The following is a 71,574-nucleotide window of genomic DNA, read 5'->3' on the forward strand; positions in this document are numbered from 1 at the left end:
TTCGGGGCTCCTGGGTGGCTCAGTTGGTTAAGCGTCCGACTTCGGCTCAGGTCATGATCTCACGGTTCGTGGGTTTGAGCCCCGCGTCGGGCTCTGTGCTGACAGCTCAGAGCCTGGAGCCTGTTTCTTTTTTTTTTTTTTTAATGTTTTTTCTTATTTATTTCTAGGAGAGAGAGAGAGAGACAGCGTGAACAGCGAAGGGTCAGAGAGAGAGGGAGTCACAGACTGAAACAGGCTCCAGGCTCTGAGCTGGCAGTCAGCACAGAGCCCAACGCGGGGCCCGAACCCACGAACCACGAGATCATGACCTAAGCGAAAGTCGGACGCTTAACCGACTAAGCCACCCAGGCGCCCCATCTGGAGCCTGTTTCTGATTCTGTGCCTCCCTCTCTCTCTGACCCTCCCCTGCTCACGCTGTCTTTCTCTCTCTCAGAAATAAATAAAACATAAAAAAAAAAAATGTACCATCTATTACATTGCAAGATGCACCACTTAATTCAACATATTACCGACATATTACCTCTGTGTCTGGGTGTGTGATTCCATTTGGAGACAGTACAGGAGATGAAGCAAGACTTTGCCCATGGCTCTGGGCCACGGGACCCCTCCCTGGGTTGGGCCCAGTGCCTAACTCCTCTGTTTAAGCCAGAAAGTCAAGGGTTCATCTGATGAAGACACAAGACTAAGGCGTGTGATTATTAATCACGATTGGCCCGGTGATACGTCAGTTCCATGCAGATGTATTTTTCCCATTTTATGTTGAACTCGGAAGCACAGTTGCTCGGAAGCAATTGCACTGCATTCTCCAAACTTTACAGTCTTTCAGATTTTGCTTTCATTTTTGTCACCTCGCAACTTTGGATATGTCTGAAAGTATACATTTGTTGGTGCCTAGGGGTTGTTGTAGGTATTAAATGAGAGGTTTTGCACATCGCCCAGAGGCAAGCACCCAAAAAATTATAGGTGTAGTAACTTTTCCCCCACTAAGCATGCATTTTTGACTTTTCCACATTTCATTAAATAACCTTCCTCAACATTGTTTTTTTTTTAATGTTTATTTATTTTGAAAGAAAGAGAGCAGGCACTAGCAGGGGAGGGACAGAGAGAAAGAGAGAGAGAGAGAGAGAAAGAAAGAGAGAGAGAATCTCAAGCAGGCACCACACTCTCCCTGCAGAGGCTGACATGGGGATTGATCCTACGAACTGTGAGATCATGACCTGAGCAGAAATCAAGAATCAGATGCTTAATCAACTGAGCCACCCAGGCATCCCCTCAACATTATTTTTAGCATCCACATAATATTTCATCTAATGACTGCACCCAAATTTCTCCAGCCAATTCCCCAGTGTTTAAGATTTAGGATGTTCACATTTTCCTTCATTGTAAAAAGAGCTGTCACAGCCACATATTTGCATATCCATCCCTGTTGTGAGATCCATTTCTAGAATTTTAATTTTGGGATCAGAATTCTAAGGTAGCTGTCGCATGAAACCCAGGCTTACCACTCATGTCCCCTGGATAGATATCTCCTGGTCTTTAACAATGAAGAACAGACATACTTGAACTGCCTTGAACCTCACCAAGGGATTTGACCTTTGTCCGTGAACTTCCCTGGCTTGAGCTGAGGTTTCACACTTGATAAGTGGTTCAGGGATTCTGAGATGAAGAAAACATCTGCGCTCAAGTTCATTTTCAGTGCAAATGCCAGCAGTTCAGAGATGACATACCATGATGCATCCTGGGGCTTGTTCATTCGAGCTGTCTTCCGGGGTGGTTTGTGCACACCTCGTTCTTCTTGCAGGAGATTGATGTCCCCCACACCCTGGCTTGGTATGGCCTCATCTACCTGGATTATCAGGGACTTTCCTATCCATCTTCTTCTAAAAGGACAACCTCTGACATGAAGCCCAGGCTGCTGTCCTTGGCCTTGTCCGGCCTGGACCGTGGGACCCAGAAGATCCGTCCATTCCAGCCTATCCCAGCCTTTGCTGGGTGCCAAGATCGATCACCCTCCCCACCTCGGGGGGCTTCTCTCCCTCCTGGAGCAGAAGAAAACATCGCCGAGGAGTAAGAGTCTTAGAAAAGTTTCAGAGTTTTTAATCTCCAGCACAAATTGGTTGTGGACCCTCTCCTGCTTAAATCGCTCCCAGATCCTTTCTCGACTCACTCACGAGGTGTCAGAAAAGCCCACTTTCTCGCCCTCCACTGGCATCAATGGAATCTGGCTTTCCTAAGCACTAAGCATTTGGGGACAAAGAACCCCTTGTACTCTGCATCGTTCCAATGGTCTAACATTATCGCCCTGTGCTTTCTCGCTCCCACAGGTGAAGGCACTAAAGATGCACATTTGTAAATTTTAAAGAGGGAATTTAGGGAATGGCCCTCCGCCAGCTTGCGTGCGTGCATGCATGCATGTGTGTGTGTGTGTGTGTGTGTGTGTGTGTTCGTTCAAGCTGCTTCCACCTGCTTCTGTTGTTCATAGAGAACATCTTCAGGGGCTTGGATTTGCGAGAAGTTCCAAGCATGTCTGTTTACAGAGATCGGCTCAGCGCGGTCAAACGGGCTCCTTCCATTTCTTCTTTTCTCTCTTCTCCTCCTCTTCCCTGTCTTTCTCTTTTTCCTCCTTCCTTCCCTCCTTCCCTTCCTTCCCCTCTGACTTCCTTCCCCCCACAGTGCTTGAGCTTTTAACATAGCTGCTCAAAAGAGTCAGCTGCATCTAGATGAGGCAGTAACCTCACTTTTGAGGACCTTTTCAGACCAGATGTGTCCGGGCCTCGCCAAGAACGCCCACACAGGCTGCTGGCTGCAACGAAACAGGAAAGCCTTCATCTGTGCTGTAAACACTCCCCAGATATTGACCCAGTCAGTGCCCAGTGAGACAGACACTCTGACGGCAGCTTCATCAACAGGAGAAAGGCCCAATTAAGACTCACCTCTGTTTTTCATTTGGCAGGAGCCAGGCAGGGAGTGGGGTTGGGGGGGTGTGGGGGTGGGGTGGGGGGGAGACGTCTACATAATGGAAAAATCACAGGTTTGGAAAGCAGAAGAACTCTGTACCTGCCGGTGACTGGCGGACACACTGCAAATTCCCCAAGCCCCAACTTCACACAGACGATGGCCACAATCGCTCCCTGTTGAATAAGATGCTCCACGCAACGGCAGGTCAGCGGCTCTAAATGCAGCAAAAAGAAGAGCGGGCTGTGTTCCACTTCTAGAGGCGGCTGAGACCCCACTCCCCATGGACGCTACTCATGGTCTTAGGGCATCAAACTGTTAAGTCTGCAAGACCCACCTGGCGCAGGGCTGGATGGGTGGGTGACACAGAGGCCTACTCTCAGGACTAGCGGAAACAGTAGGGGCTTTAGGATATTTTCTTGCCTTTTCAAAAATGATTTTTTAATGTTTATTTATTTTTGAGAGAGAGGAGGGGCAGAGAGAGAGAGAGAGAGAAGCAGGCTCCAGGCTCTGAGCCATCAGCACAGAGCCCGGCGCGGGGCTTGAACTCACAAACAGTGAGATCATGACCTGAGCCGAAGTCAGACTCTCAACAACAGAGTGAGTCACCCGGGCGTCCCCTTTCTTGCTTTTTTTTTTTTTTCCCTTTCTTGCCTTTTTAACGGAAAAAAAGAAAGGTGAGTGTAACGATAGGTATACTGTATCAGGATCTTCAGTGAAAAAAGGAAATTCGATTATATGCCGTGTTCGGAAGCACCATGACAAAGGTACAGGTGTGTTGTGAGTGCCAGACCACAATCAGGATGTAAGATAGCATTAGATACAGAATGTGGGCTCTGCCGCCTGAATGCCTGGTTTGAATCCTGCCTTCGTCATTTTCTCACGGGATGTTGTGAGAAAGCCACTCAGCGTCTTACTGTGTCTCAGTGTCCCCTCCTATGAAAGGAGGGTGACGGGACGCCTATTTCATAATGCTGTTGTAAAGATTAATCATCACTTGAAATGTTCAGAATGGTGCCTGGCACATAGTGAACGCCAAATAAATATGAGCTATTATTCTTATTATTACTTTTATCAGTGACTTACGTATCTGACTTGCTGTCCCCAAGCTGAGGTGGCACAGGGCAGCAGAAAAGCCCATCTGCTGTGAACTGTCTCCTCAGGAAGTTTACCTAACTCTCCTGGACCCTATATATACACATATATTTTTTTTTGAGAGAGAGAGACAGAGCATGAGCAGGAGAGGGGCAGAGAGAGAGGGAGACTCAGAATCTGAAGCAGGCTCCAGGCTCTGAGCTGTCAGCACAGAGCCCGACGCAGGGCTCGAACTCACAAACCACAAGATAATGACCTGAGCTGAAGTCGGATGCTTAATCGACTGAACCACTCAGGTGCCCTTGGACCCTATTTATAAAATGGGCAGGAAAATACTAATACTAATATAGTAATAAATATGACTTGGTGAATATGCTATTCATTAGTATGGCAAAAATGACCCTAGCGGGGCGTAGTCTCCTTGTCTCTGAGGACACACAGCTCAAAACAGACTGGGATTCCTTGGCGCCGAGGGGGCCCCCCAGAAGGAGGAGAGAGGGGCCCAGGAGGAGGCAGAGAGCCTGGCCCAGGTGGGTGGAGACAAGTGGGGGGGGGGGACACAGTAGGGGCCAGCTCTGTTGACTCGATGAGTTCACCAAACAGGTCTTGGCCAAAGCCAGCTGGTTTTCAAGGCTTGTATGCGTGGGAGACGGGGCGTGGGCAGGGGGGGCGGGTGGGGAGGGACTGAATGACACACGGGGCTCAGAGAGCAGGTCCTGGGACATAGGCACTCTTGGAGGATGGAGGGCTGATCAGATTGGCACCATCCAACCAGAAGATTCCCTGCTTCCTGCCTGTGCCCTGCCCCACCCTCCCCACTCTGAATTCTCAGCCCTTGGGGCAGAAATGCTCTCAGATGTCTTCAGGCTTAGTTCTGGCCTGAGGGGCAGCCGCAGCCTTCAAGTAGGGGACATCGAGGAAGGGGGCTTTCCAGGGAAGCTGAAGACTGCTCACTGGGCCCTCCCTCACCCTCTAAGTCAGGGGAGGATCGAGGGAGCTCCTCTCTCTCTTACTTCTCTCTGTCTCTCGTCCACACAATACTGCCCCCCCGCCCCCAATATATACAGACGCCCCGCAGTTACCTAGCAAGGCTCTGAAGTATAACCTGTCTGACCCGACGGCGCTCACTGGGCCTTGCTTCCATTTGGGGCAACGTGACAGAAGGCAATGAGAAGGAAACCAGTGATCACCTGATGCCTCTGAGAGTCTGTCACCCCCACCCCAGCCCCAGCCCAGACCACTGAGTCAGCTGCTCTTGCACACAGGCCGAGGCCAGGCTGTGTGCAAAGCTCTCCGTAATTTTAATGAGCAGCCAGAGCTAATGAGACTGCAGGCCAGACGTGGGTTATACTCTTTCACTGAGCCTGGAAAAATCCTGGCCGGTAGCAGAATGGGGAGTGGGCCTTTGGGACCCCCTTCCAGCTGCAGAGCCCGACATAACCCAAGGTGTTTGTGGCCGAGAGAGACTTCCCCAAACTCAACAGGGCACTCCAGATTGGCATCCCTGTCATAAGAGGTGTGGAAATTGCCAGAATTCCAGGAGGCTCCTTCAATAAAACCAAGTGCCCTTATCTTCGGGCTTCCACCCAGGAGAACGTGCTAGAGACGGAGGACCCTTCCTGAGAGCCCGATGGAGCATACAGTGCAAAGGGCCTGAAGAAGATGGCACCCTCATTGGCCCAACTCTCCGTAATTTTGCAATTGCTCTCCCAGCCAGAAGGTTCCAGTGTCTTCACCAGAGTCTTGTTCACTTGAATAGAATGCTCTCACGAAACTCAACATTATCTGTGCCACGTTGGAGCTCCTTCAAATGATGGTATTGATTAAAAAATGAAACTTGTCTGCAAATAACACTTATCACACCATGCATGGTAGATTTCGTCCTGGGAGGACATTCCCCAGAGGCACTTTGCTGTCATCGGGGCAGGCAGGGCGATGAGAACAGGCTCGCCTTCCCAGGTTTCAGGCATGCTCCCTGTCCCCAGTCCCTGTGCATCCCAGATTCTCCAGGCTCTGCGGGGCCACTGGGGATCACTGTGCTCCCTGGCGAGTTCGCAAAGCTGGGCGCTGTCTCTTTAAGCAGAAGAAGCTGAGAAGCTCTCAGGCCACCATGACATATCCCAGCATTGGCCCAGCCCCTGAATAAACTGGAAAGACGCCTGGTCTGGCTTCAATTACGCGGAGCACCACCGGGGAACATCTCAGGGAGCCTGGCTGGGAGCAGCAGGGCTTAGAATCCGCAGGCTGCTGGTCTCTTCGCTGCCCTGTGGGGAGGGCCCCGCATTGGCATCCCGTGTGTTTGAAGCAAAGAAATCCGCGTGGAGGAAAGGGGTTACACCATTCGGCCCGGTGAGTTTCCTTGGGAAACCGTCCCTCTGCATAGTGCGAGCTTCTGCTTCTCCGAGAACTGCCCGGTCCCCCACCCCCTGCAAACCACAAATGGAAAAGTTTACAGGGGAGAAGGGGCTTTGCGTTGCAGAAGACAGAATCTTTTCAAATCCTTGATTAAGAGCTGGGTGTATGTATTCTCTGGCTGAGGAGGTGAGAAGCACTATCTGAGAGCATCTAGAAACCCCAGCACGTCCAGACTTGAAGGGAGAAAGGGGACCGGATGCTATTGTCCTGATGGGAAACAGTTCTGCACACACAGCTGGCAGGGGACCTTGGGCTGGGAAAGAGTTTAGGGAGAAGCTTCTACCTGTAGTCAAGCCCTGGCCTGGCCCTGGGTGTGGCCAAGCCTGGTGGACACTGCCCTGGGCGGTGTTTCGTCTTCCTGCCTGGACGCCGAGCACGCAGGAGACAGGCGAAGGGGGCAGTAAGGGAGGAGCAAAAAAAAAGATCCAAGTTCACGGTTCCGAGGCTCACAGCGTGGTATCACCTGCTTATGGACTAAAATCTTGGGGAGAAGAAGCAGCCCCCTGTCCCTAACAACGTGTATGCTCTTCTAGATGCCTACATTTCAGTAAAAAGCTTACTTGGGAAAAGAAAAAAAGAAAGGAAGAGAAAGAAAATCCTGAGTCAAATATGCTAATATTTGCAAAGTGCTTAGAACAGTACTGGGAACATAGTGTTCACATCAATGTTGGTGAAATGAATTAAATACAAGTCTGAATGGCATAAAGAGAGGCCAGGAGTCCTGGGGCACACTTGACCTATAAAGTGACCCAGGAGGAGAGAACACACTCGCTAGTGTGGCTGGTTATGCTGTTTGCATAAGCTATTTTAGCCCACTGGGGGGGTCAGCCTTGCCTTGTAAATTTGATGTGAGGGCAAAATGTGTTATAATGGTAATCACGGGGACAGTTTATTGGGTCCTGGTCCCTATTTTGTTCCGGACGCTATGCTAACTGCCTCACACACTTAGTCCCCTCTACGCACCACCATATCCCTTTAAAATAGACATTATCGGTCCTGCTTGTAAATGCAAAAATGGATCCTCATGGAATTTTAGGTACTTGCCCAAATTCACGACCCTGAGTAGTCAGGTTTGTCTGAGCTCGGAGCCAGCGTGCCTAAGCTCTGCCTCAGGCCACCTGTCCCAGACCATGTGTGCACCTGTCACATTAACGGGCATGGGGTACTGATAATATAAGAGTTTTTAAAAGGCCATTGTTTGAATAATATTTCAGATAATGTATTTTTACTTCAAGACAAGAATATGCAAACAGCTACCATAAGCAGCTACTTTTTAAGGTTTATTTCTGTTTATTTTTGAGAGAGAGAGAGGGAGAGGCAGACAGACAGACGGCACGAGCGGGGGAGGGGCAGAGAGAGGGAGAGAGAGAATCCAGTGAAGGCTCTGGGCTGTCAGTGCACAGCCCCAGGAGGGGTGACCTCAAGAGGAGCGGAGAGATCATGACCTCAACCCAAGTCAATAGTGGGATGCTTAACCCACTGAGTCACCCAGGTGCCCCTAAACAGCCAGTTTCAAATAGTAAAATAGGATGGAGTTGTCTGAATCAAAACGACGAGGTTTTATGACAGAACGCCAGCAGTCGTGGTGTGTGTGAATTGCTGCATTAGTAAGTAAAGACGTTTAACATCCACATTAAGGCTCCCCAATTACGCGTCAAGACTCCCCACATTAAGGCTCCCCAATTACGCATGGAGACTCCCTTCCGAGAGCCTTATTTGGGCCCACCTGTGTCACGCGCAGAAGGGCTAGCCTCTCTCCCCCCGTGACGCTGGGCGGACCACTTTCAGGCAACTATGAATCAGCGGATTTCCCTGGCTGATCTTCCCCCACCTCCGATGGCCAACTCCCCACCCGATGGCCGGGGACGCCAGCGGAGGCTGGGAGCCAGGCCAAGGCGAACTTCGCCTGGAGCATACCCCGCGCTAGCCCGAGCCAGACCCCCTTCCCCCGGGCGCGCTGTTCGGCAGTCGGCGGGACTCTCCCTCCTCCTCCTGCTAACTGTCATCCAGGCTGGGCTCGCGAAGTGGGTCCCTTGAGTCCTAGGAAGCCCGCCCAGCCCACGGCCTGGGCGCAGACACTGACAGCGCGGACGGGCGCGGTGCAGGTGTGCCCAGCCCAAGTGCCAGGGCAGGCCCGGCGCGCCCGGACCCCGGAGGAGAGGAATCCAGCCTGGGTCCCCGCGTGGGCGCAGTCCACGTGCGTGCGCCCCAGCCGGGGCGACCTCGGGAGGGCTTTTCCCGTGTGGCCGAGGGGGCGGAGGGGTCAGTTTATTGGCCGACACTTGGTCTCCAGGAACTCGGAGAGCCAGAGGAAGCGGAGGTGAGAAAGCTCAGCCGCCGGCTAGTTGCGAGTCAAAGTCGCAGCGGTTTTGCAGTGACCGACTTTCTCCTGGGGCGGATTTAAGGCCGAGGAGCAGTCTCCCGCGCTCCCTCCCCCCTGCCCTCTCTCCTCCCCGAGCCCCGCCCCCCTGCACACGCTGACCCTGGGACACACCCTACTGCAGCGACGCAGACAGGGCGTTGTTCCCGTTAAAGGGGAACGCCGGGAGCCTCCCTCCGGCCCCTCGCTTCGCGCGCGCAGCCCCGCAGCGCAGCTGTCTTTGGGCACGCCAGCCGCCGAGCCGACCGCGCCGAGCTTGTGCCGGAGGCCGCTTGGAGGACCGGGGACAGCTATCCCTTTGGGCTGTAAGTGCTTTGGTGGGGAAAGTGCAGGAGACGGAGGAGAAGCGTGGGCATCTTCCGTCGATGGTGCCAGAAAGCGCGCGGCAAGCGCGGGCTTTGGGCTGGACAGGCCCGCGAGCTGTCTTTCCGGGCTGGGGCAGGCGGACCACGGTCTGGCTCGTCTGGTTCTTGCGGGGCTTGTAGGGATACGGTGTGGCCTTGCCTGATGGTCCCTAAATCGTAAGGGGCGCGGGTGGTGCTGTCGGCTGTGCGGCAAGGGCTGAGCACTTTGGGTCTCCTTGGAGAGGCGACTACTTGGGGACTCGTTGGCAAAGGAGTCTCTGCGGTGGACAGCGGAGATGGGGCTACTGGCCCCCCATGGCCCCCCGATTTCTAGCCATATACCCGGTCATCCTTCTCCTGTCCCTCCCGGCTCTAGGAGCCACTGGATTTAATGTAAACCTTCTGGGAGATACCAGAAAGCCGTGCTCATTTCTTCCCGTACAATCCAGCGGTTCCTTGGACTGTGTTGCTTAAGGAGAGCAGCGGAGGGGCCTGGACTTGGGTACTTTTAAAACGGAGTTACTGAAACGAGATGTCCTGGCTCAAGGCCCTGTGCTGAGACGGTCCCCGCAAATGCAGCTGGGTTTTCACAGCCACGGAACCCTCTAACGGGTCTCCCCAGTCTCCAGTTCTCCAAGGGCTGTAAAACGAGGGGCTAGGACCACACAGCTGCGCGGGGGGGCGCTGTGCTGCCGGCTCCGGAGGATTGCAATTCTCCTGGGACTCGGCCCTCCCTCCACCCTCCGCCTCTCCTTCCCACCGGACATCTGGCCCCTTCCGTGCAAGGCCCCTGGGCGCGCGTCCCGGCGCGCCGAGGCCGGACGGGGTCGCGCCTCGCCTCTGCGTGCCGGGGGCGCAGCCCGGACCGGGGCGAACGCGCGAGGGGCCAGCCCGGGAGCGCGGGGCCGGCCACTCTTCTGGGCCGTTCTTTCCTGCGCACACTCCCCCGGCCCTGCGCCTCCTCTCCGGAGCGGCCGGTGTGGATGCCAGGCCGAGCAGGGGCCAGGACGGCTCCCCGGCGCTGGCAGCACGCGGTGGAAACTTGGGAGACTTAACGGAATGCGGAGCGCACCGCGTCCCAGCCGCGCGCCCTCCCGTGCAGCGTGCGGCTGGCGCCCCCGGGCCTCCGGCAGAAATCGCGGCGCCCAGCCCCTGGCCCCGAACCTCCACCCCGTAGGGCAAGGGGGCTCTCTCCCCCTTCCCCACGTGGGGCTGTGCTCCGGAGGCAGCCCCGAGTGGGTGGAGGTGTGCTGTGGCCTCCGAAAAACCTCTCCTCCCGGGGCGACTTAGACGTGCGTACCCGTTGTTTTGTTCCCAAAGCAAGAGACGGTGTGTGGCCGCGGGCAGGGATGCGCGGTCGGCTGCTGCCCTCTCTCGGCCGGCCGCCGGGAGGCGCGCGGGCGCCCCGACCCGGGCCGGGCGCGCAGCCAGGGCCCTGCATTCCGCCCGCGCGGGGACCTCCCTCCGCGCCCTCCGCCTCCCTCGCTCGCTCGGGCCAGTCGGTGGGGCCTCACGTCCCGCTCCGGCTCTCTTTCCCGGCAGGCACGAACCCCGCCGAGCAGAACCAGCCGCCAGAATGCTCCTCCTGTTGCTGGGGATCATCGTCCTCCACGTCGCAGTGCTCGTGCTGCTCTTCGTCTCCACGATCGTCAGCGTGAGTGCCCGGCGGGCGGCGCGGAGGGGGCGCGGGCGGGGCACGCGGAGCTCCCCCTCTCCCCCGACCCGAGGCTCGGGCCTCCGGGGCGGCGATTCCAGCCGCGCTCCCTCTAGGTCCGCGGGGCGTCGTTATTCGCAAACAACGCGGAGGTCTCGGACGCGCCCCGGGGCCTTTTGCAGTTTCTGGCAGGCTGCCCCCTTTCAGTTGTTCTGAGAAAACCGGAGCAGATTCGGGGGTAAGAAGGAAGCGATCGCTGGACTAGGGCAGCGGCCTCCTTGGAAGCCCAAGAATTTCAGCGCAGAAACCTCAGGGTTTCCGGACCTTCGTTTAATAAGATTGCAGGACATTTTTTTTCTTCTTGCTGTAGATTCTTTGAGGAAGGAAGTGGAGTATTGGAGTCTTTATGAAGGTTGTTTTTCCCCACATGTCATGCAACAGCCTTTAGGGCTGGAAATCGGAAGGTTAAAATAGGCTCTTCCGGAGAAGAGTTCACAGTCCCGGGTCTGCTTATGATGCAGACAGAGCCCCTTGTAATCCGAAGCTTCCGCTGTACGAACAGGTCATCAGCTCCATCCAACATCAAGCAGATTAGATTTGAAACTACTTCCTTGGCTGTGAAGGTGACACGGACCCAGGCAGTTATGTGACCGTGGCTTGAACTGTAAAAATAACTTTTTTTAACGTTTGTTTATTTTTGAGGCAGAGAGAGACAGAGCGAATCGGGGGTGGGGCAGAGAGAGGGAGACACAGAATCCCAAGCAGGCTCCAGGCTCTGAGCTGTCAGCACAGAGGCCCCTGCTCAGGCCTCGAACTCACAAACCTGTGAGATCGTGACCTGAGCCGAAGTCGGAGGCTTAACCGACTGAGCCACCCAGGCGCCCCAACTGTGGCTTTAACTTATGAATGTAAGGCACATCCCAGGCATGATATTCTTGTCTGTTTCAAAGCTTGAGAAATATTTATGTCCGAGTGAGCGGTTGGGACGTTGGGGATCTGTGGATAGTTTCATCCCTTGTAAGCAGTCTGACAACATCTCAATCCTGTCGGATTGATAGGAACTAGGAGTAAGGAGACATGGTTCAGAGAGGTAGTAGATTGGGGCAACGACCAGGAGATCAGGGGTGAAGAGAGCCGGCTCGAGTGTAGGTGTCCTGGCTCGAGTTCCTGGCTCCTTCTGCTACAGTACATATCTGTGCACATACTAGCTTGTGTGTGTGTGTGTGTGTGTGTGTTACTTTAAATTCACAAAGTGCTTTTCCCTTGTAAAACACTGGCCGGCCGGCCCTTCAACCCCATGTCCGAGCCAGAGTCCCCCACCTGTCCTTTCCGCAGCATGGCCTCTGGCTGGGCCACTCTGGGCAGGGCAGGGGCAGGCCCGCTAGACGGGTGCTCTTGCCTTCCCTGCTCTCTTCTCCCCTTCCCTTCGCTCCTCACCCTGTCTGACCGAAGATGTCTGGTTCTTTCCAGCAATGGATCGTGGGCAACGGGCATTCAACCGACCTCTGGCAGAACTGCAGCACCTCTTCTTCTGGAAACGTCCACCACTGTTACTCGTCGTCAGCAAATGGTGAGACTGGGTCTTTGCTCCATGTTTCTCAGTCCAGAGTTCTTGGAAGACACAGCTCAAAAGTTGTTGCTGGGCGTGGGGGGTGGAATGCGACAGGGGAAGGAGGGCAGAAGCATCACTGGCTAGCCTAAGATGCCGGCCGCCATTGCACATTACCTCTCCCTGGAAAGGTCCACTAGAAAGAGCTCCCCCTTATCACTTAGCATAATGCTTCTTGTCAGCGGAGAAACGTGGACACAGAGAAGCCGTAAATGGGGCCCAATTGTAGGACCTTAGGCAGACCCGATGGGGACCTTGGACCCAACTGGCATCGTTGCTTTGGTGGCTGTCTCTGTCTAGCGAAGTCCTGCCACTTCCTGTTTCCAAGAATGCTCCCAAGGGGTAGCTGGGCCAGCTTTTGGTTCCCCATTGGCAAGACTGCTTTCCGAGGTCATGGGCCTCAGCGGTGGTGCCATTTAGCATCCATACCTTTGAGTGTTTCCATGTTGCAAGATGGCGACTCGAAGTTATTTGCAAAATGCTACTCAGGAGCCCGGGAGCGTCCTTCATCCAGGAGTCGGGATTTGTCCTCTGTCCTCAGCATCATTGCTTGTGAGATATTTGAAACTGGGTTTGCTCGGATTCAGGTGAAGGGGATAATTGGCAGCGAGGGACCCGCTCAACACCTCCCGTACTCAGAGAGAGAGAGAGAGGGGAGTGCCCAGCAGGGGACCCCGCGTCTCCCCACGTGGAGAGGCAGAGGTGAACAGGGTGCATTCTTTTGGGTGGCTGGGTGCTGTTGAGTGGCATCGTGGACCCTGGAAGGGGCCACAGTGCTTGGTGTCGAGGCCGTCGTGGGCTGGGCTTGGCGTGGGCTCCGTGCTCCAATGGGATGCGTCCTCAGCCTGGAAAGGGAGGTCGCTGTAGGGTTTGACAAAGCTTCCCTGACATCCTGGCTTTTAAAAGACCAAGAAGGTACTACTTCCATTGTTGCCGAAGCAACTCATGATCTAGGATTTCCAGATACTAGAAATAGACACACGACAACCGATGACAGACCAGTTGAGATCTAGCGCCAGAGAGCAGGCAGCAAGGGGGCCCGGGGTCTGGCGTTTGTACGGTGCACTGTCTTTGCTGGGCTTGGCACCCCTGTGGGCTCCGCACCCGATAATACCCAAGCAGTCACTGACGCATTGCACCCCCAAATCTCGAACCTCTGTATAAAAAGAAACTTCTAGAATACTTATTTGGTAGTTGATGTGGGGGAGGGTAGGCGAGGAGTAGAAAACTCTGCTTTATATCTTCACTTCCCTGGAGGTGGGGGTGGGAGAAAAAAAGAAAGCCTCCCCAACGCCCCCACCCCAGCCCGGTCCTTATTGAAGCGATCAGCCCCAAATCTTTTCTTGGAGCGCGCGAAGGATATTGAATTAAAAACACCCCAGACGTCGCACAGTTTGCGTGGTGAGTTGACCACCGACTAAATGTGAAATGCTCCGGCGTGCCTGAGGATGCGGTGGTAGGCCTGTTTGCCCCCAAAGCCACGGCATCCGGTGTCTCCCACTTCAGGGTCCAGCTCAAGTTCCCTGCAGACTGGAGGTGGGAGGCGCCCTGCTCGCTACTGCCACCCAGTGGTCACACGTGGTGACTCGGCCCCCAAAGAGGAATTTTTATCCTGAGGCCTCCACAGGGGCCCTTCCCGAGTGGCATTTGGACACGTGGGGCTGGCATGAAACCCTGGACTCTTAGGTCCGGACCGGGGCAGGGAAGCAGCTGTCTGATTGCGCTCCAACCGTATATGGGAAGGAGAGCAGCCTTGACCTCGGGGCCTTTACTGACCCTCCATGCTGCACTTGACCTGGTGGTGAATGGCTGGCTTCCGGGGCCAGCAGCCAGTCTGGTGTTATTTCCAGCACGCACCTTCCCGTCTCTCAGCTGGCTCTTTATGTGCCCCGCTCACTTCTTGGGTTCATTGACGACACCTTCGGGGGTCTGTCGTGTGGGCTCCGAATCCACGTGGTTGCTTTCCGAGGGGACCCGGGAGCCTGCGTGTTCTTTTTCTCAGATGCCTTCTCAGACACGCTCTTAAATAAGCTGGATTTGTTTGGATTTGGGCGTCTTCAAGGCGTTTTCAAACCTTTTTTGAAAAATGTTTTATTTATTTATTTATTTATTTTGAGAGAGGGAAGAAAGAGACAGCGTGAGCAGGGGGAGGGTCAGAGAGAGAGGGAGACACAGAATCTGAAGCAGACTCCAGGCTCCGAGCTAGCTGTCAGCACAGAGCCCGACGCGGGGCTCGAACCCACGAACCGTGAGATCATGACCTGAGCTGAAGGCGGACGCTCAACCGACTGAGCCCCCCAGACGCCCCCAAAGTTAGACGTTTCTATGGAAGTTTCCCCAGTAGTTGTCATCTCCGCTGATGGCTCCCTGGTGGGTCAGCCTGTGTTACAACTTCAGCTCTGACAGGGGGCTGGGGGTTCCTCTGGGCCTCCTTTGCCTTGCTGATCGAGTTTAACAATGTCCATGGCAAACTACCGATGCGAAAGTATGCAGTTACAAACACTGTGATGTGAGCCTGTTTCCTGGGTCCGCGCGTTTGTTCTCAGGCTGTTCCAAACGTCCTCTGGCCTGAGGTCATCAAAAGTAATTTGTCATTGACAGCGACACATCGCTAAGTATGTTATGTGAAAACACATCTGTTGACCCGACTTGCTGTCTTTTTCTGAAGGGACTTGTGTGTGTATGTGCGGGGCCGGGGGCGTGACATCTCTCCGGGGGGTCACCGTACCCTTTGTTTTTTCTGTGTGAACAGTGCCCTCTGCCACGTGAACCTCAAGGAGGTCAAACAGCGGCGTCATACAGCCCAAGGGACACGGATGGGATCGTTCAGCACGCTACCTCTTGATATTAGAAGTGGTTTCAGATCTCTTACCTGCCTTCTCATTTTCTAAATTTGTTTACGTCCCTTCCAGCTCCGTCTTTAACTTGGCTGCAGGTTGGCGGGGGGGTGGGAAGAACCTTAGTGGGGCTTATTCATCATGACCTCGTGTTGACCGCGTCTTGGGCCTGGGGAAGACGAGGGACTTGGAAACGGTGGACCTTGCCCTTGAGGGGCCTGAGCCTCTCCGAGGAGCCAGAGGGATGAGTCACTGGGAAGGCAGCGTTCGCCAGATGCCCAAGGAGCGGGGGCGGGCAGACAGAGCCAGAGTTCAAGGGAGGAAGTGTCGTGTAGGAGGCAGAATCCGACCCATCCTTCAGAGGTTGGGCAGGATTTAAATAAATACAGCAAGGAGGAGGAGATCCCTATCGAGGCAGTGACGTGACCGACAGCAAGGGGACAGCAGTGCAGGGGACGTGTTGGGCCCGTCGGCTACTATTCCGATTGGGATTAAGATGGACTGCATGGAACGGCATGTCTTCAAGGGGCCATGGTTTATATAAGATAGTTTCTCTCTCACTCTGGGAGTCTGGAAGTCGGGGGCCTGAGAAGAGAGAGATCTGGCGCTTTCATAGGTTGTCAGAGACCCAGGCGCTTTCTGTCTCTTTTCTTTGCCATCTCTTGAATGTGGTCCTCGTCCTCACGGACGCAAGGGCTGCTGGTGCTCCAGCCATCTCATCCAGGCTTCAAGCAATAGGGTAGAGAAAGGAGGAGAAGAACGTGTGCCCTTCCCTTTTCGTGGAAGCTCTCCAGAGAGGCCACACACTTCTGTGTGCGTTCTTCTACAGGAACTTGGCCACACAACCACACCTAGTTAGCAGGGAGGCTGAGGATGTAGTCCCTTGGCCTCGTGGGAAGCATGACTTGTCAGTTCCTAGAAATTGAACAGCAAGCCCCTCCCAGTAAGCCTGGCTGGAAGCACTTCTCTCCGGGGCTTTGACCACTCCCCTCTGGACCCAGTCATGCTCTTCACCATAGCTCCGCTGGGTCCTAGGCAGCTTCTGAGCAGAGCCCCGTTATTTTAGGGGCTTATTATTATTACTAACATTATTCAAATATTCCATCCCTCCTGTACCCTGGGCTCCATCAGCCGTTCTCACAGAGACCCATATTGGAAAGTGTGCGACCTTTAGACTTTCTTCTCGTTCTCTCCACCTCTCGTTGTCTCATGGTTTCATCAGGTCTCTTGGATCTGTCTTTTCTTCCAGCCTAGACTCCTCTTCTGACCTTGCAGACCTGCATATCCAACGACCTACTAGACAGTTCCACTGGGGTGTCTCAGAGCCAACCCCAAACCCGTCGGTCTCCATTCTCCTCCACCAAACCCACCTCTTTGACGATGTCTGATATTTTCCTGAATGTCGCTAACGTCTGCAGCCCGCCTGGATGTGTTTCCTTCTCATTCGTCAGGCTGACCCCTCCCAGGCCACTATTTCCTCGTGGGTCGCCATGCCTGCAGGACTTATCAGAGCCACTGAGGCCACCCCCTAGCCCCTCACCTTGCTTATTTCTTTGGAACTCAGTTATCATGTCCAAACCAGGGTGATATTTCTTAAAAATACAAAGCCAGCCCTATCCCTCTCCATCTCAAGCCTTTCAGAGGGTCTTAACCTTCAGAGGGAAATCTTTACTAAATCCCATAGGAATCTACCTGAATGACCCATTCCCTTGAAACCTCATGTCTTGGAATTGTAGCCTTCTCTTAGTTCCTTGAGTACGAACTTCCCACCTCAGGCCCAAAAGCATGAATAAACTGGGGGCCAGGGATAAGAACTACAAAGAGAACAAAACAGGGTAACGTGTAATGAGGGAAGGGAGGTGTTGTGTGGGCGTGATCCCTTGGGGATGACCACGAATTAGCCCCACGAACATCTGGGACAGACTCCAGGCTGAGGGAACCATCTTGTGCAGGAAGGGGGCCTGGCAGCATCGAGGGACAGAGGGCGGGCCGGACAATGGAAAGTCCTTCTAGATCCTGACAAACAGTTTGGCGCATATAAATGCATTTCTACTTTTTATAATCTCATTTAGACCTGCTGTGTTTTCTAGGCATCTCTCAGCCTTCCTTTTTTTTTTTTATTAAAAAATTTTTAAAATGTTTTATTTATTTTTGAGAGCAATAGATGGGCAGAGAGAGAGGGGGAGACACAGAATTCGAAACAGGCTCCAGGCTCCGAGCTGTCAGCACAGAGCCTTACGCGGGGTTCGAACTTGTGAACCGCGAGGTCATAACCTGAGCTGAAGTCGGAGGCTCCACTGACTGAGCCCCCCAGATGCCCTGAGACCTTTTCTTTTCACACAGAATCTCTTAGGAGTCTACCTATTTCACATTTGATTTTCCAAATAGCCACAAATGTTATTTCCTGTGAGGAAAGCCGTATCCTATAAGTGAGAGGTTCTCCCTGCCTGGAGGAAGAAAGTGGCACCTCGGGCGTGGCAGGCGGGGTCCGTGGGGCAGGGCAGTGTCCGCACGAGCACACACCCACCCAGGGACAGACGAGGCCATTTCCTGGAGACTTGGTTTTCAAACTAAGAAGATCTGAGCAGCTCTAGCTGGAATCTGGGGAGCGAGGTGGGCTGGGGGTGGATACGCCAAACCTCCTCCCCAAATCCTGAAGATACCTGTCTCCATGATGCCCTGGGACCATGACTGAGTTGAAAATCTGACCCTGAAGGCTCAGCAATCCATATGTCTTGTGTTAACTGAACTCATGCTTTTTCTTTTGAATTCTCCTTGTTCTTCATGTTTGAGGTCCGAATACACACAGATATTTTCCAACTCTTTTTCTTTTGTTTTTGATCGGTGTGGACCCCGTAGAGGGTACAACGGGTCAGCGTCCCTAATCGGGCTTGGGAAATCTTGGACTGGAAAGGCACAGCCCTGGCTTGCCTGACCCTCCTTGGCCTGATCTTCACCAGTTTCAGGGAGTTGATCTTTCATAAAACCCGTCTCTCGTGCCCTGCCCCCACTTCAAAAGTCCTTGTTTGTCTCAGAGGAGAGCTGACAGACTTTTTCATACTAAGGTGTGTCAGGCACACAAAATGTATACGTTCTTGAAGTCTTGAAATATTTTCTTTTTTTTTTTAAGTCTATTTTGAGAGAGACAGAGACAGCGTGAGTAGGGGAGGGGCAGAGAGAGAGGGAGAGAGAATCCCAAGCAGGCTCCGCGCTGTCGGTGTAGAGATCCAAGTGGGGCTCGATCTCCCGAACCGTGAGATCATGACCCGAGCCGAAACCAAGAGTCAGACGCTCACCCGACTGAGCCACCCAGACACCCCTTGTATTTTCATTTTTTTTTTTAAATATTTTTATTTATTTCTAGGAGAGAGAGAGAGAGACAGCGTGAGCAGGGGAGGGTCAGAGAGAGAGGGAGACACAGACTCTGAAACAGGCTCCAGGCTCTGAGCTGGCAGTCAGCACAGAGCCCGACGCGGGGCTCGAACCCAAGAACCGCGAGATCATGACCTAAGCGAAAGTCGGACGCCCAACCGACTAAGCCACCCAGGCGCCCCTGTATTTTCATTTTTAAGGGGGGGGGGCCATGCTCAACGTGAAAGCTTGAGGGGAAAAAATCAGACCCTCCTGCAGTCTGTCCCCAGAACCTCCATGGTCACCTCCGGTGCGTAAGGAAGTACAGCCACACACATGCACTCCTGTTTGCCAGTGACACCGGGCTGGTCTGCTGTGCCGGAGTGTGGGCGGGGGCCAGGATCGCAAGCCAAGGAAGTGAGCACTCGATGCTCTTCCTTTCCCTTCCAAGCAGCAACGGCAACAATAGATTCAAGGCAGTCAGGTCGTGAGCAGCATTAGACTGATGCTTCAGACTGGAAATTAGAAAAATATAAATCTTGCCAGTCCCCGAGGCCCCCCAGCCTGAGCCTCTCCGGTCACGTGTTCTCTGGGTCTTCGACGATTCCGCATGGATCTTTTTCTATCCATGTGGTGGTGTCGGCATTTTGTCAAGGGCATCGGACCATTTCCTGGTCTGCGGCTTAGCTCTTGGTTAGATTTTAGAGAACCCAGGAGGCCCCCGGCATGTATGGGGTCATGTTTTGCAATTTAAAATCTTTGAGGGCTCCGTGGGCCAACCCACAATGGCAGCCCAAGTCATGGCTCTTGATTTCACAGGCCCGTGTGGGCTGCCAAGTTCCTGGCGGGGGGGTGGGGGGTGGGTGGGGGTAGATGGAGCCTGAGATGTGGTGTCACAATGCTGAGGCTTCAGCCCTCAGAGTTTCCCATCAGATGCCAACTTCTAGGAGTTCATTCCGGATGCTTGTTCAAACCTGTGTCTGAGCCGCGTGGCCTTTGAAGCTCACAGTCTTTGCTCTTGAAAAAAAAAAATTTAATTGCATTCCCAGGATTTCAGCAGAGTCGAGAAGGCGGCTCTTGTATTTCGGGAGCAGGGACTGGCCATGATGTGGCCTGAGGTTGTGGGTGTGGGTTTTCGGTGCCCCAGAGAAGGTCTGGCAGGAAGGCTTCTGAGTGTGTTGGCGTGGACTCACACGTAGACTCCCAATGTTGGGAAGGACCTGGGAGGTCAAGTCCATACCTCTTCCGCTGCACCTCACTTCAGTCCTGTCTCCAATATGCCTGCCAGTGAAGGGGAACTCACTACCTTTCAAGAGAACCTCTTTCATTTTCAAAGAGCTAAGAGCATAGTCCCTTCATTTATTTTTTGGATCTATTGAGCACACCCTAGGTACCAGGCACTGGTCCACAAACCAGCCACACAGGCCTGAACCAGAAAGACCAAGTCTCTGCTTTAGTGGGGCTCCCAGTTACTTGGGGGAGACGCAGAATGTACGGTAAGTACATGAGTGTGAGGAGCGGAAGGGACTCGGTAGGAGACAGAAGGGTGGCCTCGAAAGTCGCCCTTTTGACAGAAAAGTGGGGGAAGTCGGTTACGGAAAGACCTCTTTCTTCGCCTCTCGTGGATGGAGACTTAAAGACGGGAGGGACCTGCCATGTGAAGGATCACAGGGAGAATATTCCAGGAGGTCATGGAAAGGGGGAAGACCCTGAGGCAGGAAGGAGGCTGGCGTGACTGAGAGTGCTGGCTGGAGGAAGGGGAGTGAGGGGGGCCCGGAGAGGGCCTGGGAGGCCATGTTGCTAGGGCCGCGGAAGCCTCTCACACTGAGAAGGACAACTGAGACATCATTGAAGGATCTTAAACAGGCAACTGGCGTGACTCGATCTGTGTTTTGAGAGCCCCTGCCGGCTGTTATGTTGAGGGTGTGCAATGGCAGCAAGGGACAGAGATTTCGAAGTCTAGCTCATGACAGAGGACTGGGCTGGAAAATTCGGCAAAGGCCGCCTCTAGAGGGCAGGTACGGGGCTCCTCTTCCACGCCCCCCCAGAGCTGGGGTGGTGGGTGGGCTTGCCAGGTGGGTGAGCAGAGACTAGGGGAAGCTCACACCATGCTCCCCCCACTCCCTCCAGCGTCTGTGAATTCTAAACCTACAGAAGGGCCTTAGGATCATTTCATTCATGAGCTTTCAAATGTATGACGGAACCTCTCAGCAGCCCTCCCTGTGTGTCGATGTTGAAAACCCAGTAGACCGGGCATCTTGCCTTTTTTTGCACTGGGCCTGCCTCTAAGCAGCTGGGAATCTGGGTCAGGTGACCTAGTTGCCAAATAGAGCGAGCACGGAGGTACGGGCATGGCCCGGTGTTGGAAGCCACCGCATCACTTTCCTTTGCACATTCAGGGTATAATTGTGACACGGTGGGGGAGTGTCCTGAGTGGAGACGACCTTCGAGCTGGGCCGTGGAAACTGGGTGGAATTTCAGCAGGCATGCAGGGGAGAGAAGGGCATTGTGCTAGGTGACGGTGGGGCGTTACTGTGACTGGTGGGGTAAGGGATCCATTCTAGCTCGTGACTGCCACAATGCTTGGCCTTTTCAAAAATACTTTAGGAATTAAGAGCAGAGGGGCCTCCTGGTTATTATTTTACAGACAATGCCTTTCAAACCCAAATATCCCGCAAATAAACCAGGCACCCCCCTCATCCCTTATACGCTCTCGGATAATCGGAATGTACTGCTCACCAACAATGCCTTTCTGTCATCGGCTGCCATTTTCTCCAGCCAAACCCAACATTTCCAAGTGGTTCGCTCTATAAAAAACAAAAAACAAAACACAAACAAAAAACCCTCCCAAATTTCTGCAAAGTCCATTGGAAAAATTGGACCTAACACCTAACCTTAAGAAGTCTTCTTGTTTTATTGCGAGAATTCTCTTAGCCTTCAATGTTTCATTGTAAGTTGTAATTAACACGCAAGGGCAGAGATTAACGTACTTGACCATAGAACTCATCCCCTCTGCTTCTGTTTTTGTAGTCAACTGCTGCAGTAAGGGTCCCACAACAATTCTTCTTTTTAAAAACTATTTATTTATTTATTTTGAGAGAAAGAGAGCAGGGAGAGGCAGAGAGAGAGGGCACAATAATTCTCTGAGAAACTCAAGCCTAGCCTAACCAGATCCTCTGGCTTCTAGAGTTTTCCAACTGGAATGTTTTTCCAAAGGAGACCTAAACCAGTTTAATATTTGCGGGTACCTCCGTGTCGTATTATATTTACTTTCCAAGCCTGAGGACTCATTAGCAGAATGAGACTATGGGTGTCAAACCACTGATGTAAGTTAGACTTTGAAAGACTGATTCTTGTGTCCACCAGTGAGCCAGTTAACGGGGAGAATGAGGTGAGCAGGAACACCTTGACCCGATATTTCTTGCCACCTGCTGAGAACGGGAATGGTCGCTCATTGCGAGCCGCAGGGTTTGCTCTATGTAAGAAGCCCACACGAAGCTCTCCCCCTCCGGCTTGCATTCAGCCTGATGCCCCAACCTCATTTCAAAGCTGTCAGATGGTCTGGATGGGGAAGGAGCTGAACCCTGCCCCCCACCCCGGGGGGGGGGGCGAAGACCCACGCGGGGCCGTGCACGCGCTCCAGCGGGTGGGTGAAGTGTAAGTGCAAAGGCCACATTGTTCAGGATGGAGGCCCTTCGGCAAGTCAGCTATTCCCAGAATGACATGTATACTGAGAAGGAAGGAAAAAATGGCCATGTGTGTGGTGGTTGTGGGCGGGGGGTTTCGAGGGTGGTTAGCCCCGCCTTGTGGGTCATGTGCTGCTGCAAACAGCCCAGCGTTAAGCACATGTGTGGTCCAATCTCTTGCATTTGGGATCTAGCCCTTCTGATGATGGCTTCTTTCTGGCAGGTGTTTTCTTTTCATGCCCCCCTGAGGTATGCTCTGACTCTCCCGCAATTGTCCGTCCTCTCCCTTCCAAGAAAACCTGTTGTCTCACTGGAGTCAGAAAGCTTTTCTATGCTTTTGTCAGAGAGGGACCCCCAGTGGGGCAGGGGATGAGAGGGGCGGGTGGCTGTGTGCCTGGAACGAAAGGTCCAGAAGGGCCCAGATCATCTGGTGCATTTAAAAGGGCTTCATCCTCTCTGAGCCCATAACTCACTGGACTCCAGGCCCGGGCTAAGAATACAGCTGCGGGGGCCGATGTATTTCCTTCATTGCTTAGCTGCTACGGCAGCAGGAATCTGACCTTGAAGCGAGCTTTGATCGTGGAGTAACTCAAGACTTGCCCTTATCTGCCAGGGAAGTTGGGTCAGCCTGTAGCCACGGCCCACACCCGAAACCTGTCCAAAGCTCTGGGATCTGGCACTCTTCATTAGAACAAAGTCGGCAGAGAGTTTCAGGGTTTTTAATCCCTGTGCTCCACACCAAACACTGTCGCTGGAGTTCCACAAATATTTACTGGGCACCCGCTTGGGGCCAGCCACCGAGCGAGGCCTGGAGGGTGACCCTGGGTGCTCTGTATGGGCTCAGCGAATGATTGCACCCTTGCGGTCCAAGAGAAAGTGGGTCCCTGCACTGGTGCTTGGATGGGAGTTCAGATTTGCCACTCGGAATGTTGGCCACATGATAGGTTTGCTCCGTATAAATCAGGCTTTATACCTGATATCAGTCCATAATTGATACTCTGCCTGAGAGCAGATGTCTCTCTGCCCTGACAATGATTTCCAGTTCATCTGATTGGCTTTGCGATGGCAGAGGTTGGCCAACTCTGTAGCCTGCAGACCAGATCTGGCCCCCCACCTGACTTTGTACGTAATGTTTTATTGGATGAAATGTCCCTATTGACTAAGACCGATTTGGTGCTAAGGTGACAGAGCCAAATAGTTGCCATGGAGACTGGACCTATGAGCTTCAAAGCCCACAGTATTTACAATGTGACTCTTTACAAATAATCTGCAGAACTCTAAGCTGAAGGTGAGATATGGATTGAAGTCAGTGTTGTTTCCAAATACTTTTGGAGTTCTGGTTGGAACTCTAATAATATGGCTGGTGTGACATTATGGTTCCCACTTATCATTACTGGAGTGGCCCAGATGGAGGTACCCCAGAACCCTGCAACAGTCTGTAAATGCTTATTTATCCTGGTCTTCAACATCAGCTGTTTTTTTTTTTTTTTTAAGTTTATACATTTATTTTGAGAGAGAGAAAGAAAGAGAGCATGAGTAGGGTAGGGGCAGAGAGAGAGGGAGAGAGAATTCTAAGCAAGCACAGAGCCCAACGTGGGGCTCGAACTCATAAACTATGAGATCGTGACTTAAGCAGAGATCAGGAGTCGGATGCTTAACCGACTGAACCACCCAGGTGCTGCAACATCAGCTTTTTAGATGGGGTTATTTGAATCCTCCTTGGAGGATTAGCTTGTTTGGTCCTCCAGTTCCTCTACGAGATACACATCATGTTAGAGAAGAGAAATTCCGAGCCAGAAACGCAGTAAGTGGTAAGTGAAGCCGGCGGTCGGCAGAAGTAGATGTACCAGGATATCTACTCTCCTTTACTGTCTGCTGTTGGTCTGGGCCGGTCCAGATGAAGGATTCTGGCTCTGGAGCAATGTCTTGTGAACTTGACAGTCCCCTCAGGCCATCGTCAGCTTCCTTTGGAACCATACTCACTGGACTTTCGAATCTTCGGCCAGCCTGTTTGGGGCCAGAGTGGAGGCTGTTCCCTCCTCCTCAGCACTGTCTTTTCCCTTCTGTCAACATGTAGCTTCTGATTTGATGGCCTGTGGTGAGATGAAAAGTCCCTTTACTCTTTGCAAGTGGAAGACCAGTCCCATCCAGATTCCAGCAATTCTGAGTTTCGGGATCCTCACTTACTATGGCCTGCTATGTCTTCCTTACTTTGTGACCTTTTAAATCCGTTTTAATTTATTCAAAGATTACATGAGAGTATTCTCCATATTAAAAATAAGCCAAATGATATAAAACTTTTTAATGTTTATTAATTTTTGAGAGAGAGAGAGACAGAGCATGAGAGGGGGAAGAGCAGAGAGAGGGAGGGACAGAAGATATGAAGCCGGCTCCATGCTACCGAACGGAGCCCGACACGGGGCTCGAACTCACGAACCATGAGCTCATGACCTGAGCCGAAGTTGGACGTTTGACCAACTAAACCACCCAGGCACCCTCGAAAATGGTTTAGACCTTGACAGAAGACCGAACTCTTCTCTATAACAGCTCTAGTTCCTGGGGATAACCATTAATGTCAATCTAGCAAATCTTTGGCTCTTTTCCCAATGAACATACACATGTTCACGCATGTGGGTGCATATTTACACATATGTAGTGTTTTGGTGTGTATTTACATAATGACATCATGTTGTGTATGCACCTGAGTCTTTTCATTGTCTTGAAGGCCTTTCTGTGGTTGTTCATGTTCTAACTCATGATTTTTTTAACTGTTGTAAAACATTCCATTGCAGGGATTTACCCTAATTTATTTCCACTCATAGGAATGGTGCTCCAATGATCATCCTTATTCATTTCTCCTTAAGCATATGCTTAAATGTTTATCCGGGATGTAGTGATTAAACTGTGGAGTCGTGGTGTCGGCATTTAAAATTTTTTTTTATTATTTTTTAAATGTTTATTTATTTTGAGAGCGAAAGAGCACACATTGGGGAGGAGCATACAGAGAGGGAGAGAGAGTGCAGGCTCCGTCCGCACTATCAGCATAGAGCCCGATGCAGGCCTCAATGCCACAAACAGCATGATCATGACCTGAGCCAAAATCAAGAGTCGGACGCTCAACCGACTGAGCCACCTAGGCACTCTGGCATTTAAAAATGTAAATGTATTCTGCCAAATTGCTGGTCACAGACCAATTATTATATTATCATCCCTCTGAACAGTATGCAGACGTATCTATCATACATCTACTCTTTTGACATTATCAATTGTTTTGATTTCAGCCAGTGTGATAGGTAAACATTGGTATCACATCCCTTGTGGATTTCAGTTGTGTTTTCCCGGTTACCAGTGAGGTTGAACACCATTAAATATGTTTATTGGATATTTGTATTTCTCTTTTGTGAATCATATGTCTTTATGCCTTTATAATTCTACACGGAGCCTCTTAATGCATCTGGAATTGAATTTTGTGAATGATGTGAGCTAGAGACCTGCTCTGATGCTTTGACAAATGGAGAGCCAACACCACTTGATATCTGTTGTATTCTTTCCCTACTGAATTGTATATTGTGTTTATTATATACTAAATTCACAGGTATACTCACAAAGTCTTAATTCTGTCCTGTTGTTTTATTTTTCCTTCATGGCTAATAACCACATAGTTTGAGCTGCTAAAACTTTGTAATATAAATATAAATATAATATGAGCTTATAGCATAAGCTATATAATGTAATGTAATATAATATAATATTATAAATAATAAATAACATATAATTATGTTATTTATAATTATGATTGTATTATATATGCATATACATATATAATATATGTATATATTACATATACATAGAATACATGTACATATATTACATATACATAGAATATATGTTTGATATCTGGTAGGTGATGTTCTTCTTTATTGTTTTTGTTTGTTTTTTCTTGTTGTTATTGTGTTTGGTTCAACATTTTTTGGCTATTGTTGCTTATTATCTTTTAGATAAGTTGTTAAAGCATGTGTCAAGTTCCAACTGGAATATTATTTAGGATAATACTGAATTTGTAGACTGCTTTGGGGAAAAACCACATCTTTATGACTTTGAGTGTTTCTTTCCAGGGACATAATACGTATCTGTGCGGTTAGCACTTCTTCTGTGTGATTTAGGAAAATTTGTCTGCCTTATTGATTCCTCCCCCACACCCTACAAAGAACATGATTTTTTAATCAGTTTTATTTTTGTCCTTTTTAAATTATATTAATCTCCGCCCTTCTTAGCAAGGAGTCAGTTGATCCTGGATTCATTATTGCTTTTATAATTTCTTGAGTTGAAAGTTTACCTCATTCTTTGTCAATACTTTTTACTTTTTAGTAATTGTTCTAACGGTGTACATCACCTGCTGAGTATTGCTTGGGCTATCCGCCTACAGATTTGGCACATAGTATAGTCCCAATCCTTGTTGAAGAAAGTTTTGGTTTTCATCTCGATTTCTCTGTCCAAATACCATTTTTAAATTTCCAATGTTATCTTGGCCAGTTTGTTTTTAATTTCTACTTTATGTTTGCCTCAAGTTGTGCCGGTATGGCTTCTGCTTCCTTTGAGATTTATTGAGATTTTTCTTATAGCCTGATATGGAGTCTGTAAGAGTGTTCCTTGTGTGTTTGAAAATTTCACGATCTTTGTTATATGGATGCACATTTTCTATACATCTACTAAATTGAACTCATTAACCCTGTTATGAATAATCTCTCTGCTACTGTTTTTTGTTTTTTGTTTTTTGTTTTTTTGGCTACTTGATTGATCTATTCTGAGAGAAGTGTGCTAAAGTCTTTCACCGTGATTATGACTTTGTCAATTTCTTCTCATATTTCCAGTGATCTTTTGCTTGATTTTTTCCAGGCTGTGTTATTATATGCATAAAGGCTTATGACTGTCATTTCTTCAGGACAAACTGGATCTTTCCTTGCTATGAAGTATCTCTCTTTGGCCACTTTCATCTTTTTTCAATTTATTTATTAAGGTTTATTTATTTATTTGAGAGAGAGAAAGAACGCGCGTATTTGAGAGACAGAAAGAACGTGCACGAGCAGGGGAGGGGCAGAGAGAGCAGGGAAGAAAGAGATAATGCCAAGCAGGTTCTGCACTGTCAGTATGTGGAGCCTGATGTAGGGCTTGAACTCATGAACCATGAGATCATGACCTGAGCCAAAATTAAGAGTCAGAGGCTTCAACTGAGCCACCCAGATGCCCCTCTTCTCTTTCAATTTAAATTCTGATTTTTCTGCTGCTATTATTACTATAATTGCTTTTTTCTTGTTAATATTTGCCTGGGGTCTCTTTTTAAAATCTTTTGATTTTCCACTATTGTTTGTGTTAGGTGTATCTCTTGTTTCAGACTATAGATAGGAATTAATGTAATTCAAGGTGAAATTATATGTCTTCCAATGAGAGACTTGAATCCATTCACATATATTGTGATTGGCGATTTGACTGGACTATCTTCATGTATGTGTTTTATTTATTGTACTTAGGGTTGAAAACCTTCTTCTTCAACTTTGTATCCCCCAGAACCAGCCTGAGAACCAGGCTCACAAGAGCAGATGTTCAACAAATGCTCATCGAGTAAAACCTTCCTTGACCCTTGAGTTCTGATCTGATTTGACCACATATGGCAAAAGCCCTCCATTGCAATGGGGTTGGAGCTAACATCCCAATTATTGGTAAAAGAAGTTTTCAAGACGTTTTTCTTTCTAGTGAAAGAAGCCTTTAGTGACATTTTTAACTCTAAGGAATTTTTCCTATTTGTGTAGATTTAACGTCAAAGATTTGGGGTCTTCTCGAAATGCGAGGCCTGTTGTTAGGGGTAGTGAAGGTAAAAATTTCAGAATTGGAGAAAGAAATACAGGGTACCGTCTGCAGCAGCCAGGCTCCCTGGGCAGGTGCACACTGAAGAACGTTTCCCAGCAAAACTGAATCACTGCTTTTTAGTTCTGGGTCTATGCATAGCATAGCAATAGTTTTGGGCCTCGCATATTTTATTTCCAGACTCATCTACCAGAGTGCCGGATAATTGGTTTACTTTTGAAAAGACAGTATTATGGCAACATTAACTTTATGGTAGGTTCACCTAGAGGGACTAACTATGCTGGATAAAGACAAACAGATTAAATTAAGAGGTATTAAGAAATGAAATCAGGATAGCTCCCAATCAGGGACATCTTTTTCTTACCTTAATTGACAAAGAGATTGAAAACACAAAAAGAGCATATGTTCTGTCATAGTGAAAAGAATGCTAGACTGGAATCAAGGGCCTCGCAGGTTGGATCGTGCCCAACTGGGCTCCCCAGAACATCTCCGGAAATCTCTTTCAGTACAAAGGAGCAGGATTAGCTGATGTCCGACATTTCTTCCAACCGTGTCTGGGAAAATCTTACGTGGAAACTCCGGTGACAGTTAACCTAACCCACACCCTTAAGGTTCTGCCATGGTCTCTTTGTAACTCAAACCAGGTTCATCTTATTTGGTGGTTAGCTCTAAATCATGCAGATTTCACAGCTCTGAGTGCTGTGTTAGGCATCGATGTGTGTTTTTCTAAGCCTTTACAAAGTAGCTGGTTACTGAGTGGAGAAGATAAGGCCCCACGACTTCTCCAGTTGCTTTGCCTTGTGTAGAGGGGCATCTCCCACCCCCCCCACCCCCCGCCCTGTGATTCTTTGGAACTTGGAAGAAAGGACAGCTGGGCAACGCCAAATGCAGGTCTTCGAGTAGGACACCGTAGGCTCCCTCCCTCCCTTCCTTCCTGAAATGATGCTATTTTACCATAGATGGTGAACTACAGAATTCTCTTTTTCACCCCAACTTCAGTCGGAAGCTTGGAGATTTGATCCAAGGCCAGGGGGTGGGGTGGGGCGGGCATTCAAGGAAGATGCAGAAGTATAACCCAGCGTCCCACTGGTGACTTGTCTGAGCACAGACTGCTCTGTGGCTGAGGCTCATGACTAGAATGGAGATGGACCAAGACCCAGCTTGGCTGAGCAAATGGATTTTCATAGCGTGCTCTTCTCCATCAGCATTTTCTTCCAACCTACTGCAGAACTGGCTTTGGCTCCAACCAACACTGTTCTTCTCAGCCATCGTCACGATCTCTACCTCTCTTTGGGGGTGTTGATGTTTTGAACAGCGGGTTTAAACTATGCTCAGAAGACAGAGGTTCTATCCAATAAGCAAGCCCTTTAAAGGCCCCTGAGGGCAAGAAGAGAGAAGGCAGTGGGCGGGGCTCAGACCATCCTTAACGTGAGCATACATACGTGCGAGTAACACCTTTGGCCACAAGACTGGGAAGGAGTTCAATATATTTTAACTTGAGTTTAACTCCTAGTAGAGGGACTCTAGATATTTTCTTACAGCCCTTTCTTAAAATGGCCACAAGTAGGTAGGTATTAGAAATGTGGATTGTCTGAGTTCAAGCGGACCTCTCCTAACCCAGTGCCTCTCCCCTTTCCAGAATGGCTACAGTCTGTCCAGGCCACCATGATCCTGTCCATCATCTTCAGCGTTCTGTCCCTGTTCCTGTTCTTCTGCCAGCTCTTCACCCTCACCAAAGGGGGCCGCTTTTACATCACCGGAGTCTTCCAAATCCTTGCGGGTGAGTTGGAGATGATAAAGTCCAAGGGGAAGCTGCTCTTGCCTCTGCAAGGCTGGGGGATGACTCATGTTTGTGAATCTGCACATTGGATGGTTTTTATAAAGTACAGATGTGTGTGTGTGTGTGTGTGTGTGTGTGTGTGTGTGTACTTACATATATACCTTGGAATTTGAGAACTCTCTACCTCTCTGTGGAATAGGGTACATAGGAGATAAGATTTCGGGACTCTAGAACCAAGCTCCCTAACCAAGCCAGACCTAGCAGTGGGAACGAAGCTACAGTCTGGACACATAATCAGAGGTAAATGCTAATAAGAATATGAGTAGAGCAAAGGCCCGTCTTGAGGGCGTATCCTAATACGTTATGTTATGCCCCAAGGAGCCGTCCTTCCTACAGCGTGGAAAGTGGCCCCAGTGTGCTGCTGAGGTTGTTTCCAAGTATGTGTCTCCTACCTCCAAGCAGTGATGAAGCCGTAGCAGAGTCTTGCTTTTCTGTACCCCAGGTCTGTGCCTTACTGGGATCTAGTTTACTGTTGTCATTCTTTGGTGTCTCCACTTTGGCACCCCTGTGTCACATGACGTCATTTCCTAACAAGGGGCCATGATGACACATGAGAGCTCTCATTCATCTCCTCCTTAAACCGCCTTCAAGTTCCCCTACTGGATAGGTTATCCATATGTACAATGTGCAGAGGACGAGAAGCTTCTCTTAGAAAGGGTGACAGCTTCCAACTTTGTCTCTAGATTCTGGCCACTGTCTTCCTTCATTAACTCATCTTCCTGTCTATTGACTGCCAGTTGACTGAGTCGGAAGGCACTGGAGAGAAGTAAGAGACAGATGTGGTTGTGGATCCTATAGTCCATGTTAACAAGTCACAAACTCACTATGTACCAGAGTACATCTATGTACCATGAGATGTTCTAAATCCTGGCTGTCCGGGTAGGCAAAGGGCTATGTAGTCATCTCTTCTTTTAGTTGGTTGTCAGAAGGTCCATGGTGCTGAATCCCCACCCTGTGTTCAGGAACAGTCTTTGGAGGGTTGAAAACAGCAGCCCATACGTCTTGGATGAGTGGACGGATGTGCAGAAATAATGGCTTACACATGTCTGTATGGTAAGACACAAGCTGAGGTTGCTGATGACCTTTTCTAGAAGCCAGAGAAGTCCCCTCTTTCCTGGAAAAAAGAATGAAACTGGAGAGCTACTTCTCTTGACATACTTAAATACAACATTTCAGCATGTACAGTTTTAGGATTTGAAAACCAAATAGTGCTTTGCTGCCTGCATAGGTCTTATTATAACAAGCCTAGCTCCTAGAGTGTTGCCAGTTTTGTTAAGTTACTAATTATGCAGCAAGATATCATTCCCAGGTAGGTTGGAAGCAGTGTTCTCCTTAGTCACTCTATTTCCAAAAGTAATACACAAAACTAGAACATACTCTGGGATTTCTATTTTGGCTTATCATTTACAGTTTGATGTCAAGACTACTGATGATCATATCTGTTGCCTCAATAGATCTGTCCTCAAGAGAAAATAATACAGACTTAGGAACCAGAACTTTCATAAAGTTATATACACACACACGCACACACATACACACACACACATATGATCTATACAAGCGTATTCTTTTATTGATAAATAAACTGAGACCAGGAGAGGATAATGAATACACAAGGTCTCCCAGTTCACACAAGAACAATTGGAAGCACGCACTTCCGCTGATACCACACAGACTCGATATAGTTAGCAACCTCCTTGTGGTTAGAGATGACGGAATCCACCAGAATTGCTACAGAACGCAAAATCTGGGGCAGAAACTCCACTTTTCCAAAGGGTATTTACTAATCCATCCTCTCTTCTCTGTTTTGAATCTCCTCTGAACTCAATACAAGCCTTTTAGAATTCTGCTATTAAAAAACAAACAACAAACACTTGGGGCTCCTGGGTGGCTCAGCCGACTTTGGCGCAAGTCATGATCTCACAGTTTGTGAGTTGGAGCCCCACGTCGGGCTCTGTGCTGACAGCTCAGAGCCTGGAGCCTGCTTCAGATTCTTTGTCTCATTCCCTCTCTGCCCCTCCCCGACTTGTGCTCTGTCTGTCTCTTGTCTCTCAAAAATAAGTAGATGTAAAAAAAAAATGAAGAAAAACAACCCTTCTACATCTAAAGGCACGTGATTTGTTCCTCATTTCTCCCCTTCAAAAGTAGCTTCTTATCTATCATGGGATCCAGTTTTCAGTTTATCAGTTCATCAGCCTAGCGGCCCCTATTTGAATAGGAAGTTGTGTTGGATGAGAAATGTCAAGCCCTAAGAAATGTTCTGTTATGAACTGTTAACTCCAGTTAACGGGAGCTAAAAGCAAGTGGTCTGGGAACCACCAGGTCCCCGCCCCACCCCAGCCCCGAACGTTGCATTTGAACTTGATCTGTAGGATCTTCCCACTCAAGTTGAGAACTCAAAGAAGGGGCGTCACTTGAAGATTTCCATGCTTCTGCAAAGCCCTGAAGTTGGTTTTTTTTTTTTCATGTTTTAGTTTTATTTTTGAGAGAGAGAGAGAGACGGAGTGTGAGTGGGGGAGGAGCAGAGAGAGAAGGAGACACAGAATCGGAAACAGGCTCCAGGTTCCAGCTCTCAGCACAGAGCCCGATGTAGGGCTCAAACTCACGAACTGTGAGATCATGACCTGAGTGGAAGTCGGATGCTTAACTGACTGAGCCACCCAGGCACCCCAGCACTGAAGTGTTTTAAGTGGAAGCCCCTGAAATATTTTCTGAGTCTCCCAAGTGGCTGTACGGGGCTGCACTATCTCTGCCTCGCTTCCCTTTGAAGCTCGAGCTCTGGTCTTCATAGATCACACACACGGGGGTGCAGGAAAGGCAGGTAAAAAGTGTGGGGGCTCTCAGGGCTGACTGTCAATGTAGGGAGCCGTCTCTGCCTTTCTCTAGATTACACCTCTGTGTGTGGTTATTGTTCTGCCTGGTTTGCTGCCTCATCCCCTTCTGCGTGTCATAATAAGCCACAAGTCTTACATTTACAAGCTGTCTTCCCTTGATTACATCCTTCTCACGTTGGCTGCTTCTTGGAGATGTAGCAACAGGCGTCTTCATCTAGTTCATCGCTTTTTTTTTAGATAAAAAAAATTTTTTAATGTTTAGTTTTGAGAGAAAGAGAGAGACCGAACATGAGTGGGGGAGGGGCAGAGAGAGTGAGACACAGAATCTGAAGCAGGCTCCAGGCTCTGAGCTGTCAGCACAGAGCCCAATGCGGAGCTCGAACTAGTGAACTTCAAGATCATGACTTGAGCTGCAGTCAGATGCTTAACCGATGGAGCCACCCAAGGCGTCCCCATTGCTTTTCAATCTTAGCTGTACATCAGAATCACCTTAAAATTTTTTTAAAGTTTATTTATTTATCATGAGAGATAGAGAGAGAGCTGGGAGGGACACAGAAAGAATTCCAAGCAGGCTTTGCATTGATCGTCAGCATAGAGCCAGATGCCGGGCTTGAATTCACGAACTGTGAGATCATGACCTGAGCTGAAATCAAGAGTTGGGCACTCGGGGCGCCTGGGTGGCTCAGTCCGTTGAGCGTCTGGCTTCAGCTCAAGTCATGATCTCACAGGTCGTGGGTTTGAGCTCCACGTCGGGCTCTGTGCTGACAGCTCAGAGCCTGGAGCCTGCTTTGGATTCTGTCTCCCTCTTTCTCTGACCCTCCCCTGCTCATGCTGTCTGTCTCTCTGTCTCTGTCTCTCTCTCTCAGAAATAAATAAAACATTAAAAAATAAAAAATAAAAAAGTCAGGCACTTAATGGATAGAGCCACCCAAGTTCCCCGAACAAAGAAGGTGCTTTTAAAAAATGCCAGCACTCAGGCTTTGTCCCTGGAGAATTCTTAAGAAGGGCTGCTCCCTGGGTGACTCTAATCAGGGCTTAGGAACCACTAGTGTGGCCATCAGACTCTCTCTAATCCCACTGTGAGGTCTTACTGGAATTTCTCTGCAGATAACTCTTCCCACTCATAAGCCATAGGTTCTTCCAAACCCCCTTCTTCGAGATCATTCTGATCTAGGATCTGGACTTTATTTTTCTTTTCATAACCTGTAGTCGTCTGTTCCCAGACAGCGCCTACCCTGGCCCTAGCTCTGTTGGGTTGGGTTCCTCTCCGTTGGAAGACATCAAGAAATTCATAGAGATACAGACCCGAAAGACAGATCCACATGTTTTGATTAATTTCGCTACATAACGCCCAGCCTCGAGCTCCACACATGCTCCGTAGAAGATCATGACTAACCCAAGACCCTGAATAACCCACTTGTGGGATTTCCGGATAACTGTGTTCCCTTGCAGTCAAACACAGGTCACTGTATAGCTTCCTATATTTTGTGATTCAGAGGAATGGAAAAGATGGTAAAAGGAGATGCCTGTGTGAGGTTTTGTTTGTTCTGCGTCTTTTATCAAACAGATTGATAGAGAGATAGAGCTTTAGAACAAAAGAATTTGAGGGATGAGTAAAAGCATGGTGGCCTCCCCATTCCGAGGGGCTCAAAACCAGCTGCAGTCAAAGACCACAGTTAGAAACCCTCGTTAGGAATGAACCATCCCAGGGGCACCTGGGTGGCTCAGTCAGTTAAGTATCCGACTCTTGATTTCAGCCCAGGTCATGATCTCACGGTTTGTGAGATCAAACCCTACGTGGGGCTCTGTGCTGGTAGCTCGGAACCTGCTTGGGATTCTCTCTCTCTGCCCCTCCCCTGCGTGTGCTCTCTCTCTCTCTCTCTCTCTCTCTCTCCACAAAATAAATAAACATAAAAAAAATATAAAGGGATGAACTGTTCCAGATGTTGTACGAGCCGTGCCCAAGTCAGGAGCCAGTAACGCTGTGGGTGACTTTCTAAGCAGCAGGGGTCACTTTGGTGCTGCAAACGGAAACCAGGCCAGTGGCACAGAGAAGGCTTTGTGCAGGTCAGACAGAGGGAAAGCCCAGTGCTTTTGGAGGAATGGACCTTCCAGTCTCTTCCTGCTACACCTTATCACCCTCAGGATGAGGAGAGGTGAGTCACAGGTGTTCACTCATCCAAGCAACACCACGAGGCACCTTCCAACCCGCTGGGCACTTTCTAGCCAACTTCTCCCTGGCTTCTGCTCTGGGGTCTCCAATGAACGCTTCCGCAGAGGTCACTGGTGTACACTCACTCTCTTTTTTAAGTGTATTTATTTTGAGAAAGAGAGAGCATGCGAGCAAGGGAGGGGCAGAGAGAGAGGGAGAGAGAATTTCAGGCAGGCTCTGCATTATCAGCTCAGAGCCCTCCGCGGGGCTTGAACCCCCAAACCGCGAGATCATGACCTGAGACGAAATCCAGAGGCAGACCCTTAACCATCTGAGCCACCAGATGCCCCTTGACAGGGATAAACTCTTTTTTTTTTTTTAATATGTTATTTATTTCTGAGAGAGAGAGAGAGAGAGAGAGAGACAGCGTGAGCAAGGGAGGGTCAGAGAGAGAGGGAGACACAGGATCTGAAGCAGGCTCCAGGCTCTGAGCTGTCAGCACAGAGCCCGACACGGCTTGAACTCGAGAACTGTGAGATCATGACCTGAGCTGAAGTCGGACGCTCAACCGACTGATCCACCCAGGCGCCCCGATGACAGGGATAAACTCTTGAGCTGCCAATCCTTTTATGGTGTCTGGGGAGGGTCAGAGCCCGCCACTCACAGCCGACTGCCCTCCCAGACTCGGGCCCCTCCCAGGACGTCCCTGTCACTGCCAGGGCACAGACCGCTCACCACCTGTGGGCAGGGACCTTCATCACCACACCTCCGCCTACAGGTCGTTGAGGAAGCAAGTGTATTCGGACAACCCATTTATGAGAACAAGTGTTGACCCCGGGGGGCCTCCTGTATGGCACTGCCTACCCGGTGTCGCTGTAATCACGTGCTCCCTAAAGCATCAGTCTCCTGACAGTGACGATAAAGTGAGTATCCGCTCTTTGGTTCTGCAAAGCATCTGAGCTAATTGCTCATGGCCCTGAAGCTCATTTACTCCTCGGGCGAATATCCTGTAAAGGAGGCCAATCCTGCCTGTAACCAGCCCCCTCCTGCCTCCTCTTGGGGGACGGAGCGTTCACCCTCTCCCAGTGAAATCTGGGCACAGCCGACTTGCACAGCCGCCACGCCGTTCTTCCTGCCCGTGCTGGGCAGTTGCATGCCCCGCTTAGAAGCCTTACCAGCAGGACAACCATGGGCCTGGCCTTCTAGCGCTCTGTCCCCTTGGTCACACTTCTCTTTTTATAGCCCTGCCCTCATTAGCAGGTAGGTTAAGTATCGTCCAAGAGACAACTGCAGTGTTTCTTTTTTTTCTTTTTTTTAATTTTTGAGAGAGGGATAGAGACAGAATGAGCAGGGGAGGGTCAGAGAGAAAGGGAGTTACAGAATCCGAAGACAGGCTCCAGGCTCTGAGCTGTCAGCACAGAGCCCGACGCGGGGCTCGAACCCACCAACCGTGAGATCAGGCCCTGAGCCGAAGTCGGACGCTTAACCGACTGAGCCACCCAGGCACCCCTGCAGTATTTCCTGAAGACAAGACTGTGCACCTTGCAGAGGTCAGCCACGCAGCCACTGGGGAAGATAATTGGGGCTCAAGGACGTCAGGACAAATAAACTGTGTTCCCAGCAGAGCCCATCCGTTCTCCTCGAACGAGTTTGCCAGCTCTAGTTTCCCCTCTGACCCAGGCATCTGCGCTGTCTCCTTACCTTTCTGTAGGTCGCGGGTCCTGGATCCGATCCCAGGGGAGCTGCGGGGCTATTGTGTGGCTTTCCCAACACGGGCGAGGGGGGGCACTCGAGTGGGAGTTTTCTCCTCTGACTTGGAGATGGACGTTCTTATCAGGGTGGTGAATGTAGCCTGCTCCCACTGACACACTTTGTTCAGACAGAGTCGCAGTGTGTAGCCGAATAGCAAGGAGGTTAGATGTGGGTGGTCCGGGCGGGGCACTGGGGGCTCTGGAACCCCAGGAATCCTACATAGCATGCGGGGTTTATAATAGAGTCACTCAGAGCCTCTCAAAGACCCTGTTTTCAGGAGGGAACAGAGGGAACAGAGCAGGCTTTGTGGAGCTCCAGGCTGGGGTGCTGACGTCACTGGACCCCTCCCCGCAGGGGGCTGCTGACTGTCATCGTGGGCACGGACCATCACTCTTGAACTTGCCTGCTCCGAGAGTCCCACACCAGAGGGCCACCGCTGTGGGCTGGCGAGGGGCCCCCCGATTGATCTGTGGACCCGATAAACTTGCACTCCTCTTGGGGCTTCAGACCCGACCGTGAGGGCACCAGGAAGTGTTAGAAGGGAGGACCGATAGTTTCCTCTCTCTGGTTCCCACTCATCTCCTGTCCTTCCTCTTTATCTTCTTCTTCCTCTCTCTGTATTCCTTTGTCTGCCTAAGAGCGCCCAGAGGCATGGCTTGTTGGATCTCTTCCGTGGTGGCCCTGCTAAGGGGCTCTGGGTTTTCTGAATGGACCCCAGATCTCTTGCATTGGCACAGCTCGGATAATGGCAAAGTGCCATTTCACTTTACTGGTTCAAATGGCGTCACCGCCCATTCATACAGCGCCTCACAGGTTTCCTGGGGCTCCCACGCCGAACGGTCCTTGGAGAGAACTAGGCGGGTTCATCTTGTAAGGCCAATTCTTGCTGGCCACATGCTTCTGTCGACTAGGAGTTGGTGACAGTCTGAGGAAGAGAAACGGGGCGGAAAAGATGATAAGCAACCTTGGAGATACTGCTCTGGGTCCTATAGATCAGATGGAAGCAGAGAGCAGATTGTTTCCCGTGTTTCTGTATCTTCGAGACCCTTCCTCTGCTGCCGGATCCAGGATCAGACATGCTCTTCTTCTTCTTTTTTTAAATCTTTATTTATTTTGAGAGAGAGAGAGAGAGACAGAGTGTGAGTGGGAAGGGGCAGAGAGAGAGGGGACACAGAATAAGAAGCAGGCAGAATCAAGCTCAGAGCCCAACACGGGGCTTGAACCCATGAACCGTGAGATCATGACCAGAGCTGAATTCAGATGTCCAACCAACTGAGCCACCCGGGTGCCTCTCTTTTATTTTTTTAGGTTTATTTATTTATTTACTTATTTTGAGAAAGATACAGAGAGTGAGAGGGGGAGGGGTAGAGAAAGAAGGAAACAGAATCCCAAGCAGGCTCCATGCTGTCCGCGCAGAGCCCATCTCGGAGCTTAAACTCATGAACCACGAGATCATGACTGGAGCCGAAATCAAGAGTTGCTCCCTTAACCGACTGAGCCCCGCCAGGCGCCCCCCAGACATGCGCTTTTAGCACAGCGTTATCTGCAGAAGATTGTGTGTGTGTGTGTGCATGCAGAGGGGTGGTGGACAGGGGAGCCCCTCCCCCTGTGATCTCTCCCTCCCCCAACTGTCCCCATCTCTCCCCAGGTCTGTGTGTGATGAGTGCAGCGTCCATCTACACGGTGAGGCACCCGGAATGGCATCTCAACTCTGACTACTCCTACGGCTTCGCCTACATCCTGGCATGGGTGGCCTTCCCTCTGGCCCTCCTCAGCGGCGTCATCTACGTGATCTTGCGGAAACGCGAATGAGGCGCCCAGACGGTTGGTCTGAGGCACTGAGCGTACGTTGGGGGAAGGGAGGAAGGAAACCAGAAACCAGAAAAAAAAACAACAACAACAAAAAACCCAAGCCAAAACAAACAAAAAAAAAGAGCTAGCCAAAAAACCCAAACTCAAACCAAACCAAATAGAAAGAAGTTGAAGGGGGGGTTCGTGTTGACTGAAGATGTATATAATATCTATGGTTTATAAAACCTATTTATAACACTTTTTACATATATGTACATAGTATTGTTCGCTTTTTATGTTGACCATCAGCCTTGTGTTGAATCTTAAAGAAGTAGCTAAGGAGCTTTACATCCTAACCATATAACCGAGCTCTGTTCTTTTGTTCTGTTTGTTCTTTTTTGTTTGGCCCGGACGTAAAATAACTCCCATCTTGCCCCGTCCCTTTTATCTGAAAGAAGATACCTCCCTTCCACTCCACCTCATTCAGAAAACCAAAGCGTGGGTGGGAACCCCGACTGGCCAGAAGCCCTTACTTTGTGGGTGACCCGGTGCATGGCACAGAGGTCCCGCCCACACCTCCATGCGAAGCCATGGACAAAACCCCCAAACTGGAGCCCTCGGCAAAAACACGGCTTTGTGGCTTTGGAACACTTGCCCTTGACAGTGAGTGTCTCAGTCGCACGTCTAGGTGACGAGAAATCGGTGACAGCAAATCTATGAAATGGTGCTATGGATTTACCATTCCTTATTATCACTAATCGTCTAAACTACTCACTGGAAATTCAATTAACGATTTTACGACATAAAGTAGAATGGAGACCTGAGTAATTCTGTGTCATATAAATGGTTTATAACTGCTTTTGTACCTAGCAAGGCTGCAGTTATTACAATAATAAATAAATAATACACACAGCCTTTATTGCTCCCACATTTTTCTTACGGTCGGAGCATTGGGACAAACCCCTAGACCCCTCGGGACCGCCCATTCCCGGGACGCAGCTGGGTCTAGACTGTTCTCTGCCTCCAAGGACTGTCTGGCAATGACTTGTATTGGCCACCGACTGTACATGTATATACGGTGCCCTTCTGATGCTAAGACTCCAGACCTTCTTTTTTCTTTTTTTCTTTATTTCCTTTTTTTTCCTTTGCTTTTTCTGATTTTATACCAAGTGTGTGGACTAAGATGCATTCAAAATAAACATCAGAGTAACTCACCGATCTCTCCTGGGATTTTGTGGCGACCTCGGCGCGGGGGTGCGTGTGAGGGGGTGCGGAGGGAAGATCCTCAACAGAGAACAAGGTTGAGGTCACGGTCTGGGTTTCTTAAGAGGCTACAGGAGCGCAGTCTGCCCTCCGCGAGCCTGTGCAGACATCTGCTCGCTGAGGAGGACCAAGAACTGCAGCTGAAACAAACTATAAATGGACCGTAAGGGACTTGAGTGTTCATTTAGCTCAACCCTCCTTCCCTTCCTCATGCGCTGGTCTCTGAGGAACCGCATGGGGACCACGGAGGCATGTCACACCTTCTCCTAACATAAGCGGGATGTTGGCGGGAAAGGCACAGACCCTTAACTGTAAAAGGAGGGGGGTATGTTATAGTGGAAGGTAATATACTGGTGACTTGAGGCTGGGCTTGCAGATGAAATATTAGTTGTCACCAACGAAGTTCCTGCTGTGGTCCCGAGGGAGGGAAAGCACCGACCGTGTCCCCTGGCTCCGAGTTTCTGGGCTGTGTCTCACTCATAGACATGTTTACCCATTTATTGTACATTTGCGATACATCAAGCTGATGGTGCATTCTATGTTTCCCCAGTTCTCATTGAGCATCTATGTGAAACTGGGCACCAGAGATCAAGAAAGGATCACATACTTCTTAATCACAAAGGGTGATATTTTAGTGAGAGGCTCATGCAGACAACTGTATTGTAATGAGGAACACGGAGATTCGGCACCTTAGGTTTGAACCTGCCCTTTGCCCCTTACCTGCTGAGGGAGGCTGGCCAGGTTACTACAACTCTAAGATCCCATTTCCTCACCTGTAAGATGAAGCTGCCGAGGCCAAGTTTATGGGACTGTAGAGAGTAACAAGAGCTAAAATGTATAACGTGCTTAGTATAGTGACAGGTAATTAGCAAATCAGGGATTATCACAGATGTGACGATTGAGGTGTGCTGAGGTATGGATTGTTCTGATTCTCAATATCAGGCCCAATGTGAGAATCTCCCATGTGGGGGTCCACCCCAAAGGTTTGGATTCCTTCTGTCTGTGGTGGCCCCCACCCTGCCTTGATGGATTTAAAGGACTCCTCTGGTGGTTACAGCGCACAGTAGGGGATGCTAAGTTGGGAGCTAGTCAAGTGCTTTTCCGACTTCAGTGTGCTAGCAAATCACCTGGGAATCTTATCAAATGGAGATTCATGCTCTTTTATCTTTGAACCTCTGTGATAGGAGGGCTTCCCCCTTTCTAGATTTTCAGTAGTGACCAGCCAACTCTGCTTGTGATTTGGATAGGATGGCTCAGATGGTATAGATGGACACCAGGTGCCTGGGGGACATAGGTGATTAGGAAAACTGGGAACTTCACTTTCACCAGCTTGTACTTTGAAACTTGCTTTTTTTTTTTTTTTTTAAATGTTTTATTTATTTCTAGGAGAGAGAGAGAGACAGCATGAGCAGGGGGAGGGTCAGAGAGAGAGGGAGTCACAGACTCTGAAACAGGCTCCAGGCTCTGAGCTGGCAGTCAGCACAGAGCCCGATGCGAGGCTCGAACCCATGAACCACGAGATCATGACCCAAGCGAAAGTCGGACGCTTAACCGACTAAGCCACCCAGGCGCCCCCTTTGAAACTTGCTTTTATGATATTTATCTAAAAACCAAAAACGAGGGTGCCTGGGTGGCTCAGTCGGTTGGGCGTCTGACTTCAGCTCAGGTCATGATCTCACCGTTCGTGGGTTCGAGCCCCGCTTCGAGCTCTGTGCTGACAGCTCAGAGCCTGGAGCCTGTTTCAGTTTCTGTGTCTCCCTCTCTTTCTGACCCTCCCTTGCTCATGCTGTTTCTCTCTCTCAGAAATAAATAAAACATTAAAAAAATAAATAAAAACCAAAAATGGATATAGGTGAGATTAAAGAAGAAAACCAAATCTTCCCATCTAGGTAACATTTTGGGCATTAAAAAACATAATATATATCGAGGATCATAATATCCTAAAGACATCTGGAGGGGAAAACAACATGGGAAAGTCTCTTTTCCACCTTCCCATAGTCCCTTGCCAAAGGTAATGTAAGGCATAGCTTATGATGTCTTCCAGGAAAAAAGGCAATGCAAACATATATACATCCATCCATTTATTTAAAAAGTGCACATCAAAGGGCACCTGGGTGGCTCATTCGGTTGAGCATCCGACTTCAGCTCAGGTCATGATCTCATGGTTCACAAGTGAGTTTGAGCCCCGGTTCTAGCTCTGTGCTGACTGCTCAGAGCCCAGAGTCTGCTTCAGATTCTGTGTCTCCCTCTCTCTCTGGCCCTCCCCTGCTCACACTCTGTCTTTCTCTCTCTCTTATAAAAGTAAATAAGCATTAAAACTTTTTAAGAAATAAATAAAAAATGTACCTCAGAGGGATCAAACTACTCACACTGTTTGGTACCATGCTGTTCTTTTCATTTAGTGATATAAATTGGAGAGCTTTCTACATCAGCATATACCTCATTCTTTTCAATGAGCTCAGGATTTCTTGCAAAATTCGGTGTAGTGTGTGCAAACCTCACTAAGCCCTAGCTCAAAGCTTTTTGCCTGGGTGGAGACACATTCACAAAACAGGTAGCTTCTACTCACTTTCCAAGGGACAGACCTCCTCTGCCCCATGAAGTGAAGGTCAGGCCTCAAGGTGCTCCAAAGAATGATGGCGGTGCTGGGAGAAGGCAACCGGGAGGAGACTCAAGACCCAGGCTAAACTGCAGACCACAGGTTTGCAGAGAGAACAAGGGAATATCACAGGTAGGAGGAAGCCTCCTGGGGGCGGAGCAAATAGTCAAAGTCTGACTTTAGAAACAATACCTTCAAAGGAGTTGAAATTTGACCAGATTAATTTGTAGACCAATTGATGATCCAATGCATTGTTGGAAACAATAGAGAAGCCAGCAGGAAGTGAATGGAGTCTAACAATGGGATGTGGTCTGAGAAAGAGAGAAAGAGAGCCCTACTGAATCCCCTGTGACAGTATTCCGAAGCTGTCCCTACCACCCATCCCATCCCCAACAACAAAGAATAACATCAGAGGCTGAACACTGTGGGGAGGAAAGAGACCTCACTAAAATAATCCAGTCAGTTGCTAAATGCAAGCATACCTTGCTTCACTGTGTTCCTGCGCTCTGTGGATCTTGCATTTTTTACAAATTGAAGGTTGGCAGCGCCTGCATTGAGCAAGTCTACCGATGTCATTTTCCCCAACGGCATTTGGTCACTTTGTGTCTCTGTGTCAGATTTTGGTAATTTTTGCAATATGTCAGTCTTTTTCAATATTATTTTTGTTAACGGCAATCTGTGGCCCCGTGATTATGACTTGCTAAAATCTCAGGTGAAAGCATTTTTTTTGCACTAAATTATTTTTAAAGTATATACATTAGCTTTTTCACACTAGCTATGTATATACATCAGCTTTCAATGCACACTTAGTAGACTCTAGTACAGCGTAAACACAATTTTCGTATGCACAGGGAAACCAAAAAGACCATTTGACTTGTTTGATTGTGGTATTTGGTTTATTGTGGTGGTCTGGAATGGAATCCGCCGTATCTCTGAAGTGTGGCTCTAGTTAAACAAATGAAGAACAACAACAAACTTCGGAGTAGAGGATCGTATCCAGAGTTCCTGAAATATATTACCTAAAATATCTAGTTTCCAGCAACAGCAAAACTATGAGGTTTGCAAAGAAACAGGGAAGTGTGAGCCACACACCAGGAAAAAACAGGGAAACTATCTATGAGAGGGACCAGATGTCAGATTTATCAGAAAAGGACTTTACAGCCGCCATTGTAAACCTGTTCATACAACTAAAGGAAACCATGATTACAGAAATAATTGAAGGTATAATAACGTTTCATCAAATAAAGAATACTAATAAAGAGATGGAATTTATGAAAAAGACCCAAATAGAAATTATGTTGTTGAAAAGTTACAACAAGGCAAAAATCGTGAGATCTCAATAGGCTCAGAAAAAGCATTGACGAAATCCAACATTCTTTAAAAAAAGTTTTTTAATGTTTATTTATTTTTGAGAGAAGGAGAGAGAGGGATAGAGCACGAGTGGGGGAGGGCCAGAGAGAGAAGGAGACACGGAATCCGAAGGAGGCTCCAGGCTCCTAGCTGTCAGCACAGAACCTGATGCCGGACTCCAGATCGGAGCTGTGAGATCATGACCTGAGCCTAAGTCAGACACTTAACTGACTGAGCCACCTAGGTTCCCTGACACTCTTTTATGACAAAAATAGCCAACAAACTAGGAATAAAAGAGAATATCCACAACCTAATGAAGTCCACCTATAAAAAAACCTGCACCTAACATCATATGTATTAGTAAAATAATGAATGCTTTCCCTCTAAAATCAGGAATGAGGAGGGGCATCTGGGTGGCTCAGTCGGTTAAGCGACTGACTTTGGCTCAGGTCATGATCTCACGGTTTGTGGATTCAAGCCCCGCATGGGGCTCTGTGCTGACAGCTCAGAGCCTGGAGCCTGCTTCAGATTCTGTGTCTCCCTCTCTCTCTGACTTTCCCCTGCTCACGCTGTCTCTCTCTCTCTCTCAGAAAGAAATAAAACATTAAAAAAAATTTTAAATAAAATAAAAGCCGGACGAGACAAGTGTGTCTATCTGTTTAACATTAACTCTGAGGTTCCAGCTAGGACAATTAGGCAAATTAGATTAAACAAATAGAAGTCATTGAGATTAAAATGGAAGACTGAAACTATCTCTATTCACAGATAAATGAACTTGTACATAGAAAGTTCTAAGCAATCCAATAAAAACTCTTAGAACTAATAAATGAATTCAGCAGAGGCAGGGCACAATCTGAACATACAAAAATCAATTGTATTTTTATATTTTCAATGAACAATTAAAAATGAAATTAAAAAGTAATTTTATTTAGAATAGCAGGCAAAAAGAAAAAATACTTGGGAATAAATTTAACCAAAAAAGTGCAAAACTTATACTGTGAAAATTATAGAATTTTGATGAAGACATTAAAGAAAATCAAAATAATTGGAAAGATATCCTATGTTCATGGATTGGAAATTTTAACCTTGTTAAGAAAGAAATGCCCCTAAATTGTTCTGGAGATTCAAGGCAATTTCCATCAGAATCCCAGCTGCCTTCTTTATAGAAATTCATGAGCTCTTTCTAAAATCAAATGGAATGGTAATAGATCCAAAAGAGCCAACACAGTCTTGCAAAGGAACAAAGTAGAGGACTCTCATTTCTGGATTTCAAAGCTTACTACACAAAGCAATGGTAATCAAGGTGGTGCAGTACTGGCCCAACAACAGACATATACATGAGTGGAATAGGGTTGAAAGTATAGATACCGTACTACCGGGAGCCGCACCGGCCTGTCTGGATGGCAATCACAGCAAGGAAGTGGCAATGTTTGCAACTCCTGCCATGAGAAATGAAAACTGGTATTTCCTTTTGCTACTATTGGCTCATGCTGGATATAAGCCTGCTGGTATTGACCAGGCCTCACAATATTCCATATCAGACCCATATTCTGAATACAGATACCTCATAAGGAAAAGCATATTCCTGCCTTTACAAAAGAGATTTTAGATGAAAGCTCTATGGGTGATTGTCAAAAGGCTCTTCCTATGGGCCTTGCAAATCCGAGACTTAGGGGGTTAAGAACACAAGAATTACAATTGAGCCTGGTCCTGAGACCAAGGGCCTATTTTGAGGTTAAAAACAAAACATAGATAGTTACCACATATATCTTTGCTAATTGGTGAAACATAACAGTCCCTTCCTCAAGGCCTACTTTCCACAAACACCCTCTCTTACACTGGCAGCTGGGATGAGGATAGATAAGAGTAGCTAAAACATAACCCAGGGGCAAAAGACTGACCCGTTCAGGGCCCCCATGTTAGTCTCCACAAACAAACCAATTCAGAAACATCCACCCTCTTGAGAGCCAGACAAAATACTCCAAACTTATCTATATACAATTTGACCTATATGCTATCCTATTTTTCACTAAGAACATTCTGTTATTTCCTTGGTCGGAATAATTCTACTATTGATATCACAAAAGGCCTCCCATTGTAAGAAATTCCTTTCTATGACTTCATCTTGTTGCTGAACCTTTAAATAAAGATACAAAAACTGACAGGACAGAGATGCCTGCCTGGTGATCAGAAAGAATCTCAGGGCTCTCTCACTTTCTCTCTCTCTCGCCAACACCATCCATCCTTCAGGGACCCCTGGACCTGCCGGAGCTGGCTCGGCCTCCAGCACCATACTATATATCTATGATCATATATCATAAACCTGCATATATTTTATTGTATTCTATGATTGTAGAATATGATCAACTGGATTTTCACAAAGATGCTAAGAGCATCTAATGGGGGAAAATAGTCTTTTCAACAAATAGTGCTGGAATAACTAAATATCCACATGCAAAAAAAATTAAGTTGCACTTTTATTTAACAGTATATACAAAAATCAACTCAAAATGGATCAAAGACCCAAACTGAAAAGCTAAAACTATAAAACTCTTGAAAACTTAGGAGTAGTCTTTATGACCTTGGGTTTGGCAAAGAATCTTAGAAATAACACCAAACGCATCAGCAACAAAAGAAAAAAATCAATACATTGGACATCATCAAAATTAAAAGGTATTGTATTTCTTTTTTTTTTTTAATTTTTTTTAATGTTTTATTTACTTTTAGGAGAGAGAGAGAGACAGCGTGAGCAGGGGAGGGTCAGAGAGAGAGGGAGTCACAGGCTGAAACAGGCTCCAGGCTCTGAGCTGGCAGTCAGCACAGAGCCCGACGCGGGGCTCGAACCCACAAACCGCGAGATCATGACCCAAGCGAAAGTCGGACGCTTAACCGACTAAGCCACCCAGGTGCCCCAAAAGGTATTGTATTTCAAAGAACACCATCAAGAGAGTGAAAAGACAAATCACTATATAGAAGAAAAGACTTGCAAATCATATATCTGATATGGAACCTATATCCAGAATATATTTGTAAAGAACCCTGTATTGAATAATAAAAAAGACTGATAACCCAATTAAAGCAGGGGTGATGGATTTGAATAGACGTTTGTCCAAGGAATAAATATAAATGGCAAGTAAACACCCTCCAAAATGCTCAGCATTATCGAGGAAGTGTAAATCAAAACCAGAATGAGATACTATTTCATATTCACTAGCTTAGCTAGAATCAGAAAGTCCAATAATTGATTACACATGTTGGTGAGGATGTAGAGAATTGGTAGCCTTCATCCACTGATGGTGGGAATGTAAATGGTACAACAGGTTTGGAAGACATTGTCACCTCCTCAAAGGATAAAACATAGAGTTACCATATGATCTAGCAGTTTCTGTCCTGGGAATATACCTGAGAGACAAGAACACACGAAACACAGAAACTTGTACGTGGATGTTTATAGCGGTATTATTCATAACAGCCAAAAGGTGAAAACAACCCAAATGTCCATAGACTGAGGAATGCGTAAACAAAACATCATAGATCCCAATGCCAGAATACTCTTTGTCCATAAAAAGATAAGAAGTATTGCTATATGCTCAACATGGGTGAACCTTGGAAGCCTTATGTTAAACGAAAGAAGTCAGTTGCAAAAGGCTGCCTATCATAGAAGTCAACTTCTTTGAAAGTACAGAAAGGGGAACTCTACGGAGACAGAAAGTAGAATAGTGACGACTTAAGGCTGGGGAAGGGGGGCTGGGGATGTAGTGTTGTACAACTCACAAGTACCATGTTTCCTTTTGAGGTGATAAAAATGTAAAACTGACTGTCATAATGGCTACATAGCTTTTCACGGAAATGAATATACTAAACAGCAATGAATCGTATACTTTAAATGGGTCCATTGTATACTACAATTATATTTCAATAAAGCTGTTAATAAAAAATGAAAAGAGACAGTTTCTGTTCCCACTGTTCCTAGTTCTCTCATTAAGTCTGTTCTTTCTGTTTGAAAAGTAATCTTCCTTTTATTTTTGTAGTTTTGGTTTTTTTTTCTTTTATAGGGCAAGATTTTTAAAATTTTAACTTATTTTTAAGAGAGACAGAGACACAGAGTGTGAGCGGGGGAGGGGCAGAGAGAGAGGAGACACAGAATCTGAAGCAGGCTCCAGGCTCTTAGCTGTCAGCACAGAGCCTGACACGGGGCTCGAACTCACGGACCATGAGATCATGACCTGAGGCAAAGTCGGAAGCTCAACTGACTGAGCCACCCAGGCGCCACCCAAAAAGGGACAAGATTCTTATTTCTTCCGAGCAATAAAAAGCAAGACAGGATATTGAAGATGAACAGTTAACATAATTCTTCACTAACAGAATCTCAGATTTTCCCAGGGAACTGTTTTGACGACATCTATTTTCCATCCTGGAGCTCTTCCGAGAAATATTTCAATCTTAGGAATTTATACAAATGGAGTTTTGATTAGAAACCACCCTCTTAGCAGCTGCCTTCTGTCCCACATTCAGTGGACTGTTTGCAAAATGGCTAATGCATGGAGCGAAGTAGCAGCTTAGAGCATCAGGCCTGCTTTCTTCCAAATTCTTTACTCTCCATGATCTTGTACCTTCATGTCCTAGTAAACCCCAAACTCCAAGTTCGTCTGCAAGTCTCCAAAGTGCTGAAAACTCTGCTTAGTCCTTCTGCCCTTAGCACCTGCTTCCACACAGCTTATCAATCTCTTGGTCTGCTGCTTATTATTATTTAAAAATTTTTTCATCTTCATTTATTTTTGAGAGAGAGAGACAGAGTGCAAGCAGGGGAGGAACAGAGAGACAGGGAGACACAGAATCTGAAGCAGGCTCCAGGCTCTGAGCTGTCAGCACAGAGCCCAACATGGGGCTCGAACCCATGAACTGCGAGATCATGGTCTGAGCCGAAGTCAGACGTTTAATGGACTGAGCCACCCAGGCCCCCCCCCCCCCCCCACCGCCACCTTGGTCTACTGCTTATTAATTGGCAAATCTCTCAAGGGGAAATTCAGGATTGGTGGTGGGCTCACCACAGTGGGTTTCCTTTTCTCTGATCTACTGGCTCAAATCCTGGTGGTCTTAGTATCAAAACAATGCGTTCAAACAGATATTGAAAAGTTTTATCCAATTTTTTTCATGGTTCTCAGCCAGAGGAATTTATCTGCTATAAACTGCCGTACAAGAAGACCCTCTTAATTTGAAAACAAAAATTCTTTACTTACTTTGAAAGAGTTTATGTTAAATGTATAGATGTTAGGTGGGAGAAAATCGTGTCTTCCGTGTAGCATGAAGGACACAAGTCCAGGCTGCTCCAAAATATGCCACTTTGTCACATTGATTATTTTATTTATTTATTTATTTTTTAAATGTTTTATTTATTTCTAGGAGAGAGAGAGAGACAGTGTGAGCAGGGGAGGGTCAGAGAGAGAGGGAGTCACAGACTGAAACAGGCTCCAGGCTCTGAGCTGGCAGTCAGCACAGAGCCCAACGCGGGGCTCGAACCCACGAACCGCGAGATCATGACCTAAGCGAAAGTCGGACGTTTAACCGACTGAGCCACCCAGGCGCCCCCACATTGATTATTTTAAATGAAAGCTACTTAGTAGACAGCCTATGGAGGAAGGACATTTGGACCCTCCGCTTCCCCCTGAAAGCAGGAGATAAATCTTCCATGTGACAACATCCTCCCTATGTTAAGAAGTAAAAAGAGGGGCACCTGGGTGGCCTGGTTAAGTATCTGACTCTTGGTTTTGGCTCAGGTCATGATCTCACCGTTAGTGGGATCAAGCCCTGCACTGGGCTCCACGCTTATGCAGAGCCTGCTTGGGATTCTCTCTCTCCCTCTCTCTCTCATAAACGTTTTTTTTTAAAAGAAGCAAAAACAGATCCTTATCACCAGAGACAGGGACTTTAAAGCTGAGAAAGGTGTAAAAACAAACCTAATCTACTAACTCAGCCCAAATTCCGCTTTAGAATTCCTTAGTAATTAAAACTCCCAAATACCCATTTTTCTTATCCTGTAAAATTCTCACAAAGTTAATGCCTTTGTCTAAAATGTATAAAAACTGCCTGCCTTTGTAATTTCTTTGGGTCTCAATTTCATTATTGGGCCTCTGTGCAAATACAATAAAACTTTGGGTTTTTCTTCTGTCGTTAACCTGTGCCGTCTAAATTTTTTGTTTAATTTTTTAAGTTTATTTATTTATTTTGAGGGAGACAGAGACAGCATGAGTAGGGGAGGGGCAGAGAGAGAGAGAGAGAAAGAATCCCAAACAGGCTCTGCACCTTCAGCTCAGAGCCGGATGAAGGCCTCAGACTCACAAAACCATGAGGTCATGACCTGAGCCAAAACTGAGAGTCAGACAGTTAACTGAACCGCCCAGGCACCCCTAAATTTTGTTTTTGATGTTCATTTACTTTTGAGAGAAAGAGAGAGAGAAGCAGAGCACCGGCAAAGGAGGGGCAGAGAGAGAGACACAGAATCTGAAGCAGTCTCCAAGCTCTGAGCTGTCAGCACAGAGCCCGATGTGGGGCTTGAACTCACAGACTGTGAGATCATGACCTGAACCGAAGTCAGATGCTTAACCAACTGAGCCACCCAGGTGCCCCTATAGTTCTTAATTTTTTATATCACCTAATTGATTATCTAAAACTTTCAGAACATGCCATATGAAAACTGTGATTGTAAACGTCATTTTATTTTTTTCTGTATTTAATGAGAGTGCTAGTGCTTATCATTGTTATTTAAAAACAATTTATTTCAATATGTCTTTCTTTTTTTAAGTTTATTAATTTTGAGAGAGAGAGAGAGAGAGAATGTGAGTCAGGGGGAAGGGTAAAGGGAAAGAGAGAGAATCCCAAGCAAACTCCATGCTCTATGATAAGCCCAACTTGGGGCTTGATCTCATGATGGTGAGATCTTGACCTGAGCCAAAACCAAGAGTTGCTTGCTTAACTGACTGAGCCACCCCAATAAGTATGTATTTCTTGATTCTCAATAGGAATTTTGACCAAGAATTTATTTATTTATTTCTAAGAATTTATATTAAATTTTTCCAATCTTTGCCAAGAATCCCAGTTCTATCTTTAATCAGTCCCTATGGTAAATCCCATCAATAGTTTTCTTAACATTGACTTACCCATTCTGTTAATGAACTAAAAGCTGCCTTTTCATGGGCCATTGTTCTTTTGACAAATGACTGGGTTAGTTTTAATAGTTTATTGAGGCTTTTTTGGTGTTTATATTTATAAATTAGACTGATTTTTAAGCTTCTGGTGTGCTTTTTAAGTCAGGTTTAGTCTTAGGGTTATATAAAGGCTGTCACAGGAATATGTTTATTATGTTTCCTTACGCGACTTGTGTAAATATAAGTATTACTGGGTTTTTAAAAATTTTTTAATGTTTTATTTATTTCTGAGAAAGAGACCGCATGAGCAGGGGAGGGTCAGAGAGGGAGGGAGACACAGAATCTGAAACAGGCTCCAGGCTCTAAGCTGTCAGCACAGAGCCCGATGCGGGGCTGAAACCCACGAACTGTGAGATCATGACCTGGGCCGAAGTCGGACGCTTAGCCGACAAAGCCACCCAGGCGCTCCTTATAGGGATTTTTTTTGAAGATCGGATCATTAGTACTCAGCGGTGGAAATGCCATGGCTCTTGCATAGTGATCCTAAGAGCTTTGGAACAGCACTGATACCTTCCTCCATTTTCTGTTTCACGATTTGTTTCCTATAGACGTGTTTGGACTCTTAATTTACTTTGATGATTTATATATTTTCTAGAAAATCATCCATTTTCTTCAGATTTTCTAATTTACTTTTTAAAGTTATACAGGCTTTTCTAATTATAATTTTAAACCCTCCATATCAATTTTCTTGTTCTTAATTTTGCACATCTGTGTTTCCTTTTTCTTGATTAGTCATGGTGGTGGTTTCCCTCTCTTGTTTCCTTAAAAATATTATTTTTATTAATTTTGCATATTTTTCGTTTTCTTTTTTTTTTTTTTAACATGTATTTATTTTTGAGAGAGAGAAAGAGACAGAGCATGAGCAGGGGAGGGACAGAGAGAGGGAGACACAGAATCCGAAGCAGGCTCCAGGCTATGAGCTGTCAGCACAGAGCCCAAAGCAGGGCTTGAACTCACGAACTGTGAGATCATGACTGAGCTGAAGTCACTTGATGTTTAACCGACTGAGTCACCCAGGCACCCCGATGGGCTCTTATTTTCAATGCTGCATGTAAAAATTTCTTACTGATAAATAAAAAATAATAAACATACCAGTGGGAAAATGGTTGAATGTTATAAGCAGGCAATTTATGAATTAAAAAATGATAAAAGTGCTGAACATGCATCAAAAAATAAAAATTAAAACAAGATCCTTTTTTTAAATGTTTTATTTATTTCTGAGAGAGAGAGACAGCATGAGCAGGGGAGGGTCAGAGAAAGAGGGAGACACAGAATCTGAAACAGGCTCCAGGCTCCTGAGCTGTCAGCACAGAGACCGACATGGAGCTCGAACCCACGAACCGCGAGATCATGACCTGAGCCGAAGTCAGACGCTTAACCGACTGAGCCACCCAGGTGCCCCAAAACAAGATCCTTTTTTGCGGTCTACCAAATTGGAAAAGAAAGGTTAGTACAGAATTATGAATTGGTATAACCACTCTGGAGGGGCAGTTTGTTAATATGTATCAAAATTATTACATGTGAAAATATCCTTTGCCTTAGGAATTCTACATTTTGGGTTTTACTCTAAGAGAATAATCAAAACTGTGTGCAAAGGTTTAGCTTCAAAGATATTGTTAGGCTTGTTTATAATAAAAAAACTTGTAAATAATAATAAACTATTTATATAAGTTATGATACAACCACAAATAGACTGAGCTATTAAAATGAAATATAAATGACAGCCATTAAAAATGAAATACAGAAAAAGAATATTTATAAAAAGGGACATATAATCAGAATCCGAAGCAGGCTCCAGGCTCTGAGCTAACTGTCAGCACAGAACCCGATGTGGAGCTCGAACCCACGAACCGTGAGATCATGACCTGAGCCGAAGTCGGAGGTTTAACCGGCTGAGCCACCCAGGCGCCCCAAAGGGACATAAAATCGGAATGCCTTGTAAAATAAAGAATGCTGGTTATAAAACACCGTTTTAATGTAACTCTACTCATTTCAATTTTACACATTTTTATTGATTATCTACTATATAGTTTTTAATGTTTTATTTATTTTTGAGAGAGAGGGAGAGCACAAGTGGGGGAGGGGCAGAGAGAGAGAGGGTGACAGAATTTGAAGCAGGCTCCAGGCTCTGAGCTGTCAGAACAGAGCCCACCGCAGGGCTCAAACCCACAAGCCCTGAGATCATGACCTGAGCCAAAATCAGACGCTTAACAAACTAAGCCACCAAGGCACCCTGATTATCTACTACATTATAGTAGATTTAGGGGAATAAGGCTATATTCTTCGTGAGGGAGAATATTTCTATGGCACAAAACTGGTTTGTAACAAAAATCAAATTGCTAATAGAGTCATGGATCTCCAGATCAACATGAAAATGAAGAAACTCCTTAACTTAAACTCAAAAATGTTATTTACTTGCGAACACATCTTACCCTCTTTACTTTTTGTAGCCTTTTATTAGACATTGCACCTGCTACTAAATTTCTCATGGAATTGACCGAAAGTTCTCAGTGAGTGTTGTTGAACTGAGTTGTGATCCTTTGCTTGTTCAGCTGGTTAGATTACAGGAGTATTATTAACGTACGTGTGTGTGTGTGTGTGTGTGTGTGTGTGTGTGTGGTGAGGTTGGAAATGTGGTATGAACTCAGTCTGTATAGAGAGAATGTCACTTTTTTGGCCACTCTATGGGAAGACTGGCTTTCTTCACTTCTGTGCACATAACTTCCGGGAATTGTAAGACAATTCACAGTTGATCAACCTATTGATTTGACATCGCTGATAATGTATTTCAGACACGATCATTCACAATCTAATCTGTGGATTCCAAAACGTCACTCTACATGCTTAGCATTTCAAATGGGTATTGTTTGGAATTTATATCGGTCTTTTAAAAAAAATTCCAAATGGAGCCAAGAGAAAGGCAATATGAGATTTGGAAATACCCAAGTTTATTTACATCATAGATTTAGAATATAAAAACTTCAATGTGCTGATCCATGTTGGGCAGGCATTTAGGTTTAAGAGTGGCAGAGGTATGGCAATCACCTTGGGATGCCTACATATTTAGTCAAGATCAAAATCTCTGAGGGGCGCCTGGGTGGCCCAGTCGGTTAAGTGCCCGACTTCAGCTCAGGTCATGATCTCACAGTTTGTGAGTTCGAGCCCTGCGTCAGGCTCTGTGCTGACAGCTAGCTCAGAGCCTGGAGCCTACTTCTGATTCTCTGATTCTCCCTCTCTCTCTGCCCTCCCCTGCTCATGCTGTCTCTCTCTCTCTCAAAAATAAATAAAACATTAAAAAAAATTTTTAAATATCAAAATCCCTGAGAAAGAGACAGTGAGCCCACATCTCAGGTGGCTGGCAGCCAAGAAATACTTCCGAACTGCCCATCAGGGTGTTGAGTGAAAAATCATGCCCTTCACTCTTTTTACTACTTTGGGTTCCATTAAATATTTCCCAGGATAATTTTATAGTTCTGCCAAATTAAGAAGAGCAGCAACAAAAAGGCATTCTTTAGGAACATTTTCCCAACACTTAGAGCATCTTTCCATATTCATCTTATTTACCCTAAGTCAAATAAATATTCTTTACTAAATCGGCGCCTTAGCTTCAAAGGTGTTTTGAAAGGGTATCATTACCTAGGCAGACAGGTGATGTTGGTCTTGAAAGTTTAAATTATGGGTGCTTTCTCCACCACGAAATAGGCATTTCGAGGAGTCAATTACAACTTGCGGGTTTCAAAATAGATTTCCAGTAGAGGGAGCCCTTGCTTGGGTAATACAATGGCGGGGCCTTTCCCATCTTTGTTCCTCTAACCTTCGTCAAAATTCACACATTAAAGATTCAGGATAGAATTCCTTTTCATATTTTTCCACCCCCAGGTCTAGTTGTACATTACACACAAGATTTGTTTTTTCTTTTTTGGTTGAAAAGGACCACGTTCCTGTTTCTTTGTCTAGATTCCAGGATAGGAATCCCCCAACGTTCAGAACCCTAGCATTGATGCCTGATGATCGACCATAAAGCATCGAATATTTGAGAGCTGAACATCTTTCCTGGGAGTTTGTTGGCCTAACTACACTCATTTTGCAGTTGAATGATACATACTTACTATTAACATGTTAAGAGGCTTTGAATGGGTGGTTGGAATATACCTGGGACTCACAGTCACCCAAACCTTCTTAATTATCATGCAGTTTTCAGATAAAGCCTCAGACGAATAAAGTGAAAGGCAGGATGGATCCCTGGTGTGGACTGGCAGTTAGCCTGGGGCTTATCCATTCTCTTGGGAGAAGGAGCCTTCTGAGTGATGTCTGGGGAATGAAATCAAAGTGTCTTCTTAGTGATTTCTCCGTGTTAGAGAAAAAAGAAGCCCTTCCCATCGTAGATTCAATCCTGTGGTTGTCTACATCACGCCCACCAATGGTGTTGGCTTGTTTTTTTAACTCTTGAAATGGCCAGGTTTGGGAACTGATCCAGCTTGCTATTAAAAACCATACAGACTCAGGGTGCCTGGGTGGCTCAGTCAGTTGAGCATTTGACTTCAACTCAGGTTTTCATCTCATGGTTCGTGGGTTCGAGCCCCGCGTAGGGCTCTGTGCTGACAGCTCAGAACCTGGAGCCTGCTTCGGATTCTGTATCTCCTCTCTCTGCTCCTCCCCCACTCATGCTCTCTCTTGCTCTCAAAAATAAATAAACATAAAAACATTTTAAAATATAAAAAGCCACACAGACTCAGAGGCGGCCCAAATGAGATGGAGGTTAGGAGCCTAAGGCTCAGAATCAGGAACCCTACATTCAGACCCCAGCTCTTTCATTCACTGTGTAACTTGGACATATTGTCATCCAACCTTCCCAAGATAATAACACTATTTACCTTGCGGAGCTGAATATCAAGTGACATAATGCTAGCAAATAACAAGTATCTCATGTGCGTTAGGTATTATTGTTATTGTTAATCTTATTACATGCGGTTTGGCTTTGGTGTCCTCAATTCCTTCACTTAAGACCTCTAATTCCCTCCCAAATTCCTACCAGGTCTGCTTCGGGTTTGCAACTATTGGCAACCGCAGGACACATAATCAGGCACCTTGGAATCACACTGCTCTACTTGGAATCATTGGCGATACTTACTACATGTGTCGTTTTTGCTCGTTCCGTACCCTGGGCATATTTTTATCATGTAGTATCAATGGCGATTAAGGAGTACCATACCATTTTTCTCCTCTTCCCCAAACCCTTGAGGAGTTTGTATTTCTGGAGGGTGGGGATGGACATGGTTGGGACAAAATCTCCTTTTAGTTGTTGAAGAAAACGTCTTAGAAAACACTTTGCGGGCTTAAAACCCACAAAGACGGCCCCCCTCCCCAGGAACAAGGCAACCAAGCATCTCCAATGATTGTTTTCACTTCAAGGCACCAGAAACTTTTTTTTTTAACTGGGGACAAAGTAGAGGGAAAAAGCCCCCGTCATTGTGTGTACAATAATGTCATCATTTCAGTATCCACCTAATACAGACTAAATACATTAGCATAACTCTCAACGTCAAGGTTCAGATTTTAATTCATGTGCTCTGAGCCTACTGGATCATTTACTTTGTCTCTATTTACTGGATTTCTCCAGAGAGTCCCTCCCACGAAAGAAAAGTTTGCTGTTGTAAAACCTCATTTTTAAAAACTGACTTTGCTCTCTGGCTCCTATAACCTTTTATATAATCTGCCCTTTGGGTGGAAGGAAATTCCAGACATCTGGAGTGAAGAGAATAGAGCAGCGTTTGCAAGAGGAAGGGGTGTTGAGTTCTGAGATAAGTTTTACACATATTTTTGCACCTTGTCTTAGAATGAGCGATGGGAAGGTGGGGGCGGGGGGTACCAGAGGTTGCAAAGAAATTACTGTTTTCAGGGAGCTTTGGAGGCTTACAGGGAAGAGGGTGAATGAGTCCAAAGGATGAAGACCAATGGAACATATCCAGCTGTTCTCAAAATGCCACTTGCATCTCTTTCTAAAAATGAAGCGTTAAGTCATGGAGAGGAGAAGAGATGATTTGTCCCTTCTGCCGCTATATACGGAAGGCTCAGTCATTTTCTGTAGGTGGGTTGCATGTATTTGAAGGATCGAGTTGACCGTTGGTTTTTGCATAAATATTGACCACAGAGAAACTTCAGAGTTTTCTCGAATGGCCTAGATCTGCACTCTCCTTAACCAGCCACAGGTAGCTGTTGAGTACTTGAAATGTGGCTAGTGTGACGAGGAAGTGAATTTTTAACTTTATTGGTTATAATTAATTTCCGTTTTTCTCTCTCTCTCTCAAAACAAACATTTTTTAAAAAAAGTGTGAGGAGGTGCTTGGGTGTCTCAGGCGGTTGAGCCTCTGACTTTGGTTCAGGTCATGATCTCGCGGTTCATGAGTTTGAGCCCCATGTCAGGCTCTGTGCTGACAGCTCAGAACCTGGAGCCGGCTTCGCATTCTGTGCCTTCCTCTCTCTGCCGCTTCCCCTCTTGTGCTCTCTCTCTTTCTCTCTCTCTCTCAAAAATGAATAAACATAGAAAAAAATTTTTAATAAAAGTAATTTAAAAAAGAAATTAGCACAAAAACTTGTCACTTTCTGCATAAATACTAATGTTTTATGAAATGCACATGTTTATGTTTACTTTTCAGTAGACACTTTTGCCAAAACGATTAGCTCTTTCTCAGGCTTCACATTAAATCACCTTCCCTAAGCGTGGTTCAGAAGATAGTTTGGTGTCTGTCCAGGATTGAGAGTTTTAGCTCAGGACAAAAATGTTGTTTCCTGTTTGCACTTCACTGAATCCTGTGTAAATTGGTACAGGTTCTGGTCAATTTGGCAATTGAATATTTATTAAAATGAAAAATGCTATACTCTTGATGCAGTATTCCAAGCTAGGTAAATTACTTGATACATATATACATACACACATATACATACATATTATACATACATACACACATATATGTAAACATATTATAGACACACATATACATATATACCATACACATATACATATAGGTATGTATACACACATGTATGCATATGTGTATGGTATATAATATACACATGTATACATGTATGGTACATATGTATATATACACATGCATGTATGTATGTATAATAATGTTTGTATATATGTGTGTGTATATATATATATGTATTTTTTAAATGTTTATTTTTGAGAGACAGTGTGCAAGCAGTGGAGGGGCAGAGAGAGAGGAAGACAGGGTATCCAAAGCAGGCTCCAAGCTCCACACTGTCAGTGCAGATCCTGACACGGGGCTCAAACTCACAAACCATGAGATCATGACCTGAGCCAAAGTCAGATGCTTAACTGACTGAGCCACCCAAGCGCCCCAATTACTTCGTATATGCTAGATGTAGTTGCCCATATGAGAGACGATGTGAAATTACATTCGGCAGCAAGATTTGTAACAGTCAAGTTGTGAAAGTAGTATACATGCCCGTCAGTAGAGGACCAGTTAAATAAGTTGCGATGCATCCACACAACAGCACATTATTCGTCTCTAACAAAGAATGAGAAAGCTCCTTGTGTACCAACATGAAACAAGACCTAAGGTACACTATTATAGAAAACACAATATGTGAGACATTACGCATTTTGTAAAACCACAAGACGGGAATCCGTTTAGGAATCTACCATTGATGCATCACCCTATCATGTATAGATGCATAGAATGCTTCTGGACAAATATGTGGGTACGGGACCTAGATAACTGAGAAGTCTGTAGTGATGCTTGCTTTTCCCTTTCCCATTTGTACCCTTTGAATATTGGACCATGGATGAATTGCCCATTCACGGAAACAGATAAACTCCAAAGAGATAAGCTACAGACACAGATGATTCACAAAGCGGATGATAAGAAATCAACGTTATTCTCTCAAATTCTGCCCTCAAGGAGGGGAAGATGGAGCCTAGTTCTTGACAGTCTCTGCTTGTAGGCTAAAGACAGTGTGACTCCCTTCCTTCGTCTTAGTGTGAGAGCATGGGGTTTGAGATTAGAAGCCCAGTTGTAAGAGAACTTGACCAGACCTCAGTCAGTACCCAGGGCTTCCAATCCAGGCTCTGAACATGGAAAGGTAGAACCATTCTTTAGGAGCCCAAATATTTTTCTCTGTGGACGCTGCATGAGACGGTGCATGTTTAAATGCCTGGCATCTGCCATCTACGTTGTGTTTTATCCGTCCCAGGAAAAGGGCTGCATTGAAAGCACAGAGAGATCTTAGTTTTACTCCTTAGACATTCTGCCTCCCCGATCTTTTCTCTTCTGTGGAACGGAATGAGTGATTTTCTGTTCCAGACTCCCTACCCACAAGAAAAGGAATTGGAAGGGGGAGAAGAGCTATACTGCGAGGAGTATTGAAGGAAGGAGAATTGGGGGAGTGGAATTTCTGGGTCTCTTTCGCCATTGCAGCTGTTACACAGCCAGCAGGTGAGCGCAGAGTTCCCTCCAGGGCCAGGAGCGATGCCTTGTGGCTGGGAGGCAGTGCAGGGTGTTTGCGTGAAGGAGCAGACAGAGCTGACCCCCCAATTCAGGGTGTCTGTGAAACTTAGAGGAAGGAAGTTGATAGACCCAGGAAAGGAGAGCCTGCAATAAAGCAGGGGCGGAGCATAAGAAGGGAGAAGAGAGAGGTTTTAAGCAGTCTTTCAGTGTACATTTAACCTCCCTTACAATTCTTCGAGTCAATATTTTAATGACTTTTTCATTACTTTTGGTTACTAGACATTTCCTTGAGCCTGGATCACATAAAATACCAGGATTTGTTGAGGCTACAGCTGTGAAATGAGGGTGCTGGGTCTTTAGGGTTCTCACCAACACTTGGGTGGTTTTAGATGCTTTGATGGCTTTTTAGAGGCTCCTAAATACTGTTGTGGGTTCTAGAGTCATCCAATTGTATTCTTTTTCTCCAGAGAAGGAGATGAACAGAATAGAAGGCTTCTCTTTCACCGTCCATTGGAACTTGGTAACATCTTTTCCCTGATACACACAAGGTTTGACATGATCTGGCACTGACATACCTCTTTTAAAAAAAAATTTTTTTTTAATGTTTTTTATTTATTTCTGAGAGAGAGAGAGAGAGAGAGAGAGAGAGGCAGCGTGGGCAAGGGAGGGTCAGAGAGAGAGGGTGATACAGAATCTAAAGCAGGCTCCAGGCTCTGAGCTAGCTGTCAGCACAGAGCCCGACGCGGGGCTCGGACCCACGAACCGTGAGATCATGAACAGAGCTGAAGTCGGACCCTTAACCGATTGAGCCACCCGGTGCCCCTCGACATACCTCTTAAACCTCAATTCTTCCCACGGTCTCCTTTACCGCTTCCAACCCATCCATTAGGTCTCTTCTTCCTGTTCCCCAAAGATGCCAAGCACACTCGGACCTCTGGGCCACTCAACTTGCTGTATCTTCTACATGACATGTCATGTCTACATGGCACCCCCACAGCATCTTTCAGTGTTCTTCGTGACTCCCGAAGTAGGTGTTCCATGACCAAACCTACTTAAAACAGCTTCTCCGTCTCAATCTTCTGCTTCATTCTTCTTAGGTGACATTTATTACTGGTATTTTACTGAGCACTCTATTTATATATTTCATTCTCTCTGCTCCACTTGAACAAAGCTCTCCAAAGGCATTGCCGTGTCTCGCTTGTGGCTACGTTCCCAGTGCACAAAATGATGGTGAATAAGTGTTTGTTGAATGAATGAACGATGCACGAACAATGGGTCCTCTTTCTTAATCACCTTGGCAACATCCACTCCTGAGCTACAGAACTCAGTACGAGGCACTGAGACCACAGGCTAACGGGGTGGGGGTGGACAGTTGCACACCCAGAATCTCCGGCATGCTTACAATTTGACCTCAGTTCAAGATAATGTGGGCAAATCCCAAAGTGAGACATCGTAGAGTCATCCATGCGCCGTCCTGGGTGCCTATTGAAGTGTTTCCACACATTATTCCAAGGACAACATACGTGAAATTAATATGAAAATCTGAACTTAGAAAATAGATCCATTAAAGGGTGGCTCTTTGCATGATAAAAGAATTCTTCGTGGTACATAAAGGATCGTGCAGGGTTGCCTTAAATAGCATCTCCCCTCGAGTATTGAAGTGTTTATGTACAGGTCATTAACTCCTTGACCAAGAGGCTGCAGGGCAGAGCGATGAAGACAACCAGTCACGAGGCCCTACAGCGCAAGATCGATTAAATCTGAATACAAACATCTTTGAAATGATACCCAAAGTCAATGGGAAAGGGGATGCATTCTCCTAGATTTGTTTTCTCTCAGTAGGGAGCACATACATTGGGTGAACTACACACCTACGGGTTCTCATTCATGCTGAGCTGAGGCAGATGCATTGTGCGCTCGGGAAGGCTAATGTGTGCTGTGTCCAGTGTCATAGCTAGGCTTGGCCCCCTTGTGGTTGGGCTTTAATTAAGAGGTAGAATTATTAAAGTGGCAGATGTTTCTAGCCCGAGGACCTGGGCCCGGTTACATCGAGCAGATGGTCCCGAGCCAGAGAGCATCCTTTAAGGAAGAAACATTTGCAATTCATGGGCATTGATGATGTTCATTTCTCTTGCTCTCCAATGTTCTGCTTGTCAAGGGGTCCCATTGTGTGGCCAGGGAGCATGATGAATTAGGCAAACCCCTTCTGGTTGGGGGCACCGTCTTGCGCTGATGAAAATTAAAAGCATTATCTCCCAGAAGATCGAGAGATCCAGCTCTCCAGAGTGGAGACTTCTGCGCTCCCTCTTTTCTGCCTGGTGATCTGGCTGAAAGTCATCATTTCTGTCCCAGGCCGCACCCAAGACACCACGTGGCATCAAGGACCCAGAGCTCTAAAAGAACTTACTTGCTCCTTCACATGATTCCTGAAATTTTCACCTTGGGATTGATCCTGGTCAGACCCGGGGCTCGCTTTGATCCTTTGCCAAAGAGACCTGCAGGCAGAGGCTCAGGAAAGACTATCGTTTGCAGGCAAAATATTCTGGCTAGTTACCAGAAAACGTGGATTCTGCCTTTCATGACTGGCGTGGTCTGGAGCAAAGCACACACATGCACACACGCGTGCACACACAATCTCTGAATTGCAGTGTCTTCATTTTTCACTGTTCGATAGTTATGGAAGGTCTACTCTGGACAAGCCAGCTGAAAAAGGAAAGTAATCAAGCTTTCCCTCTTACGTCACAACAGAACAGTGGAGATTAGATGAGATCCGGGCAGGGCGTCAGCTTCTGGGCTCCCCTCCTGGCAGAAGAATCAGTCTTCTCTCAGTGGGGAAGATCCTGGTTGCAGATTTATGAAGACTGAGTCCTTTCAGAAGATCTCTCCCTAAATAGATCAGGGGGGTTCAGAGAAAGTTTCTCCCTGCTTCTTCTGTGTTCTGTTGAAAAACAAAATAATCAAGATGCCCAAAGTGGCATATTTTGGGGTGGCAAATCTGATACTCTCACTCTGTTCTACCACGTCTCCTGTGTCTAGCCTCAGTTGACCACTGGCTGAGAAATCCATCAGATGGGCTAATGCACTCCCAGGACTCCAGGGGCTGGCCTAAGTAGAGGAAAGTTCATTGCTTTGTTTCTTTCATTCCCACACACTTCTAATGCATGATATGCCCCTGGTTTTTTAAATGTTTATTTGTTTTTGAGAGAGAGAGAGAGAGAGAGAGAGAGCAAGCGCGAGTGGGGGAGGGGCAGAGAGAGAGGGAGACACAGAATCCGAAGCAGCTCCAGGCTCTCAGCTGTCAGCACAGAGCCCGACGCGGGGCTCGAACTCACGAACTGTGAGCTCATGATCTGAGCAGAAGTCGGACACTTAACTGACTGAGCCACCCCTACCCTTGATTTAAAAACAAACTGAGGGCTGATGGGGGTGGGAGGAGGGGAAGGGGGGTGATGGGCATGGGGGAGGGCACTTGTGGGGATGAGCATTGGGTGTTATATGGAAACCAATTAGACAATAAACTATTTTTAAAAAAAGAGTCAGACATTCAATCTACTGAGCCACCCAGGTGCTCCTAGCAATAAAATATTTTAAAATTAAAAAAATAAAAACATTTATTTTTAACATTTATTTAATTTTGAGAGACATAGACAAAGAGCAAGTGGGGGAGGGGCAGAGAGAGAGGGAGAAACGGATCCCAAAGCAGGCTCCAGGCTCTGAGCTGTCAGCACAGAGCCTGACACGGGGCTTGAACCCACCAACTGTGAGATCATGAGCTGAGCTGGAGCCGGACACCACCCAGATGTAATAAAAACTCGAGAAAAAGGAAAGAAATGTGTTGATGAAATGTATAACCAACCGTAGGCATGCCCTAACTTCTAAAGTTTTAAAATGCAAAATTTGTTAACACGTCTATTTAAAATAAATGAAAGATGCTATGAAATTCTGGGATTTTCATGAAGCCTAAAGGTGGCAGGATAATATTCTATACCCTGTTGTATTAATCTGACTTCACAGCATTTTCATGTCTGTGAGATAATTAGTGATGGGGGAGGGAGGGAAGACATGTGTTGGTGGGAAAAGAGCTTTAGAATTCCTTGTAAAGACTGGGTGGTCTGTATGTGTAAAGCAGTGAAAATGATATCAACAACCTTAAGAGGCGTTGTGAGAATTAAATGTAGTGACAAAGGAGAATTGCAGAAATTAAATCAAGCAACTGATAGAAAGGACCCAGCATGAGTCCTGACGCAAAATATGTGCTCAGTGAATATTTTATTCAGACTTCTACGTCTCATGATTTTGTTATCTATTCACAGCGAATGATGGACAGAATAGGAAATGTGGAGGAGGCCGTATAGTTCATATAAAGCAGGTGGAATATGAAAAGGTTATTTTACTAAAATATTTAGTGATGATAAGAGAAGTCGGGAGGTCTGATTATAGAATTGTCAGAACAACTCTGGAGGCAAGTGACAGAAATCTAGCTCATCTAGCTTCAAAGCAGCTTAGAGAAGATGAGGAATTTATTAGCATTTGTAACTGGAAAATCCAAGAAAGCAAACCCGGCATCAGGCACTGTGAGATAATAGAAAATACGAACTGATCTCTGTTTCTGGTTCTTGGCGAAGAGCTTCTCAACCCCCATAATTTCCTGGGCGAATGGAGCATCATTTGTTTTAATATGGTGACTATGAATGGCTCCTGGGTGAGGGCTGGTCATGAGAAAAACCAAGGGTGATTGGAAGCTTAGAAGTTTCACCCCATGCCCCATTCTTCAGAGAAGGGAGAGGGGCTAGAAATGGGATTAATACTTGATCGTGGCTATGTGAGGAAGCCTTCATTAAAAATCCAAAGAGTTTGGACTTTGTAGAGCCTCTGGATTGGTGAATACATCCACGTATGAAGAAGGTGGCAGACCCCAACTCCATGGGGACGGAAGCTCCCGCACTTGGTACCATCCAAGACTTCATCCTATGTATCTCTTCATCTGGCCGATCATCTATATCTTTTATCATGTCCTTTAACAAACTAGTGAGCCTAATTAAGTGTTTCCCTGTGTTCTGTGAACCACTCTAGTAAATTAATCAAACCCAAGGATGGGATCATGGAAACCTGTGGTTTGTAGCCACATTGGATAGAAGTTGCGGGTAACCTGGAGACCTACTCGCTGTGATTAGCATCTGATGTAGGAGGCAGTCTTGTGCGATGGAGCCCCTAACCTTTGGGACCTGCCGCTGTCTTCAGGTAGATAGTGTCACATCACATGAAGCTGTAGGACACCCAGCTGGTATCTCAGAGAATTGTTTGGTGAGGAAAATCCCGACCCATCTGGTGTCAGAAATGTCGTGACTGTGATGTTCGTGTGGGAGTAGAGAAACACAGACTGAAGTGTTTTCAACACAGACACATAGGATGACAGGGGTTTAACAACATCATCAGGATTCTGTCTCTTCCTGTCTCTTGAACGTTGTTGCCTTGGCTTGAAAAGTTTCCGAGAGGTTCCCTGCACATGGCTGCAAAATGGCCTCAGCAGTCAGCAGCCCATATGGTCCTTAGAGCCCTTGGTTTCAGAGAGATGGGTACATTTTTATGATTTGTTTATTTTTGAGAGAGAGAGAGAGAGAGAGAGCAGGGGAGGGGCAGAGACTGGGCTGGACAGAGGATCTAAAGTGGGCTCTGTGCTGACAGCTCCACAATGTGGAGCTCGAACTCACAAACCACGAGACAGTGACCTGAGCCAAAGTTGGATGCTTAACAGACTGAGCCACCCAGGCACCCCACCACTTTCTTATTTTAGATTCCCATGGCTGTATCTGTAGTTTTATATATGTATTTATGTAATTGTTTCAAATATTAATTTTTTTAGTTCCAAAATTTCCATTTAGATAGTTCATTACTATTGTTTCTCTACTGAAAATGACTATCTCTTCATGCATTGTGAGCATATTTTCACTTACTTCCTAGAGCATAGTTATAATAATGGCTTAAAATCCCAACTCAAAGACCCAGGTCATCTCGGAATAGGTCTCTATTGATTGTTTTATTGCTTGAGAATAGGTCACATTTGTTTATTTTCATATGTGATATTATTTTGAACTGTATCCTGGACACTATAACTGTTGCATTATGGAGACTCTGGATTTCTTAATACTCCTCTGAAGAACATTGATTTCTGTTCATTTTAGCAGGCAATTCAGTTGGTAAGACTAAAACTGCAAATTCTGTCCCTTGGGCCACAGCTCAAAATTCAGTTGTGATTCTATCCTCAGCGAAGCTGCTTGGAGCCTCTCCCATACGTGTGTGGTTTGGGAATTAGCCAGAAATGTGACCCCAGCCTATACACAGAACGTGGGGCTCCCCTCCTTTGGCTCTGTCTTTCCAAGTTTCCTTCCTCGCTCTCCAGGGCTTGTATTTTCCTCAAACACTTTCTTTCCGTTCATTGAGCCCAAACCCAGGAGATTTCCTATTAAGGTTTTTGTCATCTCCGCATGGGGACAAAGACAGGGGCTAGAAACTGAAATGGGAAACATGTAGCACTGTTCCCATCTGTCAAGTGTCAAGTCCCTGCCAGAATATGCCTGCTTTGGGTTGCTTTCCAGTGCCTTTAGTTGGAGTTGTTATGTTTCGTTTTTAATTTTTGCTGGCTTCACCTTGTCCAGAGTTTTTACACTTGCAATCTGCGGGAAGACTGGTCCCCTATGGGACTTACTCAGCCGGGTCAGAAGTGGAAACTATTTTTATAATTACGTAATACACGGACTCAGTGTTCTTAGTTTCAAACAGCCAAACAAATTTTAGTAAATCCAGGTAGGAAAATGAGTATATTGACCAATATCAATGTATTCATTTGCTAAGACAGCCATAATAAGCTGATGCATACTGGGTGGATGAAAGAACAGAAATTTATTTTCTCACAGTTTTGGAGCCTGAAAGTCTAAGTCCAAGGTCTTGACAGGAGTAGTTTCCTCTAGGAAACACCTCTTTCCTTGACTTGCAAATGGCCATTTTCTTGCCATGTCTTCTCTTGGCTTGAATCTGTGTCCTAATCTCCTCTTCTTATAAGGACACCAGTCAGATTGCATTAAGAGCCCCTCTGATGACCTCATGTTAACTTACTCGCCTCTTTAAAGGCTTTATCTTTATTTTTTTTAATTAAAAAATTAATGTTTATTTATTTTTGAGAGAGAGAGAGAGACAGAAAGCAAGCGAGGGGCAAAGAGAGAGGGAGACAGAGAGTCTGAAGCAGGCTCCAGACTCCGAGCTGTCAGCACAGAGCCCAGTGCGGGGCTCGAACTCATGAATTGTGTGATGGTAACCTGAGCTGAAGTTGGACGCTTAGCCAACCGAGCCACCCAGAAACTCCTAAAGGCTTTATCTTTAAATGTAGTCTCATCTTGAGGTACTGGAGGTTAGGGTTTCAACATATGAAGTTTGAGAGATACACAGCATAGCTCATAGCAATCAGCTACCTCATTCATTCTTCAAGAGGGCCAGAGAACGAGAATATGGGGCCAATAATAACCAGTAGTTTAAGTCACATGAGAACGGTGTCCAAGGAGACCCTATCACTGCCTCTGCTGAGCAGAGAGAATTCAATTTGTTACTTAAAATTGAGCACTGGGTACTACCTCTAGAACAAACATAGCCTCTGAAAGTTAGATGTTGCATCCGTGACCTGCATCAGAAACAGCTTTCAGATAATGCCTCTGCCTTTGCATTATGAAATCCCAAAGTCTCTTGTGAATAAATATTACTGGTGGTATTGATGAATCACGTGTCTGTGTCCTCGTCCTGAGGAGCTTAGGTAAGTGAATTTCTGACTTCTACTCAAGGGAACACAAACTAAAAAGACACAGATGTGCCCAATCATGAAGAAGTAGCAAACGATTGCTGGCTGGCCAAGTAAAAAAATATGGAACTGTTGCATAAGAATGAAATGAATTTGATGAAGATTTCATAACCCAGAGAACATCATAATAACCATGATGACCAGGGAGTGTTCAAGATGGCAGTGTGGAAAGATCTTGAACTCACCTCCACCCATGGACACAACAGTCCACAACTACACATGGAACAATTCCCTCTGAAGCGGACCAAGGAACCGGATGAACAGCGTTTCCATAACAAGGGATAGCACCAAGATGAGTAGAAGAGGAAGAGAGATGATCTCACCAAGGAACAAAAACCACACCCAATGTACAGTGTTCCACAGTCAGGAAGAAGCTCAAAGATATGGAATTTTTCCTTGAGGAGTGAGAAATTCAAGTCCACGTCAGGTGCCCCAATCCTTAGATCCTTCACAGGAAAGACAAGCCCCTAAAAGACCTGACTTGCCAGAGAAGATGTCCAGGAAAATCACCAAACTGTTGGGAAAATCCACTCTTAAAGGGCTCGTGCACAGACTCACTTGATCTGGAAACTCAGTACAAAAACACCAGATCAATAGCACATAGACCAAAGGTGAAGGAGACACACTTACTAATCTTGGAGCACCTACCAGAGAGATGCAGAGGCAGGTAGGCTCCCTCTGAGAACTGAGACACTGCTGGCAGCCATTTTTGTTATCTTGTTTTACCATGCTGGTGCTGATGGGCACCATTTTGGAATTCTCTCTCCATACTGCTAATGCCAGGGGTCCTAGCCCTCGAGAGCTCCACACAATCCTATGCCTCTGCCAAGCCTTGTAGCCAACAGAGCAGTAACCCTACCCACCAGCATGCCAATGGCAGTTATGGCTTCACCACAACAAAAGGGTGCATGTGTCCACAAAGGGGATGCCCTTGGAGCACCCAGCTCTAGTAGGCAAAGGGGGTTGTCCTTCTGATATCCACAGGACATCTACATAAGACCACTCCTTCGAGGCTGGGAGATACAATTGACCTACCTAATATGTAGAAACAAACAGAGCTAATAAAAATGAGGTGATAGAGAAACATGTTCCAAATGGAAGAAGAAAACAAAACCTCAGAGAAAGAACTAAACAAAATGGAGATAAGTGTTCTACCCAATAGAGAGTTCAAAGTCATGGTCATAAAGACACTTACCAAACTTGGGAGAAGGATGGAGAACACATGAGAATTTTAACAAAGAGAGAGGAGATATTAGAAAGTACCAATCAAAGCAGAAGAACACAATAACAAAAATGGAGAGCACACTAGAGGGAATCAAAAGCAGATTACAGATGTAGAAGAACAGATCAAGGATCTGGGTAGTGGAAAACATCCAAACAAAACATAAGCAAAAACAATTTAAATTATAAAGATGTTTTAAGGGACTTTGGGGACAACTTCAAGCATGCTACCATTCACATTATAGAGGTCCCAGAAGGAAAAGAGAGAGATAAAGCAGGGAAAAACTTATTTGAAGTAATAATCGCTGGAAAATTCCCTAATCTGGAAGAAGAAAAAGACAGACACCCAGGTCCAGGAAGCACAGAAAGTCTTCAACAAGAAGAACTTGAAGATATCTACACCAAAACACATTATTATTAAACTATCAAAAATTAAAGATAAAGAGAGAACCTTAAAAGCAGAAAGAGTGAAGCAATTAGTTGCATATAAGGAGACCCCCTAAGGCTATTTATTCATCATTCTGATAAGCCTATCACAAGAGACAAAGATTAAAAGCCCTGTACAGTGAGGTTGATGAAAGACAACTTTCTCTATTTATTTGTAATAAGTACTTCCTTCTGGTGTCTGTAAAATTATGAAGTTTCTTATTGTCATGAACATCTCTGTGTTTATTAAAAGAAGAACATTAATATATAATGTATTTGCAAAATATCAGACGCAAGTTATTTATCTCTAAGTGAAGCCAAGAGGATAATAAAAATTCAAGCATATTTTGAAATTAAAAGAAAACAAAAAAGACTAAAACTGATTTTTCACTGGAAGTTTTGTAGTTCAGAAGGGAGCGAGCTAATATATTCCAAGCATTGAAAACAAAACATTTATAACCAACGATATTCTACCCAGCAAGGTTATCATTCAGAACTGAAGGGAAGACAGAGTTTGCTGGAGAAGCAAGAAATAAAGAAGGGTATTGCATAATGATAAAGAGATCTTTATCTTCAACAAGAAGATATAACACGTGTAAATATTTATGCATCCAACATAGGGGTACTTAAATATATAAAGCAAATACTAACAGCTAAAAAGGAAGAAACTGGAACACCTGGATGGTTCAACTGGTTGAGTGTCTGACTCTTGAGTTTGGCTCAGGTCATGATCTCATGGTCATGGGATCAAGCTCTGTGCTGGGCTCTGCATTGAGCATGGAGCCTGCTTGGGATTACCTCTTGCTTGCTCTCTCTCTCCCCTGCTCACACTCTCTTTCTCTAAAAAAAAAAAAAGTAAAAATAAAAAATAATTTAAAAGGGAGACGCTGGGGGCACCTGGGTGGCTCAGTCAGTTAAGTGTCCGACTTCAGCTCAGGTAATGATCTCATGGTTTGTGGGTTGAGCCCCGTGTTGGGCTCTGTGCTGACAGCTCAGAGCCTGGAGCTTGCTTCAGATTCTGTGTCTCCTCTCTCTGACCCTCCCTGACTCGCGCTCGGTCTCTCTCTCAAAAATAAATAAACATTAAAAAAATTATTTTTAAAGCTCATCAAAAATACTGTTATTACCTAATTTCTAAAAAATATTGCCCAAAAATTACTTTTATAATTCAGCAAAAGATTGAATAAAAACAAGGAATTTAAGGATAGGGAAGCTGTATTAAAGATGAAATGAGACCATTAAAATACAGTGTGAAATATAAGCAATTCTTATTGGGATCATTATCAAACTGCAACAGTGTCAAAAGCAATTCTTTAATGAGAGGCTACCTAATTCAAAAATCATGTTCAGTGGAAAAATTATACAAAACATCAGTTTATAATCAACACAGACTAAGATATCTGGATCTGGAGGGAAGTATAGACTTGAAAGCAAGTTGCATTTCTTATCTTACTCGAGAATGAGTCTTTTTCAATGTCAGTAAATACAAAAAAACAAGTTCTTTTGAAAAATTGAATAATGTTGGGGCGCCTGGGTGGCCCAGTGGGTTGGGCATCTGGTTTCGGCTCAGGTCATGATCTCACGGTCCATGGGTCTGAGCCCTGTGTCAGGCTCTGTGCTGACAGCTCAGATCCTGAAGTCAGCTTGGGATTCTGTGTCTCCCTCTCTTTGCCCCCACCCCCAACCCCGCCACTCACACTCAGTCTCTCTCTGTCTCTTAAAAATGAATAAAGGTTAAAAAAAATTTTTTTACTTGAATAATGATAAATAATATGTAGACAATTAGCTTCATTCAGAAGTTTCCACCAGTAGAATAACAAAAGTTGGTATAACTTCCAGAAACTTGGTCAGTAAAGGGAAAGTAAAACAATGTATATAACAAGAGCCAGGAAAACAGAAACTATAAAAGAAACAATGACACATAAAGGTCAAATAAGAGATGAGGCAATGTAAATAGATTAAAGCAGAGGTAGAATATTAATATCAGATGATGGTGAATTCAGGTTCAAAGCTTATTGCTTTGGAGCAAGGAGTGTTATTGTTGTTGTTTTTACTGAAAACAGGATCACTGCACAGTAATGATATAAGACATCATAAAAATGTATGTGACAACTAACATTCATAGTAAAATATATAAAGCAAAAATGCTTAAAATTACAATGAGAAATTCACAATCATATGGTAATACTTCAAAATATTACAGAGAGAACAGATAACCAAAAAGATAAATTAAAGGAGATGTACAACTTTCTCTTCTTCAAACACTATTCATCAAATATCCATAGAACAGTTATAAAAATTTATTATACATTTTAATTTTTTAAATGTTAAAATATTTTTGAGAGACAGAATGCGAGTTGAGGAGGGGCAGAGAGAGAGAGGGAGACATGAAATCCGAGGCAGGCTCCAGGCTCTGAGCTGTCAACACAGAGAGAGCCCAGCGCAGGGCTCAAACTCACAGACTGTGAGATGATGACCTGAGCTGAAGTCAGATGCTTAACCAACTGAGCCACCCAGGCATCCCCTTCTTTATTTATAAGTTTTTAATGTTTATTTATAAACCTTATTCTACATGTTAAAAGAACTATACGAACGTCCCAAAATACATGAGTAGCATATCGAAGCTATGATGC

At 46.4% G+C, this 71,574-nt stretch overlaps 1 protein-coding gene across 3 annotated transcripts; it reads left to right on the top strand.

Annotated features, from left to right (window-relative positions):
• The first annotated feature begins 6,214 nt into the window (after positions 1-6,214).
• On the top strand, positions 6,215-39,772 carry PMP22 (peripheral myelin protein 22). Of its 3 annotated transcripts, none has more exons than XM_039227250.1 (5): positions 6,215-6,399; positions 10,732-10,843; positions 12,314-12,413; positions 29,828-29,968; positions 38,415-39,772. In XM_039227250.1, exons 2-5 carry the CDS (start codon positions 10,766-10,768, stop codon positions 38,576-38,578), a joined length of 483 nt encoding a protein of 160 aa, XP_039083181.1. In that variant the 5' UTR covers positions 6,215-6,399; positions 10,732-10,765; the 3' UTR covers positions 38,579-39,772. The 3 variants fall into 3 exon arrangements, with proteins under 3 accessions (XP_039083181.1, XP_039083179.1, XP_039083182.1); XM_039227248.1 differs by lacking the exon at positions 6,215-6,399 and adding an exon at positions 8,951-9,150; XM_039227251.1 differs by lacking the exon at positions 6,215-6,399 and adding an exon at positions 10,398-10,481 and having other exon boundaries at positions 38,415-39,771.
• Positions 39,773-71,574: the final 31,802 nt, after the last annotated feature.

The sequence above is a fragment of the Hyaena hyaena genome, unplaced genomic scaffold (assembly GCF_003009895.1).
Source record: "Hyaena hyaena isolate Hyena2069 unplaced genomic scaffold, ASM300989v1 scaffold_27, whole genome shotgun sequence".
Taxonomy (NCBI): domain Eukaryota; kingdom Metazoa; phylum Chordata; class Mammalia; order Carnivora; family Hyaenidae; genus Hyaena; species Hyaena hyaena.

What these genes read in the sequence shown, in the direction of transcription:
- PMP22 (XM_039227250.1), top strand. Translation starts at nt 10,766, where the DNA reads ATGCTCCTCCTGTTGCTGGGGATCATCGTCCTCCACGTCGCAGTGCTC. An exon ending in TCGTCTCCACGATCGTCAGC is followed by an intron (nt 10,844 to 12,313) that starts GTGAGTGCCCGG and finishes GGTTCTTTCCAG; the next exon opens with CAATGGATCGTGGGCAACGG. An exon ending in TTACTCGTCGTCAGCAAATG is followed by an intron (nt 12,414 to 29,827) that starts GTGAGACTGGGT and finishes TCCCCTTTCCAG; the next exon opens with AATGGCTACAGTCTGTCCAG.